Genomic DNA, 61,678 nt, shown 5'->3' with positions numbered 1-61,678 from the left:
TGGGAATGACGTACAAACCTATATGCATTAAAATTGATATACGCAAGCAGTACCATGAGTAACAATTTCCGCATTTAATCGAAATAAGATCACGTAGGGATTAGTATGGCATATTCTTTAGCAATATGTATTTGCCAAACGAAATGATAGTTTCAAAAGTTTTTTGCACTTGTTTATTCTGACGGTCAATAGGTTACGAAATAGGATGAGAAAATACGCCATTGGAATTAAGATACTTCTTATCAGAGATATTTTTTCTAATGTTTGCTCAAATTATGGAGCGTCAAATATCAAAAGCAAGTCCCAGGTACTAAACAAAGTCGGAGTGACCATTGATACTTCTGTTACACGTTCTGTATTATTACACATTATTATTGAGTTGAAATTGAAAATTTATAATATATAATATCTCTTTCAAGCATCCTTGTGGCAACTGACACATACGGTTCCGAAGTAGAAAGTAAACAACGAGAAAGGACTTGCAGTTCAGTACACAATACCCTAGTAGAGCAACCCATATCGGCATCTTTGAAATTGGAACTTTGCAATTCGATTGATAGTTATAACATAATTGATTGCTGCAAAAAAGTCTAATTCAAATACCGTTGAGTAGACATTTATTACATTTTCATATACAAATTAAGGTTATTGTCGATTGCGGATGCTGAAAAGTAACACAGTATAAGTAAAGCACTTAAAATGGAAATGAGCTGAACTATTTAGGTTAATTAATGAGGCCGACCATATTCTGCTTTGATTAGCCGGAAACTTTAAATAAATTTCATATGGCGCTGTTTAGAAAGAACTCAGTACGCAGAATAATAACTAAGATGTTGTATTCATGCGCAACATATGCAGTTGAGAGAAAATAGCCGATTTAAAATGTTAATTATTATATGTATGTGAAAAAATGCACATAAACAATTTCTTGCGTGTAGTGAGGCTCGTGTTATATTCAAACATCTTTAGCTAAATTCTCATACATCAAAGTGATATAAATATCAATATTATAGCTATTTAAAACTTTAAAATATTCTGTCACCAAGGCAACGGTTTTTGTCATGCCACCGAAAAAACATTTTACATATGGAGATGGTTGTTTGGATAGCATTATAGAACAAAAATTCTGCTACTGAAATTTTATCTTTTTTTCTTTTATCCGACTTATTTAGTATATTTCGTAATTTTTATAACAGAAGATTTTGTTTAAACGTGTTTTTCACATTGAAGTACTTATTTGTCAGAATTTGTAAACAATGCTCATCATCAAAGCACTTTTATTCCTTTTTTTCATCGGTGGATCATTGGCAACGCAGCAAAATGGTAAGGTTTAAGATTAGCTTGAAACAAACTGTTTTGATATGCAACTGCATAATTTATATAGATACTGAATGTAACAATATTGTCCCATTTTAAATGAGTGTGTCCCACCAATGAAATAATTAGAGCGTTGTGAATCATTTTGTTTTCTTGAGAAAATTCAATCCAACAATTTCAATCGAATACTTATTATTTTGAATACAGTGAATGACAATTGGATATTATGATTGTTTTAGAGTAAATAAAAATCTGAACACATCGATCATCACCTACCTCTCGTTAGGATTATTTATAAAAAAAAATTTGAGTCCACTAACAAAAATGTAATAAACCTAGCAATATTAATTATAGCATATTTTTATGGTATCTTTTTGATATTTTAGCTGAAAAAAAGGCATTGCTTGATATAATCTTTGTAGTTGATGGATCAGGGTCTATCGGACCTGAAAACTTCGAAATAGTAAAACAATGGCTGGTAAGTCAAACAGTAAACATATATGAAGCTTTTGAAGACGCTGCACATGTCGAAGTATTACAATATTCGAACAAGGATACGTCTGGGGCCGGGTAATATGTGCTTTCATTATTTTATTTTTATTCATACATCAGATAATATCACTCTCGTGTAATAAGCTAGTGCAATTAAAACCTCTTAAAATAACTGATTTGCTAAATAGTAAAAAATAGTGGCCAATTTGAAATACCTAAATAAATAATATAGATAATATAGAAAAAATGACGTTCCAGAGGTGTGTGTAACAATATGGAGGTAACTAATCTTGTTCGCCCACTCTACATCAAGTTGTGTATAGGAACTAAAACCAATGGGTAGGAAGGGTTATATTAACTTGGCTAACACAGACAGTCCCCGAACTTGTAATAGAACTAAAATTAGAAAAATCGGAATAAAATTATGGCCTAACCCTAACCTGGTACACGTACTACGAGAGTACAGAATAAATTTTGATCGATTTTTATGACAATAATATTTTCGTATAACGTTCGAGTTTGTTCTGATTTGATTTGGTGAATTATTCCTAGGGTTTCTATTGGAGATTCAAATAAGTTTGTTATTCCATTTGTGCTGGGAGAATGCGTGAATAATGCATCCTGTTTCTCACCAAGAATTATGAACATGTCATACTTGAGTTCGGGAACGTATACCTACTATGCATTACGAAGAGTAATGGAGGTGAGATGGGTTCGTAATAGATGAATAAAACGTATCAGTAAAATGGAAATATTTTCGTATTGCAAACGCAGTACATTTTGTTTCTAACTAACATGTGGAGACGATTTTAGTTACAGTAGTTTGTAGAAATCATCTATGTTATTATCATGTGATTTGCCGTAACATCACCAGCTCTGTAATACTATGATAACAATATATAACAAATGTATTCAAGATTCAAACATATTTCGTTATCGTTTATAATAAATATATCGGAATATTGTTACACAACAGTGACACTGATAAAACGAGTAGATTATCTAGTTATTCTTCATTTTATTTTTCAGGTGGAATTCTCTAAATCTCCAAGTTATATTACGTCCAAGAAAGCAATGATTCTTGTGACTGATGGCAGAGCTCATGATGGATTTTTTCTTCAAAGCTGGTATGTTACTGAATTTTTGCTTGATATATTCGACATCTATTGATTTAGTAAACAGATGAGTCCACGTAAAGCAGTTTATTTTGCCAAATCATCAGTGGAAAATCGATTCAATTTATACATCACTTTGGTATTTTTTGATGAGGAAACGACAAGGAATTTTATAAATTCAGACATTTATCACAAATCGTGATACAATGTCATATGCGTTGGTAGATAAACGCGGTTAGTTTTAGTTGAAGGCTGGTTGATAAAAGATTTAAAAATGCTTTTAACATGTGGAACTAACACATGCATATGTCACTAAATTAACCATTATTTCATTCTTTGTTAAAGGCATGATAAATACAATGATACAGTTACTGCGTTTGCAATAGGAGTTGGAAATTATATATTGGACGAATTACAAACGATTGCAAACGGTGGCACGGGAAACGACAGAGTATTCACCTTTCATGATTTCAGTGCACTACGTAACAATTCTTCCCATTTCATTACTGCTCTCATTAATTCAACAGGTACTTCACTGATGCAAATTTTGTGCAAAGAACATGTCCTTAGTAAAATGGCATAACTATAACAAACAATCAAAAGCCCAATAAGTGAAGTATGAAATAAAACTATTTGGTATTGCTTTATAATGACAGTTTTGTTAAACTTTTCACGTTTCCCAGACTGGTTATATTCATGCTATTTCTAACAGTAATTATTCGTTTGTTGTATGCACAAATTTGCCCTCATGCTGATACAGTGATCTAGCTCTGAATGATCATTAAAGCTCCAAATGCTAATTTATGCCCAGATCTGATGTGGAGTTCCTGGTCGCCGTGTTCAGCATCGTGTTCACCAGGTATTCAAATGCGAACAAAGACGTTTAAAAATGCAACAAGAACATTGAGTGGAAGTGTCTTTATAAATCAGGTAAACTGATTTGCAACATATGGGGAGATATTCTAGATTCTAGATTAAATGAAATTGAACCAACAGTATCGCCAACATACATTTAGAAATCTTACTATCTCGCGAAAATTTTTCATGCAAACGGGTGACACGTATGCAAAAAGAAGACAAATAAAGTATTAAGCTATTGTTGGTATCTAATTATTCAAATATATCACAGAATAGTTAAAACTATGGGTACGTTTCATGACTCGAATAAACGATATGTTGCTTCTGAGTCACGATTTGTATATAAAATCAATTTCCGCATTTCGGATATCATTCATATTCTGATATTAAATTGCGCTGTTATGAACTAACAAGAGTGTAGTATTGGATAAAATCTTATATTTGATACCCAATGGAGATATGTTTTATTACACACAGACAAAAACATGCAACGGAGATTTGTGCGCGCTCTACTATGATAATGACTTGCGATGTGCAGGCCCTGGTATCATTCCTACCCAGTGCTCTGTGGATGCATTCAGAAAATTTCTACTGAAGAATGTCAATTGGGACGAAATAGGACAAAATGAAAGTAAATGTTTCATGTTTTCCGTTGAAAATCAAATTCATCAAATGTGAACAAGAATATTCAAAAATAATAAAAAAGGATAGAAGTATGAAAAACCGGAATGATTTTTTTTTAATCTCATTATTACTGTTTTCAGAAATATTTGAATCACCAGTTAAAGGACTAAGAATGAAAATCAAACAAATCAAATCGCCAGGAATGAACATAAAATTAGTGAATATAGAAAGATATGACGCTATGAAGCCTTAGAAACAAATGGCTTCAAACTGAGGTTGTTTTCGTTATGCTTGTTTAGTTTGCTTCTTAACCACGCAGTCTTTTCTACTGATAATATTTCACCTGCTGGAAAATATGTGGATTTTCTGTTACGAATCTGAAAGCTGTTATTTTTGTATAATATATATATATATGGCAGTTCACTAGATTGTTATTCCCAATTGTGATAGGATATTTCTTTATAATATTGGTTAATATATGAAAATATGTGAATAATATATTGTTGAATATAACAATAAAATTGTAAATAACAGAAATCGGGCATCGGGACTTCAACCTAATTCTTCACCGATCCCCGAAAAGTGATTCCTTAGTGTTGAACACGATCGTATCGTACCCGACAATTTTTAAACGTGGGTAAGCTAATTTGCCCCACGGTTCAGAAAATCTCGCTCCACGAAACCCGCAAAATATTCCCAAGATCCCTCTTATGGCAAGAGGGTAGCCAGTCCAAAATCTAGCGGGCCAATTTCTTTAACTGTCGCTTTATCTCGAGGCAGCAATTTTTAAGACCATTAGTTGTTAACAAAACTCTATCATATTTGCAACTTCATCATTACAAATTACTCACGCTTTTGATTAAATAACTACAAAGCTTTTGGATTCTGAATTCTCATCACAAACAAAAACTGATTTATTGTTATGAATATAATGGACATGAAAAATCGCGAGCGTGAATAGAATAAATGTACTGCTTTTTGAAAAAATAAAGCCGTGTCGCGGTGATAAGGTTTTTCACCTTTCTGGGCAATGTTTCTTATGACTAAGATCCTGTTTTTGTGCATTGAGATCAATAGTTATGTCGGATGAGTATCCTGAAACGGATGGAGCAGTAACTAAAGAAAATAAAACATGAAAAAAATGTTAATATAAATATGAGACGATAATGCCCTTCAAGTTAATTCTTATTGGTATCGAAAAAAGAATCATGGCTTCTAAAAGAATAGTTTTGTTCATCGTTATCCTGTTTGCAGCATGTGGCAATTCATGGTAAGTGCTGTATTCAATTCAATTGGGATGGGATGTTTCGATTGATCTGATTTTAAATACGTAATTATGAAATATTCAATATTTAGCTATATTAACAATTTCACAATGTAGATATACAAATTCGAAATTGCTTAGAGCTTCTATTTTTATACAAAATATTCCATATTAAGATAATATAATATAGAAACTGTGTCTTTAAAAAAAGCAGCCAGCACGATGTATACATAATCGCAAAATGATATTCAAAGTTCTAGGTAGTTGAACCTTATTCTTTTATGATTGAACGAATAGACAATTTTCCATATACCTTTGTGATCGTCTAGTATGAATTTTTTTTTTATTTAGCAGCCCGTGACTAAGTTTTAAGGTACATCAATCAATCAAGAAATTGCATTTCTAGTCTGGAATTACAAGAGACGAAAATTTTGCAAATTATTCGCTTTGCAATGATTAAAGCGTTCGTTTTAATAAAATTCATATCAACGTGCCAACTCCAGATTCATTCTAACTGTTAGACTTTAATTATATTAAAATCGACTTTTTTGATTGACCAACATTCCTGGATGTACTTGCTGCAGCTCAAGTCACTTTGCTTCTATTTGTAGGTGGCGAAGGCGTCGTCGAAGATGCCCAACGAATCCTTGTAAATGGAAATGGGGTTCATGCAGTAAAACTTGTGGAGGAGGAATAAGATATCCAGTCAAAACTCAAAACCAGGGACAATGTGGAAGTTGTAACATGCCAAAAGCGAAACCCTGCAACACAAACTGCTGCCCAGGTGCGTGTAGCCCACTTGGTAAAGACTAATGAAGACCAAAATGATAAACAAAATCCCTATTTTATATTGAAATGTACCAATTACATACCGAATTTCCGTTCGATTTGTGCAGGATATTGAGATTCAGTAGCTACGGTATGTCACAACATAACTACAAACTTTGCGGCTCCTCACTCTTACGAGGTTTGAGGGTACCTACTCCCGAAGTATATGATACTACGAGAATCACTTTTCTAGTCCCCGAACTCGTAATAGAACTAAAATAAGGAAAATTTGAATAAACTTATGGCATAACCATAACCTGGTACACATACTACGTTCCGGTGTCCGCCATCTTGGTTCACATAACATAAGAAAATGTAAAGTTATAATTAATCCACATACGTTCATTATAAATTTACCAATGGTTGATTTCAGTGAATTGTAAATGGGGAAGTTGGAATTCCTGGTCTACCTGCTCCGAAAAATGTGGAGGCGGTACTCAGGTTCGTTCACGGAGATATTCAGGACCCTCTTGCGGCGGAGCAGCTTGTTCTGGACCGGCAGTTGAAACTCGGGCTTGTAACGAACAATGCTGTGCAGTAAATTGCTCTTGGGCAGCATGGGGAGAATGGGAAGGATGCTCACAAAGTTGCGGCGGTGGAATCAATGATAGACACCGGGGATTTGCATCAGTGGCACAATGTGGTGGACAACCTTGCAATGGAAGTGTACATGACGAAAAACCGTGCAACAGTCAATGCTGTCCTACAGACTGTGCTTGGCAGAATTGGCAACAGTGGAGCTCATGTTCAGCACTTTGTGGAGGGGGTACACAACAGAGAAAAAGAGGACAAAATCCTGTGTCATCTTGTGGGGGGAATCTATGCGTTGGAGAATCTGTTGACGAACGACCATGCAATGAAAATTGTTGTCCTCAGAACTGCGTTTGGGGGGAGTGGGGCAACTGGACGTCGTGTACAAAAACATGTGACGGGGGATATCAATACCGCGAACGCCAAGTTGCAGTTGCTGCTTTATGTGGTGGAAAAGAATGTATGGGACAAAACGAAGAAATTGAAATCTGCAACGAACAATGTTGTCCAGTGGATTGCGCCTGGAATGATTGGGGAGATTGGAGCGAGTGTACGAAAACATGCAACAAAGGAATGCAGTCCAGAGAAAGATCTGTCAACGTTTTCGCTTTGTGTGCAGGGCAGGACTGTGATGGTACCACATCCGAGACAAGGTAAAATTCAACAAATTCGGGGTAGTCAACAGCTAATTTAAACGAAAAATGTATTTGTAAATTGCATAGACTTAAAGTCAGTAGTTCGTATTCAGTAATTTGGTATTTTTATTGATACCATTATAGATCATGTAATGACTTTTGCTGTCCTTCACAATGTGAATATCATCCTTGGGGCGAATGGAGCATGTGCAGCAAGTCATGCGGGAACGGAACACAAACGAGATCACGAGAAGTTGAGATGGGGTCATCTTGCATTGCAGAAAAATGCCAAGGAGAAAAGACGGAAATACGTGACTGCAGCACAAACTGTTGCCCGGGTAACAACTATTCATTCGCTGAATGATGAAACATTTCTTAGGTTTTATTGTTGTAAGCAATTTACAAGCAAATATTCTTTGTAAAACATGATCTCATGTCCGTCTTTAATTTGATTGTTCAACTCAAAGAATTTAACAAAGCAACCATTCGCTTGACCCATTTGCGGAAACAAGTACGTGTTGCAAAACAGGTGAAAAAGTACACATTTTTTAAATTAAATTTTGATAATTACTAATGATAATACTAATTCGTCCCTTTATCAATAGTGAACTGTGCTCTGTCCGAATGGACAAAATGGTCAGATTGCACTTACACATGCGGAAGCAATGGCCTGCAAAGTCGTTCAAAGCAAATTATTCAGCAAGCCAGTTGTGGCGGACTAGAATGCAATATCCAGGAATCTTTAATTCAGGTGAATCTACAATGATCTGCAAAGAACATGACGACAACACTAATACATTTTCTATGATTTACCACATTTTTATAAGATAATTAGTGATTGCTCACTTAAGACCTGGGCCAAATCCACTTTTGCACATATCTCTACTTTCTGACTATATATGCTTTCTTTAGTTGAAGGCGGATGATCCAGAATATTTAAATTTATAAATAAAACCCACTTAGTTTTTCGAAAATGCATGGCGCTATGAGCATCACGTAATTTTTGACCTACCAAATGAAGATCTCTGTCTTGTAATGCAAAATGCATTTATACATGAATGGGATAAAACAGTAACCGATACGTTTTCACCACTATGGATTTATTGGTGAAAATATATGTTCAGGCACGGCAATGCAATCGAGTATGTTTTAACGGTGGGTTAATGTCAGTACTTAATGGATGTGCTTGCATTGACGGCTGGACTGGTGATTGTTGCCAATTGGGTAAGTTTCTGTTTCTAGTTTTCTATTAGTTGCTTCATAGTAGAGCCGGCTTGGGTTATTTTGTGCTTGGGGCAACGGGTATCAATTCTATCATGATTTTGAAAAATTAGAATTCCAAAAATATAAATTGTAGTCCATTAAATGAAAGTGATGGTACCGTATAAGAGTAACATTTTCTGCATTTGTTTTGAATGACGATTTCATCTTAAATAAATATAAAATGTTATTCTATTTGTTTTTAAATCACGTACCGGTAATTTGCATATGAACTGACCCCGTTTCCAACAGTTGTGCAGTAGTGGGTGTTTTGAAAGATTCAGACTATAAACTTTGATAAAGAATTCTCGTTTGTGTTTTCATGTTCAAATCTGAGGCATCTAAATCCCGAATGTTACGCCGGTGTACAATGTTCGTTTCTGCTGATATTAAAATTTATATCCAAATGATCTTTAAAAACTGAACTTTCTTAATTGGCGAGTTACGAGTAAACACCATTCTCTTGTTTTATTTTTCTAACAGATATCAATGAATGTGATTTCGTGACTTGCCCTGAAAATTCTAAATGTCTCAACACCGCTGGTTCTTTTGAATGTGTCTGCAATCACAACTTTACTAAGCATGGTGGACTATGCGACTGTAAGTATGGGTTTATATTCAGATATTGAAACGAATACCGAACCTATGAATGACTTAATCATTACAGCGTATGACGAATGCAGTGTTCGAGGTCAAAAATGTCATGAACAAGCAGAATGTATGGGAGAAGAAGGAAATTATGCTTGCAAATGTCTTCCTGGATTCGAGGGCGATGGAACAATGTGTAAAGGTAAGTTAAGTGCCCCCCTTTGTTTTGTATCGTTTCTATAAACGCGAAGATAATGTGCAAACAATTGCAACGCAAAGAAACAGCGGATGATCGGTTGAAGAAATTATTAAACGACCTCATGTTTCCTGTGATTAAACGATTTTTGACATGGGGTCACATCTTTTTTGTTGTGAACAATTAATTAGTCAATATTAACACATAATAACAGTGGATCAATATCGGAAAGCTTTTCTAAACGTCAGTCGTTTTAAACGTCATGCCTCATACAAGTAGGCTATAATATGTGTTCTGCTGGACCGGACAAATCCAATATTTCACTTAAAATTTGCTATTTTATTTTAATTCGTGAGAACACATATATATGACATATGGGAACATTTTTATATGACATTTGGCGCTTGTCTTAAATATTTTTACAGATGTTGACGAATGTGAATTAGAGGAAATACAGGAAACAATCGAAGAACAAAATGGTAATTATTGAAGTAATGACTTCATACAATCTCCATATATTGCTCGATCTTTCATGACATTCCAGAGTTGTTCTACAATTTAAACACACCAACCAGCGTATGTATATGAAACTGGTGGCCCTTGACAAACTAAAGATTTGTCGTTCGGTACATCCCAGCTATACTAATTGTATATCAATTTCTCAGCAGTCTGTCGCCTATCCCCCGTGGCGTAGCAAGACTCTCGTGGGCCCCCCGCAAAAATATTTCGTGGAAATGACCCTAAAAACTGTCGGACATAAGCTAAAACAACGCCTTTTTTTATTTTGTCAAAAAGCATAACATGTCGCTATAAAAAGGCAATGGTGACCTAAAATTTGCTGTTTATCTTGGTTACTTTAATTTTTTTCATACGTTCCTCCTCTTCTGCCCTTTTTTTTGCGTTTCTGTGCGCCACTGAGAGGTTTTGCTTTCGACATCATTCTGACAGCCTTCATAATTTTGCCGGTGCGATCAAACCACAAGAAATTTCTAAATTCTAACCGCTTGGGCCCTCCCGCGACCGCGGGGGTTGCGGGGGTGGATGCTACGCCACTGCCTATCCCACATGTTGATATTTGCGTGTAGGCGACATTGCATTTTGTCATAATGAATCGCGAAACAAGTTCAAATAAATCCAAATTGAACTTTGAAGCTGTATTTTCTACTAAAATATTTAACTGTTCATTTTACAGCTTTCAAATTGGATATTTACATGTCGGGATCCGGTGGTGGAAAATCTCCGCTTTGCCATGCTGAAGCAACTTGTATTAATACTTATGGCAGTTACAAATGCCAGTGCAATCAAGAATATACGGGGGATGGTTTGACTTGTTCAGGTATTTAGTCAATCACTTCCCATTCTCGTAGCACAGTTCGCATATGCTACAACCGTGGTTTTCATCCTTGATTCCTAGTGTTCCGCCAGAAGAGTTCTATAGTTCCGCAAATTTCTATTCAAATCCGGGAGATCCTATTAGTATCTTGTTCAAATATAATCGAATGCCTACTAGGTTTGCCACCATTATTAAACTTACTGCACTTAAAACATTATTGGGGATTCCTCAAGCCTTTGATTCATTGGGGTTTCTATCCATCAAAATCGCTGAGAAGCCACTGTGCTATAGAAAGAATTGTGATCGGATATATCCTATTCTTCGCATGCACAGATATAGATGAATGCAGTTTAATGAACAATGAAATGCAGCAATACAATTATGGTCTTCAAGAAGACGATAAACAAGATATTATATATACAGGTATGTTTGACTTCTGGTGTAGAAGTTGAGAAAATTTTTATTTGTTTTAAAAGTTTAAAATTCAAAACTAGTTCACAGCCACTCTCGCCTAATAGACAAAATCATTGAGATATTATGGTAACACATGTCGTCATATGTGTGTGGTGAATTTTATTTGTTCTTGTTCTGTATAACAATTGTTTTATCGGAAATCTTTTTTTAAGGTGATGTCTGGACCCTGGGTTTCGACAAAATTTATAATTATAAAATGATTAGAAATATACAATGTTTTGCATTTTAAACCAAAGTACAGAATACGGAGTATAAATTTCCGTGATTCAAATAATTTAGTGTATTATTTTATGTTTGCTCACAGTAGAAAGTTCGACAGTCATTGCCTGCAGTTATTATGCAAATTGCACGAACGTTCCTGGTGGTTACAATTGTTGGTGCAAACCAGGGTTTTACGGTGATGGATTTACTTGTGAAGGTATGAAATGTTTTGAAAATTAAATAAATAAAGCAGTAATAATTTCCTAAGTATTTTTAAACATAAAAAAATATGAGTGTGTTGGCAGTCCAAAAACGCGGAAATTGTGCTTGCTCCGTAATGTATCTCACAATGAACTCTTTTTCATGACCGTTGGCTATATTTATTGCCTTGTTAATCAATATATGATATACTGATCTTACACATAAACAACCACAGCTTATATTTGACTCAAAATGAATCAATTTGTGATACTTTAAGCGTAGCAAATGCATTTTTGATAGTTTGTAAAAATTCAATCGACTTACAGTTCGAGTGTTTAATATGACACAATAAAAAATCTAAGTATTTTTAGAAATCAACGAATGTGCATCTGAACCTTGCAAAAACAACGGAACATGTTTGGATGAAATAAATGGATATGTTTGCAGATGTACAGATGGATATGATGGAATACATTGTGAAAAAGGTGAGACTCGTGGCATAATATTAGGTCGGAAAATCCATTACCTAGTTTATCATTATATGAAATGTCACAAGGGCAATAGTTCATTCTATAAAAATCTGTAGAAAAATATTCTTCAATCGGTATCTCAAAATAGTCGTGGTAAGCGTGGGACAGATATGGCAAAGTGTGCTACAAGAAAGACGAGTGCGAAAAAAGTGTTAGACGCGACATTTTGAGATTCAATTTTATATTTAATTGTTGAAAACACGGTAATTTTGTATTAATGTATTTATACTTTTCTCAGATATAAACGAATGTGAATTCAGCCAGTGTGAAAACAATGGAACATGTGTTGACAAAATTAATGATTTTGCGTGTGAATGCCCGGATGGAGTCACTGGAACTTATTGCGAAAACGGTAACAAATAAGAAGCTCAAATTTAAACTGCTTAATTTAACATAACATCTCAGATTATTGACGTTCGCTTATTCCGATGATTTACCCAAACTACCATTTCTACTTGGAATTTTTTCATTTTCAATTGCCCACCCAAAATCTAATTATATGTGACAGATATTGATGAATGTGATTCTGGAATTCATGAATGTGATAGAATCAACGGACTCTGTGTGAATACGATGGGATCCTATTCTTGCGAGTGCTCTGGTGGATATGTATTAGACGGAACCCTCTGCGTTGGTAAGTTATTTTGCTGTCGAAATATTCTTTTTTGACAAACACCTGAATACAGTTATAATGTATATAATTTTTAGTCAAACAAGCCCTATCTATTAAGTGGGATTTCTGGATCCATATGTATAACTGTCCATCATCTGAATTCATATCTGAACGGGGCCATTCGGATTATGATAATACCCTATAAGCTATTTAAATTAAGTATTGTAATAATTTACCAATTTCACTCATATTTACAGAGCCCAGCCCGGACTTCATTCAAGCCGCGAACAAAAACTGATACCAAATTTAAGAGATGTCGTCGATTCTAAGAAACGTCAATTTTAAAATGAAGTGAAAACTATTCAATATATACTAAAGTTACCAATGTAGTTCTCTTTATAAACATAGAATTAAGAAAACACTGACAACCTTTGAGCAGAAAACATTTCAATCTCTCTAAACTTATTAATTGCCGGTTTCAATTTTTTTATCAAATTTTACGTTATCGTTGTTGGATCTGTCCATATAATTCTAATATATACCAATTTTGCTACGATCAAGGTCAAACCCCAGAAATCTCTTTGCTTTAATTTGACTGTATTTGCGTATAATTACTAGGTTAAAATTCTATATAATCAGACATTTCAATTACATTGTATAGCTTACATTTCAACATATTGCATTTTGGGATAATTGATATTCATTAAATGGATTTTGCAATTTAATAAAATATATATCACGTATAATATATTATCTTATATGTTGTTATTAGTCTAGAGATGTACCGATACCACTTTTGTCGCCGATACCGATACCGATCCGATATCAGCTGAAAAAAACGATACCGATACCGATATGCCGATACTACAGAAAGGCCGATATTCCGATACCGATACTATGTAAATATTACTTAATTAGGTGTGCTGTGTAGGGCAGACGGGTTAAAACAATGGTCTTTGAGCGTTGTTCATAGTACACATTATTTCAGATCGAAATAAAGATATATCACATAATATGAAATTAATGTTTGGTGTTTGCTTTAACTGATTAAGATACACTGTACAGTAACGCTAGTAATCTCGGTGTTCAATTAGAAAACTCATAAGCCGGGATGTCCAATTTGAATTTAATGTTAATATCGCGACCTTCGAATATCGTTATTCGTGTTTAAAAGAATATCGAATATCACCCACACATTCTAGAGCCGCCGTCCTACGTTCAAATTAAAAGCATTTTTCAAATATTTTATTTCGTGGCTAATCGTAATCGTCGACGCAATAAGTCAAAGCCAACATGAAAGAATATCAATCAGCACCGACCAAAAGAAGGCCTATTTATAACCGTCGAGGGTGTTTTTTTACTTTACTATTTTATATTATTATACAATTACCATCATATATTTTGAGACAGTCTAGGACTCTAGGCCCTCTGGGGCTAGGCGGTCATGTCAATATATCTATAAAGAAATTGTGTAGTTAAACAAAATTATTATCTGCGTAGAGGGATAATTGTGTCGGAATTTAGTTTATCGATGTCGTCGGACTAAATGACACTCGTACTTGACGACAAACAGTCAGAATTTATACCCGTGCCAAAAGTCCATGTGCCGTTAATAAGGACCCCAATTCCACTGTATGATTTAAAACTGGGCGCCTAATTGCTTTTTGTTATGTGCCGTGTTGATATATTTCTTCATAATTACTATGTAATATTAAAAATGTCAATATAAATATTTGACAGCGAAAATAGCTAAAAATACGTGAATCCTATTCTCTCGCGGGGGTAGGGACATGTATGGCTCATAGCTCACGATCTCTCCAGACAAAAAATAAATTGAAAAGTAGTATTCCAACTTATCTTTTAAAACATTCTAGAACATATCAAAAAGGTAAATATATCGGAAATATCGGCCTTAATCTAACCGATACCGATACATGGCCGATACCGAAAAAATGGCCGATATTGCCGATACCGATACCCGATACCGATACATCGGTACATCTCTAGTTATTACTTGGTATAAATATCATGGCTTCGTATTCTATTGCCTTATTCATTGATTATAGATTAAAGTTGTAGCAGAAGAGCTTGAATTGGTATCAATTGCGGCGTAGAAAACAAGTAGCTTACTCAGGAAGATTCGTCTTCACTACACAGCGCAATTGATAACAAAAAATAATAATTTTAATCTCTATCACAGAATAAAATGATTGACTTTCTATTTTTTGTGATATTTCGAATGCATTTTCATAATGTAACAGTTTCTATATAAGTTAACATGTCGGTGCCAGAGCTTTATGACGAAATCAATTGTTCACAGTGGCGTACCTAGGGTGTGGCAGCCATCGCTCGTGCCATGGGCGTCGCATGAACAGGGGCGCAAAAAGGGCGAAAGGTTTTAATCGTAAAATGTTTCAATAAAATAATTTTGAATTGGAATAACTGTAACTCGTATTTTGACTAAAATAATACCGTACAAGTATCTCAATTCAACAACACCCGATGAAAATTGCCAGTCACGATCAGGGGGCGCATTTATTTTCAAACTTTGTCAAGGGCGACATTTTACGTAGATAAGCCACTGAAATGTTCGTCGGTTGAAAGACCACGTGATACGAAGTAGACAGTAACAACGCCATTGTTAAGGGTTACAAATATTTTGCTAATGCTTGGTAGAAGACTAATGGGATACCGAGGTTCGTGTAAGCCCATTTCCAGCAAAATGGGAAAATAGGATTTATACAAACGTTTGCGATTTGACTGACTTCATTAAAAAATGCAAAAAATCGTGAACGTGTTAATCAAGATTGTACATTGCTTAATATTGGCCGATTTACAGACCAGGCCGCGGTGAAAATACTTCCAATACTAATACTCCGGCACAAAATTCATAGCTGTATTTGCTACGCATGTGATTTTGTAAGGTCGAGATCGAACAGACCCTATTCAGCCTATTATTTTTAATTTACTATACAAAGGGACATGAAAACAAAACAACCTCGACGTATATACGAAACAACCTTACATTCCTTGTCGCAGTCTGGTTTCATTGCGCGGAGTAGGAGTTTCCGACTGGATTTGAAATATAATAATGAGACAATTGATCGCTGTCGTATTAGAAAAGTTGTGAACTTGGGACACGATGAATGAGACAAAAAAACGATAGATCTACCAGGCAGTATACAGGTTTACAATGGATAACAAGGAAAAAGAAACACTACAGAAATCTGAAATATCAACCGATCACGATGGTATTGACTTTTATGCAATTATAAACCGATCGAAAAATATATTTTCCGATTAGAAATTCGAAACGTCGGAAAATTATTTCGTTTTGCTAACACCAGTGCTTTATTTATTATCGAAAAGAATCACATAGCCATACACTGAATATAGCAATAGACAACACCCATATCCAACAAATGGGTATGAATATTAATTATTTTGTGTCGTCAACTCGGAGAATAGACGGATGTTTGTAGATAATCAAAATGTATCACATGAATACGCAGTCATCTTAACAGAAAGAAGTTCGAAACAGAAAGTTAGAAACCAAAGTCACTCATGCATGAAACAATATGAGACGTGATACTGTATACCACAAATTAGCACTTATTGGCATCTGTTAGATAAAATCAAAGTTTTCTTAAATTAATAGATATTTATTTCGGTTGCACATGACGTTCAGTTATATGACGTCGATCTTGATCCACAAATATGTTGCTAAAAATGGGGAAACACCATTTCTGATACTGGGGATTACCCTTTTGTGTGACTATTATTGAAAACTAACCTGCTGGTCGAAATATCAATTGTTGGCAAGTATGTGAGTTGAGGGATCCATTAATGTTTTTATTAAGTTTCAATGAACCCCCAACTACCCCTTTTTATAAATAATAGAAGATATTGTGTTTATGATTTCATTTGTATGAAAAAAGGAAGCTTCATGATCAGATGATAGATCTAGTTTTTTGGAAATTCGAAGTCAGGAAGTGATCAGTGTTGAGTTAGGTCTGAGTCCCCCCCAAAAAAATTTTCAAATATTGAGTTCCAGGCCGAGTCACTTTGTTCCCGAGTCATTTATCGAGTTACCGTACTGCTGTTTCGAGTCTGAGTGCTGGAGTGACAGTAGGATTGTTTAAACAACTGCAAAATACAGAAATATATAAATATTTGTCACATTTATGTTAAACCAAAGTTAAGAATCAAACTTTAGCACTTAGGATAGAATTAATGTATTGGCAGTGTTTACTTCAGCATCAACGCGACATGTTTTTAGTTAATGCTACAACGAACTAATAAATATTCTTTATTTTCAATACAACATTACTCTATTTAATAAAAAAAATTTTTGTTATTTTTTTTATTGCAAAAAATCACACAAAGATTGTCTTTGAGTCCCAATTCATATCCCTCTGGCAGGTATTTGAGTCAAGTCTTTTATTTTGATAATTTTTTTCAAATCTCTTTGAGAATAGTTATCCTCGTACCTTAACACTGCATTGAACTGGGATATGTGGAAAGGTAGTAAGAAGATTGTTGTTGTGGCAGATTATGGCCTCCAATCTTGTTAGCTTTTCCCTTGGCATTTTGTTTATATCGTTGTGTTCTTGTGTTCTTTTTAACTCACAACTCTCGCTCTCTATCTCTCACTCAATCATAATCAATCATTACATTGCCAAGTGTGGAAGTGCTACTATATTTTTATTGCTATTTTCTTTTTCTTCTAGATTCAACTGATTCATCATGAAAATCAGAGGAATAAAATTATAGAATTGTTTGATTTGAACGGTCTTTTTAGAATGTAAAATCCATACATTATGGCATATCATTCAGGCTATTCATCAAAAATTTTGGTATCAAATATTCCAAATAATTTTTCAAAATCGAAACTGAAGTTGAAATTAGAACAATTTGGTGATCGAGGCTGTATTGAAGACTATGAACAAATCAAAGATAATCTTGTGAAGATAACAGTATCGGATATTAGAGGTACATGATATGCATTCTTAGTAAAATAAAATTGTTTTTTGTATTTGTATCAAGTTTCTAAATTCTTATATGTTAGATTGTGTGGAGTGATTTTTTGAGTTCAATTTAACATGGGATGCAAAGGATTTGCATGTGTTTGCACGAACTTGTTTTTGGGATGTCTAGATAATCTGAGAACTCTCATTTTCCTAATGACGAATGCAGCAAATGGGTTTTGTGCACCTCAGCTGACAACTAGAGTTACATTTGGTGTTACCAAATCCATGCATTCGATTCATGCAACAATTTGTTGCAACAACAATTTATTGACCATATGTAACTAAATCAAATCTTCACGTTGATATTATCGCCCTTGTCATCTGCCTAACTAATGAATTCCTAAAATTGTTCCCAAGTTCCAATAAGCATAATTACTTTCTCCAATGCTCGCTGCACACTGCCTTAGAAATTTCAGTTTGCATGCAAAGCCGTGAATTTCACCTTGTTGCGTCACAATCACAACAACGCAAGACCTTCCTTTGGTAGTAATAAAGGATATTAAAAATGGCAACACATAAAAACTCGAATGCTTTCCAAGTACCCCTAGAAATCTTCTCGGGGTTCGCGAACCTCTGTATTAGTAAATTCGATGCTAAAGAGACCAGTTCTTAAGATTTTGAATCCCACCTCTTTATGTATCGGTATATATCTATATTAATCTGTATTGAGGAATAATTTAGCTCCAATCAAAGTTTTATAATTATGCCAGCCAAGTTATACTAACCCTTTGGTTGTATAAGGCTAAATCTATAGGCATTCTCAAAAACAGCACAAGATAATTTGGCTCATTACTGAAATTTCAATTACCCAAACTGCACAAGTAACTCGATTGTGTATAACTATATATTATACACTTTTTAGCTCAACGAAAGTTGTTGAATTCACGTATTTTTGTGACATTCGGTGGGCGAAACCATGAACTGAAATTGGAAAATGTGGACGATGATGATGAGGAAGATGATGTCGACACTGAGATTTATACTTTTGATGAATCTGAATCCTATCCCAAGCCAATATTGAACTACTTGAGTAGAAATCAAAAACACAGGAAAGCATTGGAAAAAATGTTGACTAAACACAACATGAAGTTGTTGGATATCTCAGGCGAAAAAATTGAAGTTCAAGTACAGGTGTGTAGTAAATACTCCGACTTAAAAATATGCCAATAAAGTGTATGAGTTTGACATAAATTCTATTTTTCGTTTTTGGTATTTTTTCACCTAATAGATTATATAGCCAGAAGCTAACTCAACTCAACTGGCTTGAAGAATTTGCCCAAACTTGTGCCTCTGGATTGCAAAATTCAAGCTTGAGTTTTTGGCCGCTAAATATCAAATTTTTGGACAAAACTTTAATTTCTCGGAATCTTTCTATGAACCTATCTCTGGGGGTTCCAAAATTAAAAATCTCAATTTGAAAAAATTGAGATATGACTTTGGCACATATTCCAACATTGCAAAAATGTAAATCCATTGCAAAAAAGCTCATACTCTGACTGGCCATGCATACCTTTAACTATTATCCGACTCCATAGCACTGTTGATCACAAACTGGTATTTATTACTGTAAATTACCATAATTTTTGGATTTTTTTTAAATATTTTAAATCATGATGTTCAATTTTTAATGGTGAGTATATTTTTAAAGTTGCTTCATTTGGAAATTTGTCAATACAAACCAATTGTTGTGCAGAAAGTAATACCTCACATGTCATTCGAGTAATTGTTGTTGATCATGACTCAGAGATGAGATCATAGACATATTGATGTCACACACTTCCTCAAAGATTATTCTCATAGCACACTGGAACCAAAAGAAATGAATCATATTAGTCAGATTCCTTGTCTTTTTATTTATTGGTTTTAACATTGATTGACAATTTTGAGATTTGTTAGTAAGAACACGGATTACAGACAAAAACATACCGTATTTGCTCGTTTTATAGCCCGGGCCCATATTTTTTTCAACCAACTCACTAACCGGACCCTTATTCAAGCACGGGCGCTTGTTATTTTCGATTGTTACAATAATTAATAGGTTCCATTACATTTGAACCCGTGTACATTTGAACCCACGTACATTTGAAAAACGTACATCTGAACCCACGACAATTGCATCTGCATACTATTGCACCTATGGAAATTTTATTTGTTTTACGGATATTTGAACCCATACTAACCCTAACCCATGGGTTTTAACACCCACATATGGATTGAACCCACGGATATACACATGGGTTCAAATGTACATGGTTCAAATGTACGTGGGTTCAAATGTACGGTCACCTAATTAATATGTTGTTATTTCCAGTTCTCAGGTATGATTTAAACGAGAATAACGAAAATTTTGACTTTTTCTACGCACCGCAGGTACAAATCCGCGAAAGAAGAAAAGATTTACGACGCCCTATCAATATTGAAACACGCACTTGGGCGTCGCGACGCCCAGTTTGAGAACCATGGTGTTACGTAATCAATGCTATCTGTTATGTACTTGGATGCCTAAGGCGTGAGTGTTATCTACCGGCGCTTAAAATTCAACAGCGTTGTAACAAAAGCGCGTATTATTTCCTATTGTTCTCTACCACTGAAAAATCAGCTTTCACATCGGGCGGGTATTCAAGCACCGGCCCTTATTTATTTCTATGTTCTGTTCACATGGGCGGCTATTCAAACGGGCCCATATTAATCAAGATCGGGCGGTAAAACGGGCATATACGGTATATCATGAACAGCCAGTACTAAGGTTGTCTAGTACATTGGTTCCCAACCGCCGGTCCGCGAAGCATTTTTGCCGGTCCACAAAAAATTTCGGTGTTTTGTTGTTTTTATGCCATCTAAATCGCTGTACCGAAGGCGAGGTTGCGTTGGTTTATTACGCAATTTCTCTTCCGCCGTCATATTGTGACAACTTGGCGCCCAGTAATCATACTTTTCGCTTTTTCGGCTCCGCTCTGATCTCTTTACCGAAGACGAGGTTGCGTTGGTTTATTACGCAATTTCTCTTCCGTCGTCATATTGCGTCGTCATATTGCGATGTCTTTCGCGACATCTTGGCGCCGAGTAATCACACTTTTTGCTTTTTCGGCTCTGATTCTTCGTGAATGCGCTCCATCAAATCTCGCAAAATTCAAAAACCTAAAAATTGGCACGCGTGCTTTTTCTGTTCTGCATGCTTTTCCTGATTAATATGACCATCCAAATAAAACGTTATGCATATTTCTTTGTTCAAACCCGAAAACAGTCAAGAAAAGTATAATACTCCAGTTGTAGCAAGTACATAAGGATAGTTACTGTGTATTTTAATATTTTCACCACTTATTGTTAGTAGTGCATGTTATTTGCCTGAAACAAGGTCGTTGTCCCAATTCATTTCCTTTATGACATATTTCTCTCACTTAGTGTAGCTTGTCTTTGCCGTTCTTTGTTAGTTAGAAATTTGGTTCCATCACATATACTTGCTTTAAGGTTTCAAGTGTAATTCTTTATTTGGATCAATTCGATTGTGCAACTTTACAATATAACAATTGGCATTCAATACATTGTGTGCTTTTTGACCTCTGAAGGAGTCAAGATCGGAGTTACACTCTGTTAACGTGTGTTCAATAACACGGGAGTGTGGACACGCAGATAGGGTCGAATCTTTGTTGCCCTATACAGTAAAATATAGCAGGTGGTCACGAGGTGCGCAAAAAAGCATGGGCCGCTGAGATCTTTTCCAGTATCTTGAGCAGACAAAGTATGATTTTGAGCCTGATGCCAAGTTAGCGACGACTTTGTCATTGTAATGTAAATTCATCTCGTTTGAAGCATCGATTAACTGCAGAGGGATTAATGTGATAAAGATGAAAAAGAAAAGGCTTGATTCAAATTGTGATTCTACTTTTCAGTCCAGGAGTTACTTATATTTTTATTACTTATATATAAAAATAGTTTTATCACTAGCGAAGCAAGGAAATTGGCTGCACGCCATTGCAGAGTTACGTGCAGAAACTTCCTTGATGCATCGTTTGCATTCCTATATTGGAAACTAAACAAATTCTCAGCAAAATTCTCACTAGAGTTAATTGCGTTTGTACATGATTTGGCATGTACATGTTTTTTATGTGAGATGCTTTATGTGTGCCTTTCTTACGCATAATGGGTGCCCAGCACTGCATTTCATTACGCAAATATGTATGTTTCACCCATTTCAATTTTTGGCCGCCACATTTGATAGTTTTTCTTTGTGTGAGCTGTTTTTAAGTGCCTTTTTTGTCTAGATGCATATTGAGTGCCCGACATTGTATTGTATTACGCAAATATATGTTATTCTTTTCTGTTTCGGTCACTTCAACTTTTTGCCGGTCCATGAGTACATTTAATTTAATTTTACTGGTCCGCCAGGGTAGAAAGGTTGGGAACCACTGGTCTAGAAAATGGGATAGCTGCATTGTATGTTGAACCGAAAAAATTTAATCCCGAGCATGGTGCCCCCAACAGGCATAAGTTTCTGATTGTGAAGAATGAAGTTGTGAAACAATTTATGGATTAATTAACTTTAAAATGAGCATTTAAAATTAAACAAACAAGCTATTCTCTATTAGAAACAAATGGGAAAATGGATTTGTTATCATTTTATTTATGTTTTCCGAATGTAGTTATGTCAATACGAACAACTTACATCTTTGTTTCAAGAATGCCAGAGGATTTATCAAAAGTGAAGAAGATTGTGGAGAATGTATACAAAGATTTCTTGAATTATATTCTTTCTGGAATGAGAAGCTTGAAAATTGTTCTGTTGCTGATGTCAAACATATCAAAACAGTTCTTGCAAGTTATAAAGAACAATGTTTTGGCAGTTGGTTCAATGATTCATCAACTATCCTTGTCACTGGGCCGGAGACTATTGTTGAAGAAGTTCAGAATTCGATAAATGGTCATTTAGAGAAATCTCCCAAGAAAATGTAGGTACTCCTTACTAGAGGTAAGATCGAGCCCAAAAAATTCCGGCCCGACCCAGGCCCGTGCGTTAATTAACTGGATTTGCAGGCCCAAGCTCGAAGCAAACCCGAAATTTCATATTGTATTTAGTAGTTCAATGAATTGTCATTGCAAGAGTTTAGTACAGTATTAGTCGTGTTGATGAGGCAACTTCTGTTTTTTTTGCAAGCCACGGCCTCTCATGGCCAAAACACGTCCAAAGCGCCTCATTTAAAAAAAGTCCGAATTTCGGGTCGGGCTCGGCTTCAGATCTTAGCTCTACACCTTACACAATCAATAATTTCTTTTATCATAGAGTATGATGAACTACTGTGAGCATTAAATTTGTATCAAATTAAGATTATACCATTAATTTAGGAAGTAATTTAGAGCTTAAATTTTCATTCATCGTTTTTAAAGTATTTACAGTTTCAAAATATTTTTATAAACGGATGGAATATCTATTTAAAAAAGTAAGGTACATAGAAATTTTGAATAGCAATATGCGGACTGCTTACAGGCACACATTACTGATGTGATAATAAGATATATTTATATCATATAGAATTAGCTTTATTAACATTAAAAGGAATGTGATACATATAAATGTTTTACAGTCATGAAAAATTATTTGTATTTGGTCATGTAGTTAAATTCCTAAATATATATATATAAGTATATGACATTGAACAGATGGCATTTAGTTGAGTATCTTTATTACCATATGTCAATTTTCTAAAGCATTTTATCTGCTGGTAATTTTTATATAAAGAATACTTAAATCCTATGAACCTGGAATATAATTTTATGATGTGCAAAAACGGAAACTCTGACAATGGGTCATTTTGAGTAAGTTTATTTTGAATGAGAATAGGATATCTTACATCTTTGTGATGATGTATGGTAACTATCAATTTTCGTTTTTTGGTGTAACTTTATTTACAAGACATTAACGTCATAGACAAATCATATCTAGTCTTTTATCCAACTTATAAATGGGCTACATAGTAATATATAGCAGAGTAATATTTTCATACTTTTGATCGAGAATCATAACAATTATGTAGATCAGTAGTTTTCAACCTTATTGGTGGAGCGAAACCTCAATGAAACGGACCAGAGATCCGAGGAATTCCTGTATAATAGTTTTATTGCCTGAATTTATCATCCATAAGTATATATAAAAGCAAACCTAATACTGGCAAAACGAATTTGTTTAAGCGTAGCAATAGTGGCAAGCCTAACCTAGGTATTTTATCATATTTGAACAATATGGATATATTAATATATTCTATCGGATTTAAATGGAAACTCATAGAGTCTCTGAATTGTACGGACAGAAACACTGATTCATAACCTCTGATGTAGAGAGTCACTCTAGCAGGGTCGACCAACCTTTTTCGCCGAAGGGCCACATGTGGTTCACTAATAATTGCGCGGGCCACTTGACATGATAGTTATGATCTAGTTTTGCTACACTGACCACAGGTTAATGATAAAACAAACAAAACCCACACATCAAACACAATGTTTAGTACAACAATACTGTTGTTTCGCAACCATTGATGGGGCACGATCAGTGGTTATTCCCATAAGTTACACCAAAGACAAGCCAATACGCTTGATCCTTTTTATCACAGCTCTTAACAAACCAATGTCTCTAGTGCTAGTCGTACCCTCAACAGGGACAATGCCTGCGAGCTCCACTGTTATTTCATATCATCAAACTCCCCGCAAAGATCACAGGTCGCCAACTGAGCTAAAAACTAGATGTCAGTGCTTTCGTCAAGCGCCAAGAAATACAATGGAAATTTTCTCGCTTTTGATATTAGAATCTATTGGCAAACCGAACAATACATAATATACATTCCTTAACGAAATCTCTATCTGAGAATGGCTTCGATTGTTTTGCGATAACATCACATAGGGTAATAAAAGACCAAGTGTGTAAGCGACTATGGCACCTTTATGTATCAATATCTCCTCCCAGTTTGTTTCGATTCAAAATGGCACCCATGGCTCGTTTGGAAGGGCTAACAGAGTAGTAAAATACCAAATGTGTAAGCGACTATGACACCTTCATGTATCGATATATCTTCTTTGTTGATTTCGATTCAAAATGGCACCCATGGCTCGATTGGAAGGGCTGACAGAGCGCACTTCGGGAAAATAAACAAATCTTTTATATCACATTTTGTATAGGCCTACTACATCACACGAAAAATAGTTTTACCTAATTTTTTTTATTCAATTCTGAAAATCAGGGCAGGCCACTCGAAATGCTTCCGCGGTCCACATATGGCCCGCGGGCCACAGGTTGGACGACCCTGCTCTAGAGCGTTCAACCTAAATACAGCATAATGTCATTAATAAGAATTATTGATTTTTTCCTACAGACAACTTCCGGCAAATTCTACTGCACAGCCTTTTAATTATGAAGATGTTGAACCTGCGATCATGCGCTTTGTTTCGTTTGGAAAAACTTACAAGCATCAGTTGTCCGTATGTTTAATTGGTTTAGCCAATGCCGAAATTGTTAAAAAAGAACAAACTTTAACAGTTCATGTTTCTCCTACCCAGGTAATATTAAATTGAAATTTATGATAATAAAACAGTTTTTTGTTGATCTATTTTACAAATCTTATATTGCAGATGTCACATGCCAGACTACATATGGATTTTGAAAATGAGTGCAGAATGAGGTTGGTGCAGTTCTTTAGGCAGTTTTCTGTGTGGAGAGGAAAATTTGACCTGAATATGATAGCTAGACAAAAGCCTCACCAACCTGATTTATTTCAAACCAAAAATTTCCAAGGTTGTTTTGTGCAGTGGTTTACTAATACTGGTACCGTGAATGTTGTCGGTGTATCTCGCCAAGTGCAAATTTATCGAAACAGAATAGAAAGTATACTGGGTTTTTCGAAAATACGTTCATCATCAGAGAGTGAAGCTTTTCAGCCTCCCGTTCAGATTCCGCTAACATTTCCTCCACAACAAGAGATGCATGTTCCATTTATACATCCCCATCATTCTGGTGTTCCTGTCCAGACTTTGCATCATTTACCAGTATCACCAACAAGTGGGGTTAGACAAAGGCACCACTCGGAAAGATCACGCAGATTGTCATGGGGTGATTTCGGTGATGAATCATCATCTTCTTCAAAGTAAGCCTTTCACTTCTTATTTTATTGTTTGGTTCGATTTATTAATTACTATCAGTAAACTTGCAATGTGATTTTTACTTATCGATCTTGATCGGTAAGTATGTTGATAGGTATTTGACCGTTTGTTTGTTTGTCTGTCCGGTAAATACACGCGATCTCTCACGAAAGCGAGGTTGAATCTGCTCCAAATTTTGCATGTGCATTCATCATATCTCGGACCAGAAGCCTATTGATTTTGGATGAATTATGTCGTATAATTAGTGAGTTATTAATTAATCAGTGATGTGTCACTATGGAGTAAGAGCAAATGAATCAAAACCGGAGTTTCTGTCTTGGGGGATCCCCCAACTTTCGATCTATAAGTCTTCAGTCGCCGACCGATATTCTCGTTTAGTATCTTATTTCTTTATTGTTACAGATAAAGTCCCGTTTGTTATGCTATTCATTTCTAAACAGAAATTTTTATATGATTTTGTTTTTGGTTTACTAGAGCTGATTCTACGACTTCTGTACAATTTGATACAAAAGATTATAAACCTGCAGTATTGAAGTTTGTTTTCAACGACGCTGGTGCTAAAAAAGATCTTGGATCGTGTTGTGGTAAATTTGCAAAAGTGTCAATCACCAATGATCAAGGACAGATTAAAGTTCACATCTCTTTCAGAAAAAAGGTTTTGTATTCTTAATAAACAGTTATATTTGTGACATGTTTTGCCAGTGAAACTTTGTTATAATTTTAATATTTACACCTAGCATCCCAGTGATGTTGATAAATCAAGAGCTTGGGAACAAGTTGGCGACTACTTTGACCAATTTTCGGCAGAAACAAATAAATATAATGTCGATAAAATGGAAAGTGTCATGAGAGATTTTCCTAAATTGTTCTGTAAAGAACCTGGTGTTTTTGTGCAGGCTTTCCCTAGTACTGGAACAATTAAATATGCAGGTGAGAAACTGTGCAAACTATATGCAGTTGAGTAACTTGTAACATATTGAGTCTTCCACGCTTCATTTTATATATGCTGCTCTTACAATGTTTTGATTAACATTCTGACATTTTTCATATTAAATAATATTACGTTTACAAAAATAACTTATTAGTTGGAGCTTTCACTGTTTGATCAAATTCTATCCTGTTGTGTCTGAGGAGGTAGAGCAATAACTTAATTAAAGCATACATTAAAACAGTCATTTCTGTGAAAAGAGATGTATATATTCATTTCTATTCATTTTTGTTATATTCTGTTAATCTGTTTCATTTTTTCTGTAAAGAAACAACATGATCATAAATATCATAATTAGATTTTAGTTTATAGAAGTTGAGTTCATTTAGTCCTCATAACTTTTAACAACTCATTCCTAGTTTTTTTCTCAAATCAGGTCTGATTTTTTATTATTTTGAGTAATCGCATTTTGAAGATGTTGATTAAATTATTTATTATCAGCTGTAGTTTTCATACTAATGTGGGATTTTTTTTTATTGCATTCCCCAGGTTTGAAAGAAAAAGTGGAAGAAAGAATTGAAGACATAGATTATGAAATTAAAAGTGAAAAAATGGCAGAAACCCTACCCGTAGATGTGTTCATGTAATTTCTTTATTTACCTTGCAGAAACGAAGCAATGCAAATTTGATTATTTGTTTTAAAGTATTGTGCAATGTTCATATGATTTGTCTCATAGTAAGGTATATTCACATATACTCATGATGTCACAGAATATTGTTTTCTTTTTGTGCTCTTTCACAGTTATGTACAGTTTTAAAATTTGTGCATTTTGTCATTCATCATAAATATATTAACTCATAATAAAACCTTCTGGATCAGGAGATGAGGATAAATTATTAGTGAATATATATTTTTTTCTCGAAAAAAATGAAACTGGATGCTGGTGCAAAAAGTTGAAAAAGTGTTTAAACTTCTTTTTTGTGAAGTAAAAGAATGAAACATGTTTTTGTACAATATATTTTTACATTGATATGCAGTGCTCAAAGGGAATGTGGTCTTTGGAAAAAAACTGAGCAGAAATGCCGCAATAAAGGACATCGTGTATCAATTCAACCATCTGAGGATGGAAAAATTATATACAAAGGAGAGTTGATTGCGATACAGTTGGCTGAAAAAACTTTAGGAGAGCTGACCACGGTCTGTCACTTATTTCCAATTTTGTTCATAGATTCATATTTTTCAAGACTGTTTCAAAGCTATTTTCTATCCCATATTGTTATTCATATAACTTCTTATGCATTTTCAGAAAACTATTCAAAAACCAGTTGAAGATGTTACCTCAGATCAGTTGGCTTTTCTCAAAAAATGTGAAAATTCACAGCAAAAGTCACTGAGTACAAAGAAAAATATTCTTGATGGCTTATACAGGCAATTTAAAAAGGAAAATGTCAAAGGTCAGGGGAACTTTTCACATATCTCATTATCTGGAATTTCATTTTAAATATACCGTAGATTTTTACCATTATTGAATTTTTAAATTTTACAGGGTCTTTAGCCTTTGTAAATTCTGACATTAGTTTGGTTGCTGTCAATAATATCCATTGGCAAAAGGCAAATGGATTTTTGAAGAAATGTATAAGGGAATTTGATATATCGCCTGCTGACCATCAGAAAGATGCTCCATTTTCTGAAGTGGTTGCCAACTTGAAAAAAGCTTTTAGAGATGAAATTGTTCATATGAAATCTGAGGTAAGGCATTGTAATGAATGTGATTATGGATGACTAAACTCAACTAAATATTCAATTTTTTTTTTACAGAAAATTGGTGTTTGGAGTCAAAATATGACTGTTACATAAAAAAAACATCAGTAATGTTTAGTAATTACGAAAAATATATTACAATAAAATTAGAATCTTCAGAAAAATCAAACATTCTCATAAAAGTATCTGCAAGCGCTTATAAGGTTGTGTATTTCAAGAATAAAGCATGCCATTCCCGATAAAAACTTTTTATTGTCAGGTATTCAATTCTTTCATATTGAATTTATTTCAGCGAGATGCAAGAAATATTATTGTGTTTTGCTTCAACTTCCAATATGCCCAAATGAGGATGGACGTGATTAAAACAATTGAGCAAATGGGTGAAATGAATGACATAAAAAAATTCTACCCCATGTCAAAAGAAATTGCTGTACATGTTGCCAGCCATTGTAAAATCGACAAAGCAAAGTCTGTTAAATTAGTGACTGAAAGTACAAAACCTGGGTTGCTTGTCACATTTGAACAAGAGGACATTGATACTGGTATGTATGTTATTTCTTTTATTTGTCAAATGACTTATTCTGATTGATCGATAAATATTTGTCAAGCCTCACACCTTTGTGAATAAATATTGTATTCGAAAATCATGCCTATACTGGTTTACTTTGCATTGGCTTTGTTGTAATATGATTCAAATGCTACGATACAACCTACTCTCTCACCAAATATTACTTTATTCAACTTGTAATATCGATAATTCAGATAAATACTACTTCCATACTTTACCAAAATTGACCAGCTTAAATCAAAATGTTCTGAAAACATTTTCTGATGTTTACTAATTTTGTCAATTAAAGTAATTGCATAATTGATTAATCATGTCAATATTAAACTAGGAATATCTTTTTTTTTATCTATTCTATTATTATTGTTGACCGAAGATTTTATTTAAAATATCTAAATGGAAGACGTTTTAATTTGTTGAACCTTAAGTGTATGTGAGTTCTCACCAGCACATAGATTGTTATTTTTCAGCCAGTTTCATGACTAGATGTACTTTTATTTAACTATATTTTTATTCAAAAACGTGTTCAATTAAACTTTTGAGAATTTTAAATACTGATATATATATTAGAGATGTAACGATGTATTGGTAGCAGTATCGACAATATCGGTAGTGTAACGATATCAACCAAATGTAGACCGATATTTCCGATATATTTAGCATTTCAATATTATCAAAAATGTTTTAATAATTAAGTTAAAATACTGATCTTGAAATAATTCTATGTTTGGATAGATCGTAAACTATGAGCCATGCCTGTCCCCACAACCACGAGTAGAAACGGGAATAGAATTCTGACCTGTTTTAGCTATTTATCAGCCAGACTAGCTCAACTAATTTGGCCATTTTTGCTGACCCAAACAGATAGGTTAAAACAGATTTAACTTACAGATTTAACCCAGGCCCTTATACTTGAAGTACACATACTAGCATCTCACAAGATGAGACTTTATTACCTCGATCAATCAACACGGAAGGACGTGTTACAGTGTGAAATGTTACAGTGCACAAAATGAACAGACACTATACTAGTGACTCATGATATGTCGCTAGAAAATCGACGCCATTTTGAAAAGGCTATCAAGTGCGAGCGAGGAATATGTTAAATATTTTCAACTTAACTTTAGTATTTCTACGTCTTATGATGGCATTTTTTTTTCAGTCGATATGGAGTTTGAAGATTTGGAAAAAGAGATTAAAAAAATTGAAAAACAAATCACTGGTTATTCTTTGTATGAGTATTTATCTGGAGATGGTAAAGCTTGTCTACAAATTACAGAGCACGAGACAAAATGTTCAATAGTTCTCAATCCAATAGGACAGGTAAGTTAATTTTATTCTTGCCTGTCTTAGTCTTTTACTATATAAATATAAGAAATGTTTAAATGATTTTGGTAATCTACTTAGAAGTATGGCAGATCTCAAATCTCAATATATATTTTGTAGCAGAGTAATGTAAATTAAATATTATTAATTTCATAGCGAGCAAAGTCTATCCCAAATAATAGATTAGATGCTATATACCAGATGTCCAAAACAACTCGAATATTTCAATACAATCAAAATTCCTTATATTCGATATAAAAAATTTTGATTCAGGAAAAATTTAGAATATTTTTTTACTTGAAAATTTGGGATTTTGATCTGTCAAACAAGCAGTTCAAAACGTACGATATCTCAACCAATAACAAACAACACAAGAAACAACAATGATCTTCAATTTTGCTTCAATTTTAGAATGTATAGGATATTTCATATTCAAAAACACTTTCCCAGAATGTATCTGAAATAGTGAAATATTCGATTTTAGCCTGCTATATACCTTACACCTACTATTTCAAAATACTATAAACAATTTGATTTGTCTTGTTGAAAATGACGGTGCTCTCGAAGTATGTGAACCAAGATGGCGGACACCGGAACGTAGTATGTGTACCAGGTTAGGGTTAGGCCATAATTTTATTCCAATTTTCCTTATTTAGTTCTATTAGGTGTTCGGAGACTAGCCAAGTGACTCCCGTAGTATTTGTAACTGAAATTATGGCCTGTCCCTAACCTGGTACACATACTATGATCCGGTGTCCGCCAACTTGGTTCACATATTTTGGGAGTATCAAAATGTACCGTAATACTAAATAAAAATAAGCTTGATAGGCATTTTTTGAATCTCAGTTCCCGTCATACTGTGGCGTGGCATCTGCCATCAGTTAAAAGTTTGTTGGCCAATTTATCATTTAAAATCTGCCACTGTCAATGTGTTCATTGTTGATTAAGTTTGTTACCTGGCAGCTCATAAAAAGTCTTTTGTAATTGTACAGAGTTGTCAATTGTTCCATTTATTTATTTAACAGAAAAATCATAATAGTTTGGTATCTGTCAAAATTGGTGATATTGTTCTTGAAAAATGTGACGCGATTGTCATTAGTACAGGAAAAAAGATAAGCTTTTCAGGTGATATTGTGGAAATCTATGCATTTGTTGATTATTTTTTACCATAAATCTAGCCTCTTCAATTTGCTGAAAACCCATATAACGACTTAGTTCTATATTTACATCTTGTCAGCTTTTTCTAAAATCGTTCATGTACTTGGAATGTGAAAGAAGTCATATTTAACTTGGTAGTTAGTGAATTACTATGCAATTGCGTGGACTTTTTTATTTTTTCACACATTCTCGTAATCCATTGGTTTTGAATCGGGCTTGTAATCAATAATGTGCATGTAATGTTGTTAAAAAACTTTTTGCATGCTGTGTTGGGCAACTTGTTTTTTCATATATTACATGGATAATCTCTTTAGTTTAAAAATTTCTTGAGGGTCAACTGAAATTTGTTTGTCCATTTTGTGTTTGTCTATCATAATTTTGCTCTAGATTTTTTGATGTTGATTAGCAAGCGCAATGTATGTGTTTACCAGTATATCACGATTAATTCAATTTTTATACTGGCTAGGGAAATCTCATGGATTGATGGCTGATATGCATAGTAAATGCAGACACAACCATTAAACTTAAATATTTTTTTTTTTGAAGGTCAAGTCTCAATAGCTCTCAATAGGAAGTTTGGAACTACTTTAATGCATCGTGTTCTTGAAAAGGTTTCTTGGATTATTCAAGATCAACTTTGTGTTTGTCCTACAAATGTTCTGTTGCCATGGAAATATATCTTCTGCATTGCAACCCCATCTGATAAGAATGAACTAACGAAGGCAATTTTGGATCTATTAACAGTAGCAGACAGGTTTTGTCTACAAAGCTTAGCTCTGCCTACGATTGGGACAGGTAAGAAATGTTTTGCTATGCAACTCACAATAGTACTTGACATTAAATCAACGAATCATATTTCAGGTAATATGGGATTGGATTCTGGAGTTGTTGCTTCATGCATGAAAGAGGCATTTTCACAGTTTGTAGCTCAAAACAAAGTCTTAAAAGATATCAGAGTTATAGTTTATAAGTCATCTCAATTACCTGTATTTCAAGATGTAACACCGAGACAAGGTAGGTAACTAGGTATAATTTATTGCATTTTGGACATATTATAATTTAACTGCATGGTAAATTCACAAAAAAAAACATCTATTCTTATTTATTGATTTTAACGATTTCACATTTTACACTGCTTATTAAAATATACTTATAATTGTTTTGATTTCTTAATGTTGGTATATTTAGTGATAAATATGTAATTGTATTTAGGTCTAACCAAGTCAACAAGAATTGATGTGAAGATTTATGGAAACAGTAAAAAATGTTTAGAGGAGGTAAGCAAGCCCGTAGAGAAGGAAAATTTACAATAAATTCCGAGTTGGAAAAGTTTTACTCGAGTTTCAGTAGAAAATTTTGACTCAAATTTTAATTTTGCCTCTACACTCTTACACTTTGCATCGTCATTTTTTATTAATTGCTAAAAGTCAAATCAAATTTTCTATTATGTCATGGTCAAAGTTGTTCTGTAATGCTTTTATGAGATGTTCTAACAGCGGGGTTTGTCACTGACAGTTATTTGAATGAAAGAACCTTCTGGTTATGCTAAATTTTTCTTTATTTCTTAGAAAAAAAATCTCATGACCAAGTTAATAATAAAGGAGCTTTCACTTACGATGTTTTTTCTCTAACGTAGAATAAGAATGGAAATCCTGAGATATCTTTGCTTGATGTTTCTGTTTTCACAATTTTCACAGGCCTATGAGAAACTTCAAGAAGTTTGTGATAAAAGCATCAAAACTTCCATTATCAAAAGCACCCAACAAAACTTTTACAGTTTTGAAAAATCAGAGATACAAAAAGTTTGTGATGATAATGATGTTTTACTTGAATGGAAGCGAGCCACGTAAGTACATACATATTCAGCTGAAAATTATTTCAATGCATTTCCTTTTTGAACTGCTGACTATACCTAACATAGGAAATTTATGTAGGTTTGAAGTTTGTCAAGACAGAATAATTCTCCATTATTGGAATTGCTGTGGATGGCAATTTAAACAGTGAACTTGTTCGAATTTCTATCATGAAAGCAGTTACATGCTAGAAATCTTCAGATTTCCAATTTTTATGTGCACTCTTGTCGATCAAAATTAGTGAAATAACTTTAATGTTGATTCTGTAATCAGTTTTCATGGTTTGCACTATATACCCCTGTTGTCATATCAAAATTGTTTTCAATCAAGCGTTTTGTTGTATTTTGTAAAATTCAGGTTAGTTGAGGAATGCCATATTCAAGGTCTACTTGTTAATGTCACAAAAACTGAAGACATAATTAACAAGAAACTAGAAGCAGGTATTAACGCAATTCGATATGAAAATATGTATTAGGCATGGCAAAGTGTCAATCTGAATTTTTTGCATATTATAATTAAACTGCGTTGTGATATGGCCAATTCACCAAAATCAAGTATCAGTGGAGGTTACACTAGACTAACTCTCATTTCTTCTTCAATGGTCAATGTCTTTATACTAATGGGTCTGTATGTGTATAATGCAAGGTTGGTGTAGCAGGAATAAACATGACCATACTATGGAATGTCTCAAAAATAAGACTTGTCTGAAAATCTGATTATGGTCAGACGAAACGTTACATTTGTGTTAGTGTGCATAAAAAATCAAGATTGTCCCATTACCAAATATACCATCTCTTTAGACATTTGATGTAAAATTTGCTTACACTCCATTTTATGGGGTGCTTTCATATCTCCAACTAAAACATGTTTCTGAACAAGCAACTACTAATACTTCATGACATATTACTGTCAGAAGAACCTAAATATTTTTGATACAAAATTTCCCAACAAATTTAACTCACCCTGTGTAAGCCTCTGCGGATAAGGATTGGATTCAAGATTTCATTCTGCAAAACAAATTGGATCTGATGGCTCGAACAGTCACTGATATTTATGAGTTTGATATTATATAAACAACTGAAATTCATTGTTTCATCTAATTTTTGAACTTGTCTCTATTTAATGCAGAATATCCTCAAAACTGGAGTTCAATGCCAAGTAACCAGAAATTTATTCGAATTAAACTGAATAAATATTTGCCTGAATATCTTGAAGTAAAACAAAAATTTGAAGAAAGTCGACCATTATATTCCAAATTGATTAAGGTGAGCTTAGTTCATTCTCGGTTCCTCATTTTTTTTCTGATGATTATTCTGATGATTACCATAATTGGACGGAAGAGGTCGTCAGAAGTCTATTACATTTAATTTATCTACCTAAATTTTGTTATATTTTGTGTAAGTTGTCCACAGATCCCTTAAAAAGCATTGCCCGATTCTGAATCGTGTTTTTTGTATTCTTGTAGTAATATTTTTTATTTTTTTTGGTGGGCGGGCGCGTACTTTTACGTTTTTTAACTTTATTTTAAGTTATGCTCGCCTTCCAGGTATCTCTGCATTTTGTTTGTTTGTCCAGTTTTTGTGTTGTTTTGTTTTTATGTCAGAGTACCGAAATAAATGATTGATTGATTGATTGATTTTAAATCAGTTTGAAATGCTTCTTTTTATCATTGCGAGAAACAGAGTATGTCAGCACAGCGGCAAGAATATAAACAAAATAAGAATAACATACGTACAGTGAAAGTACAGTATGATTTTACATCAAAAAATGTTTAGTTAGATCTAATGGTTGCAGCTTGCAAATAAGACTATTCAAGAAATCGTTAATCAATAGTATGAACAGTTAAGGTCCAAAAACTGAGCCCTGAGAAACACTTGGAACGCTGACAACTAATAGAGACGGTGCATTTTCAGTATTACAGTAATCTAATGGATTGATAATTCCAAATATGTCCATTTTTTGATTACTTACGCAAAAATTTCCATTATTCTTCATCTTTTTATTGTATTATTTCAGATTGAACGAGTTCAAAATAGATTTTTGTATTCCCAATTCAAACATCTTGAAAATGCTAAAAAAGCGGAGTATTCTGGTAGGAGCATGATAATTACCAGGCAATTGTTTCATGGAACTTCTGTAGACAAGGTTGATAAAATTTGTGCATCTGGATTCGACAGAAACTTTGCCGGAGAGCATGGTAAAAAAGGCCATTGATTATTAATATTTTTAATAAAAAATAATAAGCATCTGACCATATTGTTGCACAATGCCTAAAATGAATCTCATGCCTTAATGTATGTTTCAAGATGTAGTTGTGTTGTTTCATATTAGAAATTGGCTTCCTAATTCCATAGTGCGAATAATATGGACAAATGCCCTGTGAATTTGTTATTTGTTTCCCTACATCTGGTGATAGGAGAAATTGTCGATTTCAATATATATTCCTATACTTCATGTAAAAGAGTGATTTGTATCAAATGGTATTACTGAAATAAATTTTCCAATTTTTAGGTACAGCATATGGGCGCGGTATGTATTTTGCAGTCAAGTCTCAATATTCTGTGAGATATTGTAAAGATATTCCAAAATATATGTTCCTCTCAGAAGTAATAACTGGGGATTACATTCTTGGAAATTCAACATACAAAGCTCCTCCAGAGAAAAGTCAATCTACAAGATATGATAGTTGTGTAGACGACCAATCAAGCCCAAATATTTTTGTGGTTTTCCCAGATTCAAGTGTTTATCCTTCATATGTAATTACTTTTCAGTAACATGATTGTGTATTCTAGTTTTAGACAACTTATAATTGTAAGCTATGTATCTATGGTAGCATAGGCTAAATCTTAAATTAATTAAATAATATCTTAATATGATTAGCCCACATGGAAAATAATTGGCATGGTTATTAACAATATATGAGATACCACACACATAACAGAATAGAAATTATTCACATGAAGAAATACACACATAGATAAAAATTACTCCTCATTCGGAAATAAGGCCATTCGTATACTGCAATCCCGAAATTGAAACTTCTTGTACGTTTGAAAATAGCGCCTTGATTTATTCGCCTTATATAAACATTGTAGAGATGTAATCTATTTGTATTGAATGTAACCCTTTATGCAACCGCATATAGTACCAACAGCGAAGCTTTGCTAATTCTTCTCACTCTTCCTTGTATGGTTCGCCCAGTACGGTTGAGTAAATTTTAAACATTAGCTACAATATTATTTGTACTTATTTTAAATGATAATTTGAAATATAAAACAGCATAAAAAAGTAAGTAGGCAAATAGTTCAAGTTCCTGCGTGCTTTGTATGTTATGTAACCACTGTTGAATGTATGATATGCAACTAATCAACTTACCTACTCTTCAATATTTTATGTTTCAATTTTATGTAATGTAGCATTCTGTGTAGTGTATAAAATACTTATGTGTATACACATACAATCGTGCTCGTTCATGTTATCTCATACGAAGATTTCTTAGTTGCATACAAAATAATATTTTGAAGATATTAAATACTGGCTATTAAGATAAGAGCAAGGGTGGCTGACAACTTAACGTAACTTCAAGTTCTATGTTTTATTTACCACTTCTATGTATTGCAGTATTTAAATTACTTCATCCATATACACTTATAATTTCGTTTGTTCCCCTTTTTTAATCACAATGGTTCAGTTTATTTGCATGCAAAATAATGTTTGAAAGGCAATAAAGCTAACTGATAACTTTTTTTGAACTGTTTATTTCCCAATTGCAGCTACCACGTGAGAACACAGTATTGGTAAATATTCGCTTCATTCTCTATGTTATAACTTACCTGACTGTGGTAGCTGACCACGCCCGTGTTTTGAAAAATGAGTGGATCTTTTTTACAAAGCCTTCGCCAACCGTCAAAATAAGAAAATTAGTAATTATCCAGCAAGGGTTGGGATTGCAGATACCACTCGAAATTCAAATTTGTCAAATCATTCCTAAGCCTAACCCGAACTGGACAATTACTAATTTGTTATTTAAAAACGTGATATGGGTGTTTTTCTCAAATCTCACATTTTTGCATTAGTGACGGGGGGTTTGTACAAAAGCCGTGAATTTCGTGGGACCGTATAAAATCATGAGTGTGCATTAGTTCTCGAACTGACAAAAAGAGAAACGACGGGATGCAGTTTTTCTGCTACTTGTAGAAAAACTCCAGTCACAAGTTTGCAATTGGAGTTGGAAATTATGAAATGTTGTTGAAACAATTACAAACGATGACACGAAAAACGGCAGACTTTCCATCTTTCGGAATTTTAGTGCAGATTCGTCAGAACCTATTGTCCATATTGCAAATAAAATGCAAGTCGACAAAACCCTCTATACTGCATGAACTTTTTATTCGTGTGTCACCGTTGTTCAACCTTTGCATTGTAGCCTATGTTCTGCTTTGATGCCCATATAGCAGGGTGGTCCAAACCCAGGTCCGCGGGCCACATATGGCCCGCCGCTTCATTATATGTGGCCCGCGTCACATTCGGAGAGTAATCAAAAAATCGCATTTCATGTTGTTTCGTCATAAAATGAATCAGAAAAATCTTTTGACATATTTTCATCATTATTGGCACTGAATTGAATAGTGTGATGGATAGCTGGGGAAAATAGCGAAGTTGAATGATGTGCCTGGCGGTCTAAATTGTAATCTGGCTTTTTAACTTTTTGGTCGGGAATATATGCAAACAATATAGGCATCATAGAAAACTAAAAATCGAATGCGGATTCTATTAGCCTAGAATGGCTATGCCTGATAACTATGTGTTTGCACAATAAAAGTGTTTGTTTTGTATTGCACTGTTTACCTATTCTTGGCACTATTGTGGCCCGCGAACAATGCAAAAATAATTTTATGGCCCGCGGAGCCGACAACCTTGGACCACCCTGCTATATAGTATGTTGCTGTTGGATTTTATACATTTACGTCATCGTCATTGGTTCCTTCTTCTTCGCACTATTTCCTTTAAGCAATAGTTGGGATATTTTCTATAATAGAGCTTTTTACGGTTTCCATCAACTTTTATTGTTCATGCATGTGTTGTTATATGACAGTGCAACAGAGGCAAAGCCGTGAATTTCGTGGGACCGTATAAAATCATGAGTGTGCATTAGTTCTTGAACTGACAAAAAGAGAAACGACGTGATGCAGTTTTTCTGCTACTTGTAGAAAAACTCCAGTCACAGGTTTGCAATTGGAGTTGGAATTTATAAAATGTTGTTGAAACAATTACAAACGATGACACGAAAAACGGCAGACTTTTCATCTTTCGGAACTATAGTGCAGATTCGTCAGAACCTATTGTCCATATTGCAAATAAAATGCAAGTCTATACTGCATGGACTTTTTATTCCTGTCTCACCGTTGTTCAACCTTTGCATTGTATGTTCTGCTCTGATGCCTATATAGTATGTTGCTGTTGGATTTTATACACTTACGTCATCGTCATTGGTTCCTTCTTCTTCGCACTATTTCCTTTAAACAATAGTTGGGATTTTTTTTTTTAATAGAGCTTTTTTTGGTTTCCATTATCTTTTATTGTTCATGTGTTGTTATATGACAGTGCAACAGAGGCATTTCCGTAAACGAAGTTTTAATGCCGGAGTGTAATAGACTTGTTAAAAGTGAAGGTTTTATAAAACAGTTGATCCAGGTCCGACAAGGGCACGCACAATAACTTAGAAGTAAATAGTACTGCTCTATAAGCAGCAAAATAAATTCATGTAAACCTACAGTGAGGCATCCCGTGCTAGAATTGAACGACTGATGTAATACTTTAAGCAATTCGGTTCAAGAGGATCAGAAAAACAGCTGTGGGAGATGTAAAACAAACAAGTGGTGTTTTTCAAAAGAAGATTGTCAAACGAAATTGACACTAGTCCAGCCCAGTTTTCACACCCCAATTCCGAAAGTTTTAAAATGGTCAAAAGTGAAATCATGTAAAGCAATACTTTAAAACGTGAATGTATCCAGATTTAAAAATGGGTCTCATACGTCAATATATGTAATCAATGCATTGTTAAAAAGTAGTAATATGTAGAGCACTGATTTGACTAAATGAAACATAAGATAAAAAGTACATTGTTATCAGTTCTTTCTATTAAGCAGATAATTTATGTTAGCTTATTACGCAACACGGTAAATTATGGCTAGTAGAGATTTTGCAAATGATGTGGAAGCAAAGGAAAAAAGTAAGTATGAAAGAGAGAATTTTAGAACTTTCATCTCTGCCAGTTGCGATGCTTTGTTTGGTTGAATATGATTATTGCAAAGAACACTCTCTTCTTTTACTGAATATTAAAAAGTGTAATATTTTTTCAAAATGTCTGATGTAAAAACTTTTACTACCATTAAAGTTTATAGGTCTAAAATTTCCACCCAAAACAATACTCTAGCTAGCCAAATCTCCACAATGCAATTACAATGCATAAGTGTGACAAGATTTAGCAACTTGTACTTTTTGTTTAAGGTGAATATGTGGTAATGGAACCCAACAAAATAGGACAACATACGTACGCGGAAGTAAGTGGAGGTATGTATGCACTATAGCAGGGCTTCCCAAACTAGGGGCCGCGGCCCTGGAAGGGGCCGCGAAACGAATTCTAGGGGCCGCGAAGAGAACACAAATTTTACACAAAGTACCATATATATATTGTACTTTTTCAGACTCTTGATTCAAAATACAATTATTATACAAATAGTGTAAAACAAAGATTTCACGATTCCGAGTGATTACATCATCATAATACCGTGTTTTCCCGAAAATAAGACACTGTCTTCAATTTTCTTTCAAAAATAACACTAGGGCTTATTTTTGGGATAGAGAAAAATGAGATTTTTTATTAAACAAAATATGAATACCGATTTCCGTTTAATTATAAATAGCACGTTTTTATTTAAAATAACTGCTACATATAGACTATTAACCATTTAAAAAAGTAGAAAATATTTTTGCTATCGACTGGGACGCAGTGGTTCTCGAACTTCATCGTATTGTGACGCCCTTCAAAAATATGCTCAAGTTGCGACCCGTGAAAATACGTATTGATACCTTTTAATAAAAGACCTTTTTCGCAATGAGTTTCATATAAACGAACAAACAAAAAATAACGACAGTCAGTGAAATCGCAATTGATGGGCCTTGGTAGAAAAGCCTGCTTTATATAAATACGAAATCGCAAAGAAGATGGGAGTGCGCAACGTTCTTTGAACCAATGACAAATAATCTTTATCAGAAAACCGAATTTCCAGAATTAAACTTTCTTATTATAGCAACATCACAGGTAAAATGGATTTAATCTTTCTTTTTTCCAGTGAAAGTAGAAGATATGGGTTGTTGGAAAGGTTCACGAATCACGAAATTTTGCGACGTCCTAGCAAAATTGAAACGACGCACCTCCACGGGATTGAGTCAAAAAAAAAGTTGCGCTATCGACTAAGTCTTTTTTAAAGGCGAGCGCTTATATTGAAATCCTTTTTAAAATTCAGGCTTGGTCTTATCTTCGGGGAAACACGGTGAATGATCGCGCTTGCATAACAATGCATATTCTGATCGTGAAACCCGATTTGCGGTTCGCATAACAATGACGGCTTTAATCGTTTAGCTAGCGCTTTCCGAGGACGATTTGCTGAGTGTGCCTCGAAACATATTACACATCATATTTATTCTAAATGTTTTATTGTTTCAAATGACGTGTTTATGAATCAAAGTAATTTTGCCGTTCTATGTGTTTACTTTCTGTAGGGTCTATTGTTACTTAATATAAGAGATACTTGCTGCAATTTCGTAAAGGCTTTCGTTTAGAAGTTTATTCATTTGCTGAACCGAGTTCATCAAACTTGAGTGATTTCTTTAGCATTTAAAAAAAAAATTAAGCAGAGATAAAAAAAAGAAACGTTAACTTTTTTCCTTTATTCCTCGGGCCTACATGATTACAAACCTCAAAAGACATTTAGTACATATTAACGATGACAAAATTGTGTTTTGTTTCGAGGCAGTATATTTTTCGTGTCGGTGCGCCATGAGTTTTTTCCCTGATAATTTGGCGTCGCACAAAATGCTGCCTTATGCTAAGTTTGATCAATAAGAGTGAACAATTCGAGATAAGGTCCATGCCGTCAGTAGCCAGACATCGTAATTCATCATTTAGGCCTGTATAAACAAACATTGAGCCTTGCTATGCAGCAAAAAGCATTCGTACCCATGACACTGAATAATTGGGAAACGTTAATCTGAATAAATATGTGCTTGTTTTTGTTATTGAGTAGACATGTTAAAGTTAGGAATTAGCTGTGCCAATAAAACATCAAAAATGCATAATTCGAACTGTTTGGCATTATTTAACGTGGGCCGCGAAAAATTTTAATATATTAAAAGGGGCCGCGATCTCAAAAGTTTGGGAAGCCCTGCATTATAGGATATATATATATATATATATATATATTGTTAGAAACGAAATAGGCATATATATATATATATATATATGGATCGTTCGGCTAATTTTGTTGTTGTTATTGGTATTATGTTGTAAAATTATCGCTTTTTCGCAATGGATAATACTTAGAGACGAAAAAGTGACTAGAAGGCTAATAATTTAATTCTTGTCTAATTTTAATACTCGCGGAGCTTAATATTGTCCCCATCATTTATTCCGCACACCCGCCGGTATATACAGCCGACAGGTTGCTCATGTTACCCCTTCCTGAACCGGCGCGTTGCTTTTGCATGTATATTATGAGCATCCTTTCCAGAATGCTAAAATATACACCGTAGTTTTACTTTCCTAACTTGCCAACACAGGACTTGTATATTTATCCAGGTAGGATGCCAACTGCAAGTAACGACGGGTTCTATCTAGATTTTGCTCAGACAACCGCAGGTGATGCAGCTGCTGAAAGTCACGGACGAGAACTTAATGCAACCAAGAACGTTGTGACGAATTTGAAGAATCAAACCTCCAAGCTATCTAGTGAGTTAAGTTCGATATTTTATGCTTTATTCTTTAGTTTTCGATTCATAACAATAACAGTATTAATTGGGATGTCGAGTTGTTATGCTGTCACTTTTCCCCGATACCAATATGCAAATTAATTTCAAACTTTTAGTATTTGAAAGTTGAAGACGACACTAGAAACCCATGACTTTTTTAATTTTTTTGTGACATTCTTAGACCCATATTTCACAAAGTTTAGCAGTGCATTTTACATTCATGAAACACTGTGTTGACATTTTACTTTTGTGCGTGTAGATTTGAGCATTCCTTTCATGTTATTTTACATGTTCGTAGGAAATGTGGTTCGTCAGAAGAAATGCCTCATCTTGATCACAATAACGTTTGTAGTTCTACTAGCAATGGGATTAGCTACAGTATACATGCTCAGTAAGTTAAGTATCATTTACGACTGTTTACTAATCATTGATGAACGCTTTGTGTCAATCACTTCTACGTAAGGCCCGTGTCTAGGCTGTACGGTTAATATAAAACAAAAACGTTAGATTTAATACGTATAATACGGTCCCTTATAAAGACACGAATCCTATACAATATGTGCCATTCAGAGAAATCCGGAACTGGTAACTATTCCGGTCCCGATAGTTGGTTTTATCATTCAGTTTCAATCCCCATTTGAAAAAATTATGGAGTGCTTGAAAATGGCAATCTCCCTGATTTCGGAAGATTTTTTTTCCATGTTTGAACCAGAACAAATAACAAATCACATTACATGCCATTTAAACCAATTGTTTCACAATGTAACTCACTTGACCTTATTTTCAGCCCAAAATAAAAAAACGCAACCGTTCGGAAATGTCGAGAACAAAACTCTAGCGAACCTTGCTCAATATATTGACAAGCAGAGAAAAGAAATCAATCTGTTGGAATTACGTTTCCGTGAAGTACAAGCGAATTTATCTAGCAAAATTTTCAAAAAACACGAGATATCCGAAGGTGATTTGAAGCAAGTCAACAAAATAGCTCAACCTCAAACAGCAACAAACAAGTTGAAATCTGCACAAGAGTGTTTGATAAAAAATGCCGTGATGGAGGCAGGAGGTAATATTATCACAATACTTTTCTTAAGATTCGTTGGCTACATGATATTTTAAGAATAAGAAATATTCGTCTATGCAAATACATAGTACCTGAAAATTAATAATAAATGATTTAAATAGCTTATTTTTATGTTTACCGTACACTCCAATCAGATCTAAGTAGTCCACTGATAATTGACCTGTACATGATTGAGATACTGGAATTTTCGTCGTTTTGAAAGTGTTTTGTCCACATTTATATGCAAAAGAATAACCAAGACGTGATTTCTTTACATAGAGAATTATACCACCGTCGATGGCAAGTTATTGTGGACCGTTACTGCACCTGAATTAAATTATACCATGGCCTACAATGTGTGTGCGAGTTACTGGTCAACAATGGCACAAATAAAAAGTCAACGAGAATATGATTCTGTGATGTCGATGTTGCGCCCTAAAAGTAAATACATTACTGTATGGACTGGCTTGGAAATTAATCCGATGGTAAGTCCCACGACATTCCAAATTTTCTATTGTGATAAGGTGGTTTTGATCTTTCACAATGCTTCGGACTGATTCCTCCTTCTCACGTATACAAACTTTATGTTCTCTTTTACTAAAATGAATTTTCCTGTTGTAACTGCCAGTCCACAATCCCATTTCGAATCATCAAATCCGTGGTCAGGGTATTGACTTTTGTCCTTTTATCTGCTCTTTAAATTTTAACTATTTAATCTTACAACTGTGTTTCATTATTGCATGTTTCATTCTGGTCTATTCAAATGATCAATATTTGTGAAATACGGCAATGTAAAAATTGACCCCGACATGAAGTTTGGTTGGACAATAAAATTAAATAACGCGTATCGTTTTATTATTATTTTTCAGACAGGACAAATCTCTCCAACAGACGGATTCACGCAATGGTATGGCATAGAACCAGGAATCGGCAGTAGCTACAAAACTTATACAAAAGTCTCACTTGTCGTCCATTCAGATCCAAAGTATGGCCGCCAAGGAATGATGAACGCTGAACCAAATTGGTGGAGAGATAAAGTATTATGTCAACTGTGAGACGAAGGGCAACGCCAATGTCCGTTTCATTAATTTCAAAGGCAATTTTCCATCTTCCATTTGATGCTGGTTTTATGCTGGGACGTCAAATTTTATTATTTCATTCACATTAGATAACATTTAAACCAGCGGCAACCAGCGAGAAGAAGGCAGAATTGAAATATTTTTTTTTGTGTCAGTATTAAGTAACGGCCAAGGGGGGAGTATTTTATAACTCAATTTTATCGACAAAACGCTTGGTAGTCGAATTAAATGTCGCGCTGCATAAAAAGACTAACGTGTATGGGATGGCACCCTAAAGTTTTTGTTCACTGTTTCGAAATATTTCATTTCGATATATTTTCGTTGCAAAGCTTCCTTCTCAAATCAAATTTCTCACTACATACGAGGATTCAATTAGTAATTAGCCTACCTGCCAATAGTTCTAAACACTTATCGACTATACAGATGTAGTATCAGTTCATTTTGAACTATGCACTTGATCGTTTGCAAAAACCTCTGATTTGGCATAAAAAGTATCTCGAATTTCAGTGAACTGCATTTTTGATTTTTTGCAAGAAAGTTGATGCTCACGCTGAATGTTTATAAGTAGTCCGGCCTTAGCATTGTTTTGGGACATAAAGCTTTTTTTATTGTTTAGATATAATGTAGATCAGGGCTACTCAACTGGCGGACCGCGGTCCGAATCCGGACCTTTCGAGTATTGGATTTGGACCGCACCTAATTATTTATTTTGGATCATTAGCTCCACTTTTTGAATTTCTTATCATAAAATGACTTTCATAGTTTTGAATATATACGAAAAGAAATATAACACCATAATAAACAATTTTAATTTGCTACTAATCATTAGTCGGTCGAGGAAGTGCTCGTTTAAGGATGCCGAAATATCAGTTCTGGAAAGACCGGACCCAAATAATAATAAAGTTTTGTTTGCGGACCTTCGATAAAAATAGTTGAGTAGCCCTGATGTAGATGACATAGATAATGATACCGAGGTGGGTGTGGAGTATATAATGTTGAGCAATCTTTTTTAAGTGGATTTAAAGCAGGGCTTCCCAAACTTTCCCTCAACTTTAACATGTCTACTCAATAACAAAAACAAGCACATATTTATTCAGATTAACGTTTCCCAATTATTCAGTGTCATGGGTACGAATGCTTTTTGCTGCATAGCAAGGCTCAATGTTTGTTTATACAGGCCTAAATGATGAATTACGATGTCTGGCTACCGACGGCATGGACCTTATCTCGAATTGCTCACTCTTATTGATCAAACTAGCATAAGGCAGCATTTTGTGCGACGCCAAATTATCAGGGAAAAAACTCATGGCGCACCGACACGAAAAATATACTGCCTCAAAACAAAACACAATTTTGTCATCGTTAATATGTACTAAATGTCTTTTGAGGTTTTTAATCACGTAGGCCCGAGGAATAAAGGAAAAAAGTTAACGTTTCCTTTTTTTTTCATCTCTGCTCAATTTCTCTTTAAAATGCTAAAGAAATCCCTCAAGTTTGATGAACTAGGTTCAGCAAATGAATAAACTGCTAAACGAAAGCCTATACGAAATTGCAGCATGTAGGGTTTATCTCTGTTATTACGTAACAATAGACCCTATGTACAGAAAGTAAACACATAGAACGGCAAAATGATTTTGATTCATAAACACGTCATTTGAAACAATAAAACATTTAGAATAAATATGATGTGTAATATGTTTCGAGGCGCACTCAGCAAATCGTCCTCGGAAAGCGCTAGCTTAACGATTGAAGGCGTCATTGTTATGCAATGCGCAAATCGGGTTTCACGATCAGAATATGCATTGTTATGCAAGCGCGATCATTCACCGTGTTTCCCCGAAGATAAGACCAAGCCTGAATATTAAAAAAGGTTTCAATATAAGCGCTCGCCTTTAAAAAAGACTTAGTCGATAGCGCAACTTTTTTTTGACTCAATCCCGTGGAGGTGAGTCGTTTCAATTTTGCTAGGACGTCGCAAAATTTCGTGATTCGTGAACCTTTCCAACAACCCATATCTTCTACTTTCCCTGAAAAAAAGAAAGATTAAATCGATCTTACTTGTGATGTTGCTGTAATAATAAAGTTTAATTCTGGAAATTCGGTTATCTGTAGATAAAGATTATTTGTCATTGGTTCAAAAAACGTTGCGCACTCCCATCTTCTTTGCGATTTCGTATTTATATAAAGCAGGCTTTTCTACCAAGGCCCATTAATTGCGATTTCACTGACTGTCGTTAAGTTTTGTTTGTTCGTTTATATGAAACTCATTGCGAAAAAGGTCTTTTAATAAAAGGTATCAATACGTATTTTCACGGGTCGCAACTTGAGCATATTTTTGAAGGGCGTCACAATACGATGAAGTTCGAGAACCACTGCGTCCCAGTCGATAGCAAGAAATCTTTTCTCCTTTTTTTTAAATGGTTAATAGTCTATATGTAGCAGTTATTTTAAATAAAAACGTGCTATTTATAAGTGAACGGAAATCGGTATTCATATTTTGTATAATAAAAAATCTCTTTTCTCTCTATCTCAAAAATAAGCCCTAGTGTTATTTTCGAAAGAAAATTGAAGACAGTGTCTTATTTTCGGAAAAACACGGTATTATCATTATGATGATGTAATCACTCGGAATCGTGAAATCTTTGTTTTACACTATTTGTATAATAATTGTATTTTGAATCAAGAGTCTGAAAAAGTACAATATATATGGTAATTTGTGTAAAATTGGTGTTCTCTTCGCGGCCCCTAGAATTCGTTTCGCGGCCCCTTCCAGGACCGCGGCCCCTAGTTTGGGAAGCCCTGATTTAAAGTATTGGTACCAAGATGACGCACATCCTGAACCTTAACCTGGTAAACATACAATGTTCAGGTTGTGCGTCATCTTGGTACGAATACCTCAGAAGCGCCTTTTTGTTAAAAACAATTATTTCATACCTACATAGTTTAGTTTTGCATACATAGTAACATTGAACCTCCTTACAATGTCAGAAATTCAATTTTAGTAGAATAAATGGTAGTTTATTTCACTAATGGACCTTTCCCCGCCCTTTGATCCCCGAATTTTTCTCCTATACTTTACCATTGCGAAATTTTCGAGGCTATTTCAAGAGTACTCTTGCGAGTTGGCGCCTGGAACATGGGGTATGTGTTTTAAACCATCATTATGATTCATCAGATGCAACAATCTGTTTTTTGAAAGTACCGGTAAAGAATTTTAGCCCAGTCTATCACAGCTATTTCTACACTAATATTTTATTACTGTAATTAAATTAAAACTCCTAGGAAGACAGAGTGATCATTGAATTATCTTATTTATATTTAAGTTGCCGAAAAACAACTGAAAACTAACGAATAGAGTTCAAAAACGCGAAAAAGAGGTAATGTTTACAAACACGCTTGAAAATCTGTCTGAGTGATAAAAGTGTCTGAGCGGATGCAAAAAGGGAGTCGATTCTCGGGGAAAGGTCCATACAAGCCAAGATCCATCGACAGCAACTAGCCACATTCTATTGCGCTCTTCAAACTACATTTGCGTTGCCGCGCGCATTTCGTTTTCCTAGTTTAAGCTTAGGGACTTGGAAATATTTTATTAGTTGAATTGGATTGGAATATTTGACCTCGTCTTTCACTCCGAACAAGGTCATGTAAAACCATCCACTGGTATCTAACGATGTGTAACGTGTTTTCTTTTGGGGGAACCGGAACCTTTCAGTGCTGCATTGACTTTGGCAAAATTAATATATCCTTGTGGAGATAGAAGGTATGCGTATGCAAAACCGTGATGTGCACCTGTTATGCCAACATAGTTTAGTCAAACATTTTGAATGCTAGTACATCACACACATTTTCCTGTGTGCTTCGATTGTACGTAGTAACGCGCACATTTTTGCGCACATGCATCAAATTCCACTTGATTATTGAGCTATAGGTTTACGACGAGCTTTTGTGTATGATTTCATTCCATAGAATTGTATGCTGTTCTAAAGAATACTAGTTTCATCTTTTTCATTCATTCAAACCGCGTGTTGAAAGTAAGTTGTAATATTGCGTGTTGGTTTCCAACATCCTTAAATCGGTGATGCCAGTAAATCTTTAATACGAAAAGATCAGTAACATCTGCAATAAAAACAGCAGTACCCACTCAAATGACAGCTGGGATATCGATACTCCTAGTATCTGCTCCATCGCGTGCCTCTTACAGTCTTACCAGTTTACATGAGTGCCAATTGGTATCTAAGCTCAGCCAGAGACAAAAAGTTTCGAACTGCAGTTGGCGTGACGAATTGTTTTTAAATATATATTCTACAATAAGATTATTTGATTGCATACTACTGAAAGTTCTGCCTTATATGTCTTTTCCCATTGCACTATTCCTTTACTGATATTCAATAATATGACGCTCATCTGACATAGTTCTTAAAGTGTGTAGATAGGTATAATCTTTTCCACGCTGTTCAGATGGGAATGCGCGAATATATATAAGAATTGCTAATATTGGTTTGCAATGCGATGAAATCCCACCTTGGCATTTCTGCCTCTCGCAATTGCTGCGTATACTTATCGGAGAAATTCTGTGGCGTGGTTATCAAATGAAAAAAAAACATGGGAGTATTTTTTCTACTTCTCTACTACTATCAAACCTTGACATTTTGTGAAAACTTTTTTTCCATGCAACCTTTTTTTAAAGCACCCCCAACAACCACAATTAATTCTGTTATTAAACTTCCGAAACAAACACATAAAATCATCAACAGATGCATATCACCAAGTAGATATTGCTGAATTGATCTTTATTTTACCATTTTTCGTGTAATTCTTTTTGGTAAACCTGTTATCTATCGTAAATACAGCACATTTGACAATGTTGTAGTGTGACTTTTTTGGCCTCACATTTTTGATATTTGTAGTTAGAGCTCTTGGGGCTCTGTCAAACAAAGTTACATACATAATATTGGTTGTAAATTGCAAAACATGATCATGTTGTTGGAATAACTTGGCATTTTACCACCCGTATATCATTCATTGTTGAGAATATTACTGAAATCATAAAATTTAAAAATCCGTTTTGGTGAATTTTTTGTTGTAGCTGAATTCCAGGGACAGCATGACAACGGGCAAGAGAAGCACGGTCGCCTCTTTTAGTTTATGACAGGGTTTCTTAAAAGGGGACCCCGTCCTCTTTGGAGGTCGCTGATCGGGTATCTGGTGCACGAACAAACAGATGGAAATGCGAATATATTATAACAATGTATTTTTATAGAAGAGAAGAATCAAAAGTGTTGAGAGTCTTTGGTAGTTTGAAACGCATTGGCATGGAACACAAGAATGAACTACAGTACATTCTTTCCCAGGGAAATACTATAAAATGTAGCAATTTTCTCATTCTTGTTCTCGTGATATCATTATCTTTCACTGCGTCGTCGTGATCATCCCGCTGCATAACGATTCTCGCTAACAAATAATTGACTGTTCTCCCCCGGGTGTATATCCGCTTGAACCACTGGCGACTGCATTAGCAGGCTTGTATTGTTAATTGCAACAATAGAGAGTATTTTGAAATAGTACTCTTTATTTTACGCGTACGTTTCAGCAGTATTTCTCTCAATATGGGTCGCGACCCAAAGCTGGGTTCAACAAATACATAAAAGTTATTAATTTTATTTCCTAGTAAATTTGGTGCTTGCGTAGTTTGTGCACCAAGATTGCGCACAACCTGAACAAAGTATTGTAACAGGTTATGGTTCAGGTTGTGCGTCATTATGATGCACAGGTTTGACGAAAAACACTAATACAAATATCTCAACAAATACCTAAAAGTTATTGATTTTATTTCCTAGTAAATTTGGTGCTTGCGTAGTTTGTGCACCAAGATTGCGCACAACCTGAACAAAGTATTGTAACAGGTTATGGTTCAGGTTGTGCGTCATTATGATGCACAGGTTTGACGAAAAACACTAATACAAATATCTCAACAAATACCTAAAAGTTATTGATTTTATTTCCTAGTAAATTTGGTGCTTGCGTAGTTTGTGCACCAAGATTGCGCACAACCTGAACATCGTATTGTAACAGGGTATGGTTCAGGTTGTGCGTCATTATGATGCACAGGTTTGACGAAAACACTAATACAAATATCGAGCCGTAAAAAAATTGCTCAAGGCTGCAAACTCCACACCCATGTAGAAATAATTGGCAATGACCCCAAGATGAATAATCACAAATAAAAAAAACTTTATGTCTGAAATCAAACTTGGGCCAAAAAGTCCCCTTATCTGCCGGACTAAAGGCTTCGTGAATCGTCACATCACCTGATGCAGAATTCAATGCAAACTCTGTAACGTGACTGATGACATTATGTAGATTTATGCAGTTAATAATGTGCTTGATGAAAAACTGACGGGTAAAAATGAATTTATGGTAAAGTTTAAAGTGTGGATAAGTGATCTCGAAATTTTAAAATATCAGCGATGAGACTTATATACTTAATAAAAATGGATTAATTTAGTAGTGTGATACATGATTTTTTGAACAGAATATTTGGGAAATCGTGATGTATTAGACCAACGTTTGCCAAACTTTTTCGGCCACGGAACACTTAGACTTTTTATCTCGCCTCGCGGAACACCTAAATATGAAAGTGTAAAATTGATGAAGACAAATGGTGTAATGCAGCGGTTCCCACTAGTGTTAACAAATGCCGCAAAAACTAACAAAATTGTGTTAAGCACAACTAAAATACGGTTGCATATCGTCACGCTAATAACCGAATTGCGTGAGTCATTTTTGGCGATTTTGAGTTTTTCATAAAATAGGTTTTTTTGTAATGCTGCGCACCTGTCTGTTAACTAAGATTTTATTTTAAGAATTCAGAAACCCAGAAAAAATGGAGATTTTGTATGACATGCACATTTGTGCAATTGTTTCGTCATAATGAATTCTCATTGTTATCCCAGGATTATTTTGACGTCACCAAGGCAAAATAACCTCGGCGAAGTATTTTCGAGTTTTTGCATCTCGGATTCTAGCTTAGCGCGTATTAATTTGAATTTATACTACAGTATAGGAAGACTTGCACTTGTGATATTCACTGTCCGAGTCCAATTCACCTTGGTTGGCTTTTATATTGGGTGCATTGCTGTTTTATTCTTTATATTTAATCTTAGTCTTATTTCGGTGGGTGAAGCAGAACGTGTTATATTGATGAAATATATATTTTTAAACATAAAAAATAATGTAATTGAAACTGATTAGCTATTTTGGGGATTATACATTGTAGATACTGAGAATTACATTGGTTTTTGGAATGTTTAGTGTTCAGGACTGATGCATATAGTAATATTGCAAAATTGCGTATGTCCCCAAGTCATAGACACATTTCTGCCTAAGTCACAGTGCGCCATTATGACGTCACTTAACTGCGTCATACAAATTAACTTAAATACGGCTACGATAAAAAAAAAGTGAACCATGGCAAATTATTGACTCTCAATGGCATAACAATATCATTAGGAAGTTTTTTACGTTTTTCTCAAAACTGCTGAAAATGACTTACGCAATTCGGTTATTAGCGTGACGATATGTAACATGTATGTGGGTACTAAAATCTGTGAATGCAAAACTGTGCAGTTACGAATGTATGTGGTTGCAAAGATAACGGAATTGAATATAGTCCGACGGAGCAAACGCAAGTGTAAATGAATTAGGTCGATTGCAAAACACGCAACCGACCAGTTGTTACGTGTCGGATTCCAGCAATCTTCCCAATCACCCTCCGCGGAATTAGAGCCTGCTATCCCACACTGATTAGAAAGTGGTTGAAACTTGTGGGAATGCCAATTGGCACGAAGAGCTAAATGACAACTTATATTTATCTTAGTTTTGGCCTGTTAAAGAACATTCGCTCTTATCTTAACAGACGGCAAGAGCACGCGCTTGAGGGCCGCTATTAGATGTTCTTACTTAAGAATACAGCAGTATTTGAAAAAGTAATATTACAAATTTTACGAGATTACATTTAAAACATTTTCTATACAATTGAACGGAAATCATTGTATGATTCAGACATTTTATTTTTATCAATGCAAGAAAAAGCGTTTAACAAAATTGGAAAAAAAATTGAAATATGAAATAACGTTGAAATTACTTCACAGAATGCTATATTACTTAAAATTGACAAATAAGAAATTGAAGAGCAGGCAAGTGAATTAGTTGCATATCATACATTCAACATACGTTAACATAACATATAAAACAAGCGGAAATTTGAAGAGTTTTCTAACCTTACGGTCCATTACATTTTTGCATGTCGATTAAAAAAGTGTTTGAAATATTTGATAGTTGTAAATAGTTTGAATATGAAATTAGGGCCCACTTAGTGAAGTGCTGATTTGTTTGAGTAAATGAGAAACTGAGCATAGCAGCATTTAGTCTGGGGTGTCATGTCTAGCAAAGATTAGCAGAAAAATCTAAAATTATAGGGTCACTGTATGTACTTTCATTCAATACATCAGTCTCATAGTTCAATTAATGAAATATAAATAAAATATATTACATTTCTACCATAACTAAACATGATATAAAACGTGAAGCAAAGTGTCTTACAATGGTTTATGTTTCAGATATAAGTTTGCATTAACGAGTAATTCGTCGGTCGGGATAATAAAGTTTTTGATGTGACGTCTAATCAGAGATGTTAGTACCATAAAACATATTGCCGATAACAATCATCTGTATCTGAATCTGTAAATGTATTGTTATGCTGATTATGGAGTCGAAATAAACTTATCATCCACTACTGCAAATCGTAGAGATTTACCATAACATATAAAGTTCAAATAAAAAAAAAATTAAAATTGAATTTCCAAATTTTGGCAATAAAATTCTTGCATAAAATATTATAAATATTTTGTCACAACATATTCGCATTTATTCTAGCAACAAAGTAATAACTAAGGCGAAGACACTATTATGTAATCATAATTATATATAGATATAATGAAGTTTAGATTTATGTTCATGTAATTACAATTATTAGTTATTTAAACTTGTGAATACACAACAATATTACTGAAAAGTAATGATATATGAAGGATAAACACTTGAATCTGAAAAAACCACAAAAATATTTGGGCTTGATTGGTTGTCTTCACAACTATCATATCTTGTAGATTGACTTTTCTCTGGAGGAGCTTTGTATGATGAATTTCCATAAATGTAATCTCCTGTTATTACTTCCGAGAAGAACATATATTTAGTTGGACCTCGGCAATATCCGACAGAATACTGGGACTTGACAGCAAAATACACACCACTTCCATACGCAGTGCCTAAAAATAATATTTTAGGTAAGAAACAACCATTCAAAATAATCTAAACAAATCCTTTAGATTTCTGTAAGGGCAACTTTCCTGTCCATCATGATATTTTACACAATACAGGCATATGATACGAGGAATAGTATTATATTACTACTCTTCCGAATAAGGCAATGATTTGAGAAGTTATCATACAAAAATTTCTTTATACTTTGTAATGTGTGAGAGGCGACATCTAAAACAAAACATCCATATCAAGTGTAAGATAACAATCAAAACAATAAAAGTTACACTACATTATGTATCTTGGACCTATATGTGACCTATAGTTTTCTCACCATTTTTTCCAGAGAAGTTCCTATCAAATCCTCTATCACAAATGTTATCAACAATGTCAAAAGAAGTTCCATGAAACAATTGTCTGGTGATTACCTTGTTCTGACCTGCAAATTCAGCCTGTTTTGCATTTCTACGATCTTTGAATTGGGAGTACAATAACTTGTTTTGTACTCTCTCAATCTGTAATGAATTTACAATCAATGATAGGTAAAATTCAATTAAAAACTGACTGGCAAGATTTTTTGAAAGTACGAGGTTATCGTTTTATTTGATTCCTTGGAAATTTGGATAACGACCGGAGCATCGGCCGAAGGGTGGGTGGAGTGGATATAAAATCCTATTAGTTTAAGAGAATACACAGATTGAGGGAGGAAAGGGGAAACTATTACATACACTATTCGAAGTAAATATCAAACAATAACATGTTTAATTATGTATAACAACCATAGAATCATTGCTCTCTTGGGGTGAGTGTGAGAGATTGGAGAAATACATTTGAAATTCTCAACATGTTAAGCGTTTGTTCGAATCCTTATTTCTGAAGCTCTAAAAACTGGTAAATGACCACTGTGGTGACCAGACAGATCCTTGTAAATGTCGCATTATCATACCTTTTCAAATCATTAGCAAAGTATTTGAATCACTTATGAATTCCGTATTAACTGGCCATTCTATGTAACTGATAACAAAATGGTTTTCGTTGAAAACGTTCTACTAAAAGTTTGTAGACAGTTATAGCTAGAAGTATATATCACGCATTAGATCAGCTTGGTGGCGCTAAATCAAGTGTTGCGAATATTTGAAACATTTTGTATTCCGGATTACTGCACAAAATTCGATCCTGTTGACACTTTTTGCCATTATTATGTCATTTCTGTGATCAGATAGTCAACGGCGATCGTGATGGCCTGTACTTGCATGCGTACTCAATTTCTTCTAGACTACCTCAGAGCTCAATTCTTGGACCTAAATTGTTCATAATATCCATCAATGACCTCATTTATGCTAACGACGCAACCTTTTATTTCTGTTTTTATTTCTTCATTTCTGTTTTATTTCTGAATTCGCCCCCGATAAATCACACTGTTAAGCACTTGATAGATCTTTGGAATCGGATTCACTCCCGTTTCCCGATTAAGAGACCAATGGCAGGTTGCTCCAAATCTCGTATAAAACTAAAGTCTTGTCACAACAAATTGCTATATTAAGCCCTTTACAGCTCCAATTTCAATGTTGTGTTATGTGTAGGGTTGGGAATGGTTAACCGATTTCAGATGGTTAACGGTCACGATTCATTTTAACCGTTAACTGACATCTCAGGTACAAATTATCTTTATAATGTACAATTTCTTCAAAAATGATTACTTCATCGCGAATTTATCTCCTTTGGATTCGCACATTGAGCTAAGAAAAATTGGAACATAAATGACATTTAATAACGAAATCGGGTTTTACTAAAATACTTCCAAATGTACGAAGCACGCTGCATATCTCTTGCGCCAGAGCGATCATGATACTATCTCAATTCAGGAATAACGATACCCGAATATGATCAAGCGAAATTGCTTTGTAACCATTGTGACGTAACAAGCTAAAATTATAAATTACTACGTCAAACATCACGCTGCAGTTAACCGGTTAATTTTACCCTCATTCGTTTACTGACAGTGTAGCCATATTGGTTTTGCAAAACGACGAAACAAAATGTGTTCATACTATAGTAAAATAATAAAGCGAGAGGGATATTTTCACGTCCTGGAAAGCAAAACTTCTACTTTAGGACATGTATAGAAATATGAGAGCACAATCTAACCTTTATTAGTTTTGAATATGAAGGTTGACTTTCTTCAAATTTGCGCTTTACATCAAGATATTCATGAGAGATTTCACTAAGTTCTACTCTTTTCACATTCTGACCATCTGGCATCGAACTCCAGTTTGCAGGATAGTCTGTGTAAGATTGTTAATGATTTCAAACCAAGATATCAGCCACCATCAATTCCTGGTCATATTATTACCTACTAAACATTATAAATTAGCAGTCAGATATTACTCATAACATACATTGCTATACTAAAAAATATATAGTTATCCATATTTTAGATTTATTAGTAACTACATTAATGTTTTATCCCACAATACAGTTCATACCTCCTTCGAGTAACTTGTCGATCATATCCTTCACCTTTTTGACATTATCACTGAGGCCTTGAATGTGACATTCCTCCACATTTCTAAATTTATTCAAAGTATACTATTGTTACAGTAAATGTTAAGGATTAATAATACACTGAGAAATTAAAAAAAAATTTGATAAAAGATGAAATTTCATAAACTATGCAAAAAATCACATTATCTTGATAATTTTTTTCAACAGATTTAGAGTAGATATACAACCAGTCCCCTTGCAGAAATATGTTCATGTTAAAAAAGCCGAATATTAGATTTTGTCTGACATAGGTAATAAGACTGAAAAAGCTTCAAATCAATGTTGCATTGTAATATTCAATAAATTCTGTTTGATGGAAAAATCAGTGAAAACATCTCTTGTGTGAAATCTGTTAAATATTTATGCTTACTTTGTCCACTTCCATTCTAGTAACACATCATTCACACGACAAAATTTTTCAATTTCTGATTTTTCAAAACCATAGAAATCAGGTCGAGTAGTTTTGATAACAAAACTTTTGATAATTTTGTCACAACTTTCTTGAAATTTCTTCATGGCCTATATAGATAATATGGTATATTATAAGAAAGGAGAAAAAGAAAGGAATCTTTGGTGTGGAAATGACTGAGATATGTTTGTGCCTCTCCTGATGGAGATGCAAAAGAGCGCTCCTGAAGTTACACAAAACCAATACATTGATTAAATGTCACACAAAAAACAATCATGGCAATTGAATAAAAAACACATTTTTACTGTAGTTTGGAACTCTGAACAAACTTGAATGACTTCGGATTACTTTGAAAAAAAAGAGAGAAAAAAGAGAAATTCTACTAAAATAGCCAAGTCAAGTAACTTTAAAATCGTGAAAAATGTTTTCACCTCATCTAGACTTGCTACACTGCTTCCATAAATTTTCACATTCATTCCAATTGACTTATTGATATCTAAAAATAATATCATGGAATTATATAAATCACTATGTTATTATATCGATATAAAAAATAATTGCATAACATTAAAAACATGTACCTTGTTTTGGTATTATGTCCTGAAATACTGATAATTGTGACGACTGGTAAACTACAACTCGGATATCATGCAGAAGTTTTTTTTGTGCATCAAACCTAGCAAATGCATCTTTCATATAAGAAGCAACCACTGTAGGATCCAACCCCATATTACCTGATAAATGTTCGTTGAATTTTAACATTGTAACCATAATTCTAAATATACACAAAAGTAATGGAAAATAAGCTTTTTACCTGCCCCAATAGTAGGAAGAGCTAAGCTTTGAATACCCAACCTTTCTGCTTCTGTTAATAGGCATAAAATCGCACTTGTAAATTCGCTCTTGCTAGTTGGAATAGCTATGTTAAAGATATATTTCCATGGTAAACGACCACTCGTATCACATAAACATAGTTGATTCCCTATAACCCATGTAGAGTTCTTGAGAAGACCTCCCAACACATCCGCTCCAAACCTTTTCTTAAGAGCCATTGATACTTGTCCTACAAAATTATGTTTGAAGATAATGGTTAATTCATTTTACATAACATTTTTCCACACAGTTACACACACTTTGATTTTGTTGATGAAAAAATATGATAAACAGTTTCTATAAAATCTCACCTGAAAAATCAAGAGATTTACCAGTGCTATTCACAATTGCATCACATTTTTCCTGGAGAATATCGCCACATTTTACAGTTATCAAAGCCCTGAAACTTTTCTGCACATGAAAAGTTAGAAATCAGTTTAGATTAGAATCAATTATAACTTGTTATGTTGTAGACTTGAATATTTTTACCATTAATTAAAACCGATTCTAAAACACACCAAAAAATAAATCGTAGAAAAGGTTGATAGAAAAGTGAGCTTGTTAATAACTGACTTGTTCGACCAAATCCAAGAATATGGAGCATTTTGTTTCATGTTCCGTGGCTTTTTTAATAAATTTTCCTTCGCCAGATAAATAGTCATACAATGAATATCCAGTAAATTGCTTTTCGATTTTCTTGATCTCTTTTTCCAAGTCTTCAAATTTCATATCAACTATAAGTAGGTAAATAGAATGACAGAAAGGATGCCTATTATTTAAATAATTTCAAAAGATAATAAATACCCAAAATCCCATAATAATAAACAATATTATGCATACATTTTGTGATAATCTGCTTTGAGACATAAACTACCGGTTAAGTGAATGTTAAAATCATCTTAAAAAAAGTTCATTTGATTTGAATCACTTTTTGGATTGGCATATTTTTAAATGACTGTATTGCCTATACACATCAGGCCATTTTATTGTAGATGTATATTATATTGAAGATTGTCGGTCATTTAATTAGATCATATTAAAAGCAAAGAACAACAAAAAGCCTATTCATGAATTAGCATGTTATATCTATTTACAAAGGAGCGATGCTGACAAAAATTTCATTAGAAGAACCAACGGTATATGTTAAATAATGAAAGAGACATAATATAATTATACCAGTATCAATATCTTCTTGCTCAAATGTCACTAGCAATCCAGTTTTTGTATTTTCATTTACCAATTTAACAGACTTTGATTTGTCTATTTTACAATGGTTGGCGACATGTTCTGCTTTTTCTTTTGACAAGGGGTAAAATTTTTCTATATCGTTCATATCACCCATTTGCTCAATTGTTTTATTCACTTCCATCCTCATGTGTTTATGTTGGAAATTGAAGCAAAACACAATAACTTTTCTTGAATCACGCTGAAATAAATTAAATAACAATAGAGACTTAGAGGCAATTAATAGTTAACTATCATAAATTAAGGAAACCTCACAGCACATAAATTCCAGTTGCATATTCCAATTGATGTTACTCAACTAAATGGTACCTATGGTAATTTTTATCAGACCAACTAAAAATACACTGACTTGCTAATGCAATTACTATGTTTCATCTATGTTATTTTGAGACAATATCTGAATGAAAATAACTTAATTTTTTATCGAATTCAAGAATGAAATATACATGGATGAATTGAAACATTTGACTTGGTTTGGGGACTTTGGTCCTAATTTATTTATCACATAACATGCCTTACCTCCGATTTCAAATGAACAACTTCATCTCTGAAAGCTTTTTTCAAGTTAGCAACCACTTTAGAAAATGGAGTATTTTTCTGATGGTCAGCCAGGGATATATCAAATTCTTTAATAGATTCTTTCAAAATTCTATTTGCTGTTTGCCAGTGGGTATTATGGCCAACAACCAAACTAACTTCAGAATCTCTAAAGGCTAAAGATCCTGTTAAACGTGAAGATGTTTAATATTGGTAAAAATCAAGATTTCAAAAGAAATTATAGGTAATGTGATGAATGGGTCACCCTGACCTTTGACATGTTCCTTCTTGAATTGCCTGTATAAGCCATCAAGAATATTTTGCTTAGTACCGGTACCAAGAGACTTTTGTTGTGAATTTTCACACTTTTTGAGAAAAATCAACTGATCTGACGTAAGATCTTCAACTGGTTTTTGAATTGTTTTCTAGAGATACAAACGAATAAAAATAAATGAAAAAAACAGCTAAACAAGGTATGAATCTATAGACAAAATCAGAAATGACTAACAAACCATAGATTGCTCTCCTAAAGTTTTTTTAGCCAGCTGTATCGCATTGAGCTTTCCTTTGTATACAATTTTCCCTTCTTTAAAAGGTGTTATAGATACTTGATGTCCTTTGTTGAGGCATTTCTGCTCAGTTTTTTTCTAAAGACCACATTCTCTTTGAGCGCTGCATATGAATATAACAAAATATTATACACAAAACATTGACAAGTTTTATTCTCTTAGTTCATAGGATAGGATTTACATATTTATACCGGAGAGAGGAAAGCCAATAGGACGACTTGACCATATGGCAAACCACGACATCTCGTCCGGTTACCATTCAATGTCAGGTATCGGATTAGTTAGTTATTTGTTTTCAGAAGCTCGGAGTTGATGGTGGAGGCGAGGAGTCCAGCAATCCTCTCGCACATAACTATCCGGCACAGAATTCGAACCTGCAAATCATCAGAGGTGCAGTGGCGAGCGTATTTCTAACGCTTAGCACCATGAGCCACAACACCGCACCATGAATATGAAGTTTCAATCGTTAAATATTATGTATCAGCATCCCTCTTTATACACAATGACAGAATTATGATTAATATCTTACTACACGCACTGAATAAATATTTGTTCGACTTTACTTTAGTTAATCAGCTGCTAAAATGCAACAGTCATCCAAGTTGCTGGTTACAATTCTTGAGCTTCTTTCTGTTACAATGTGTCAGTAAAGACATAGAAATGTTGAAAATTTAATTGCTTTGTAATGCTATTAAGTTATGTACAAATACACAAATTCAAACAGATGACTGAAACCAATATCCTACAGAAGCATACTATTGATGAAGTATAAATGGATACGCATAAAAGCACCGAAGTCACCTTTCAATGTGGAGTCAATATTCAATGGTTAATTTGTGACAAATTATATACCTAAGTCATGGAAAGGTATTACATAAGAAATAATTATAACCAAGTTGCTTCATTACTATTGAAAAGTAGAACAAGCAAAATATTACATGAACACATCTACTGGAAGGCGTTCTTCTCTTTTTTCACTCTTAATTTCATATTCTATTTCATTAATCCTTTTCTTCACTTTTTCTTCCACACCTTGGACAGGGAAACAAAAAATGTTAATTTTGCATCAATACCAATTTATAAAAAGCAAATGACTATAGAAGAGTCACTTTGGAAATATTATGATGAACTCTATTTTTCGCTTACTACTCGTGGTACTTTAGTCAAGGAATCACACGAATACTTAAATG

The 61,678-nt window shown here is 34.2% G+C and overlaps 6 protein-coding genes across 8 annotated transcripts in view; 4 read left to right on the top strand and 2 right to left on the bottom strand.

The window, feature by feature from the left end:
• The first annotated feature begins 1,155 nt into the window (after window positions 1–1,155).
• On the top strand, window positions 1,156–4,845 carry LOC120326856 (collagen alpha-1(XXI) chain-like). Its single transcript, XM_039393211.2, has 8 exons — window positions 1,156–1,323; window positions 1,704–1,887; window positions 2,362–2,512; window positions 2,839–2,936; window positions 3,270–3,451; window positions 3,736–3,854; window positions 4,260–4,413; window positions 4,547–4,845. Exons 1-8 carry the CDS (start codon window positions 1,257–1,259, stop codon window positions 4,657–4,659), a joined length of 1,068 nt encoding a protein of 355 aa, XP_039249145.2. The 5' UTR covers window positions 1,156–1,256; the 3' UTR covers window positions 4,660–4,845.
• A 305-nt stretch (window positions 4,846–5,150) lies between these two features.
• Window positions 5,151–13,778, top strand: LOC120326545 (uncharacterized). The gene is made up of 16 exons (XM_078112294.1): window positions 5,151–5,676; window positions 6,282–6,454; window positions 6,872–7,682; window positions 7,809–8,002; window positions 8,270–8,415; window positions 8,789–8,888; window positions 9,408–9,524; window positions 9,592–9,714; window positions 10,134–10,187; window positions 10,901–11,044; window positions 11,375–11,464; window positions 11,820–11,933; window positions 12,289–12,402; window positions 12,686–12,799; window positions 12,956–13,081; window positions 13,318–13,778. The coding sequence occupies exons 1-16, from the start codon at window positions 5,573–5,575 to the stop codon at window positions 13,356–13,358; spliced, it is 2,565 nt and encodes an 854-aa protein (XP_077968420.1). The 5' UTR covers window positions 5,151–5,572; the 3' UTR covers window positions 13,359–13,778.
• Window positions 13,779–17,794: 4,016 nt separating this feature from the next.
• On the top strand, window positions 17,795–37,570 carry LOC120327158 (uncharacterized). 2 transcript variants are annotated; one of them, XM_039393581.2, is made up of 22 exons: window positions 17,795–18,052; window positions 18,953–19,221; window positions 22,768–23,036; window positions 25,449–25,632; window positions 25,705–26,216; window positions 26,707–26,887; window positions 26,970–27,162; window positions 27,710–27,803; window positions 28,199–28,358; window positions 28,468–28,615; window positions 28,708–28,910; window positions 29,215–29,464; window positions 30,650–30,810; window positions 31,839–31,938; window positions 32,518–32,766; window positions 32,833–32,985; window positions 33,184–33,248; window positions 33,669–33,817; window positions 34,182–34,264; window positions 34,953–35,089; window positions 35,841–36,021; window positions 36,336–37,570. In XM_039393581.2, exons 1-22 carry the CDS (start codon window positions 17,881–17,883, stop codon window positions 36,596–36,598), a joined length of 4,176 nt encoding a protein of 1,391 aa, XP_039249515.2. In that variant the 5' UTR covers window positions 17,795–17,880; the 3' UTR covers window positions 36,599–37,570. The 2 variants fall into 2 exon arrangements, 1 of the variants encoding a protein (XP_039249515.2); XR_005567498.2 differs by lacking the exons at window positions 34,182–34,264; window positions 36,336–37,570 and having other exon boundaries at window positions 35,841–35,978.
• Window positions 37,571–39,924: 2,354 nt separating this feature from the next.
• On the top strand, window positions 39,925–50,086 carry LOC120327213 (uncharacterized). The gene is made up of 7 exons (XM_039393668.2): window positions 39,925–40,056; window positions 40,335–40,397; window positions 42,685–42,834; window positions 43,153–43,245; window positions 43,642–43,917; window positions 44,194–44,399; window positions 44,784–50,086. The coding sequence occupies exons 1-7, from the start codon at window positions 40,011–40,013 to the stop codon at window positions 44,967–44,969; spliced, it is 1,020 nt and encodes a 339-aa protein (XP_039249602.2). The 5' UTR covers window positions 39,925–40,010; the 3' UTR covers window positions 44,970–50,086.
• Window positions 50,087–52,469: 2,383 nt separating this feature from the next.
• On the bottom strand, window positions 52,470–60,561 carry LOC120327191 (protein mono-ADP-ribosyltransferase PARP15-like). Its single transcript, XM_039393635.2, has 14 exons — window positions 60,432–60,561; window positions 60,191–60,344; window positions 59,902–60,104; window positions 59,314–59,563; window positions 58,711–58,871; window positions 58,449–58,548; window positions 58,079–58,327; window positions 57,846–57,998; window positions 57,696–57,760; window positions 57,226–57,374; window positions 56,798–56,880; window positions 56,460–56,596; window positions 54,646–54,826; window positions 52,470–54,319 (listed from the first exon to the last, which is right to left on the bottom strand). The coding sequence occupies exons 1-14, from the start codon at window positions 60,432–60,434 to the stop codon at window positions 54,057–54,059; spliced, it is 2,151 nt and encodes a 716-aa protein (XP_039249569.2). The 5' UTR covers window positions 60,435–60,561; the 3' UTR covers window positions 52,470–54,056.
• Window positions 60,450–61,678, bottom strand: part of LOC120327173 (uncharacterized) — an 8,071-nt gene continuing 6,842 nt past the window's right edge. For both annotated transcript variants that reach the window (XM_078112001.1, XM_078112000.1), the window contains 2 exons: window positions 61,427–61,520; window positions 60,450–60,591 (listed from right to left, as the gene is read on the bottom strand). In XM_078112001.1, coding sequence (XP_077968127.1) covers window positions 60,567–60,591; window positions 61,427–61,520 — 119 coding nt within the window. In that variant the 3' untranslated portion in view covers window positions 60,450–60,566. The remainder of the gene's footprint in view (window positions 60,592–61,426; window positions 61,521–61,678) is intronic.

Source organism: Styela clava, chromosome 4, assembly GCF_964204865.1.
Source record: "Styela clava chromosome 4, kaStyClav1.hap1.2, whole genome shotgun sequence".
Taxonomy (NCBI): Eukaryota; Metazoa; Chordata; class Ascidiacea; order Stolidobranchia; family Styelidae; genus Styela; species Styela clava.
The sequence above is the reverse complement of the archived record's forward strand: the minus strand, read 5'-3'. Positions and strand labels throughout refer to the sequence as shown.

Bases quoted from the DNA above. Each gene is read 5' to 3' on its own strand.
- LOC120327158 (XM_039393581.2), top strand. From the start codon at position 17,881: ATGGCATATCATTCAGGCTATTCATCAAAAATTTTGGTATCAAATATT. The intron at 33,249-33,668 runs GTAAGCAAGCCC...CAATTTTCACAG, and splicing joins GTAAAAAATGTTTAGAGGAG to GCCTATGAGAAACTTCAAGA. The intron at 35,090-35,840 runs GTGAGCTTAGTT...GTATTATTTCAG, and splicing joins TATATTCCAAATTGATTAAG to ATTGAACGAGTTCAAAATAG.
- LOC120327213 (XM_039393668.2), top strand. From the start codon at position 40,011: ATGGCTAGTAGAGATTTTGCAAATGATGTGGAAGCAAAGGAAAAAA. The intron at 40,057-40,334 runs GTAAGTATGAAA...TTTTTGTTTAAG, and splicing joins TGTGGAAGCAAAGGAAAAAA to GTGAATATGTGGTAATGGAA. The intron at 44,400-44,783 runs GTAAGTCCCACG...ATTATTTTTCAG, and splicing joins GCTTGGAAATTAATCCGATG to ACAGGACAAATCTCTCCAAC.
- LOC120327191 (XM_039393635.2), bottom strand. The intron at 60,105-60,190 runs GTCAGGGTGACC...CACGTTTAACAG, and splicing joins CAAGAAGGAACATGTCAAAG to GATCTTTAGCCTTTAGAGAT. The intron at 57,375-57,695 runs GTGAAAACATTT...TTATCTATATAG, and splicing joins GTGTAGCAAGTCTAGATGAG to GCCATGAAGAAATTTCAAGA.
- LOC120326856 (XM_039393211.2), top strand. From the start codon at position 1,257: ATGCTCATCATCAAAGCACTTTTATTCCTTTTTTTCATCGGTGGATCA. The intron at 1,324-1,703 runs GTAAGGTTTAAG...TTGATATTTTAG, and splicing joins ATTGGCAACGCAGCAAAATG to CTGAAAAAAAGGCATTGCTT. The intron at 2,513-2,838 runs GTGAGATGGGTT...TTTATTTTTCAG, and splicing joins CATTACGAAGAGTAATGGAG to GTGGAATTCTCTAAATCTCC.
- LOC120326545 (XM_078112294.1), top strand. From the start codon at position 5,573: ATGCCCTTCAAGTTAATTCTTATTGGTATCGAAAAAAGAATCATGGCT. The intron at 6,455-6,871 runs GTGCGTGTAGCC...GGTTGATTTCAG, and splicing joins CAACACAAACTGCTGCCCAG to TGAATTGTAAATGGGGAAGT. The intron at 8,003-8,269 runs GTAACAACTATT...CTTTATCAATAG, and splicing joins CAGCACAAACTGTTGCCCGG to TGAACTGTGCTCTGTCCGAA.